Source organism: Xiphias gladius, chromosome 10, assembly GCF_016859285.1.
Source record: "Xiphias gladius isolate SHS-SW01 ecotype Sanya breed wild chromosome 10, ASM1685928v1, whole genome shotgun sequence".
NCBI lineage: Eukaryota > Metazoa > Chordata > Actinopteri > Istiophoriformes > Xiphiidae > Xiphias > Xiphias gladius.
In genome coordinates, this window is record NC_053409.1 from 18,563,136 (window position 1) to 18,632,317 (window position 69,182).

General features: G+C 41.2%; 7 protein-coding genes and 1 pseudogene across 15 annotated transcripts; 4 read left to right on the forward strand and 4 right to left on the reverse strand.

The window, feature by feature from the left end:
- Window positions 1–3,416: 3,416 nt before the first annotated feature.
- theg (theg spermatid protein) lies at window positions 3,417–9,332 on the reverse strand. Of its 3 annotated transcripts, none has more exons than XM_040137822.1 (7): window positions 9,290–9,332; window positions 7,353–7,428; window positions 7,202–7,263; window positions 7,045–7,102; window positions 6,048–6,174; window positions 4,959–5,118; window positions 3,417–4,399 (listed from the first exon to the last, which is right to left on the reverse strand). In XM_040137822.1, exons 2-7 carry the CDS (start codon window positions 7,412–7,414, stop codon window positions 4,158–4,160), a joined length of 711 nt encoding a protein of 236 aa, XP_039993756.1. In that variant the 5' UTR covers window positions 7,415–7,428; window positions 9,290–9,332; the 3' UTR covers window positions 3,417–4,157. The 3 variants fall into 3 exon arrangements, with proteins under 3 accessions (XP_039993756.1, XP_039993755.1, XP_039993757.1); XM_040137821.1 differs by having other exon boundaries at window positions 6,048–6,291; XM_040137823.1 differs by having other exon boundaries at window positions 4,323–4,399; window positions 4,955–5,118; window positions 6,048–6,291.
- Window positions 9,333–10,410: 1,078 nt separating this feature from the next.
- On the reverse strand, window positions 10,411–18,779 carry LOC120795850 (SH2 domain-containing adapter protein F-like). Of its 6 annotated transcripts, none has more exons than XM_040138063.1 (8): window positions 18,722–18,779; window positions 17,276–17,525; window positions 16,972–17,073; window positions 16,598–16,760; window positions 15,807–16,064; window positions 15,537–15,711; window positions 13,877–13,996; window positions 10,411–11,647 (listed from the first exon to the last, which is right to left on the reverse strand). In XM_040138063.1, the coding sequence occupies exons 2-8, from the start codon at window positions 17,519–17,521 to the stop codon at window positions 11,461–11,463; spliced, it is 1,251 nt and encodes a 416-aa protein (XP_039993997.1). In that variant the 5' UTR covers window positions 17,522–17,525; window positions 18,722–18,779; the 3' UTR covers window positions 10,411–11,460. The 6 variants fall into 6 exon arrangements, with proteins under 6 accessions (XP_039993997.1, XP_039993996.1, XP_039993992.1 ...); XM_040138062.1 differs by lacking the exon at window positions 18,722–18,779 and adding an exon at window positions 18,580–18,672; XM_040138058.1 differs by lacking the exon at window positions 18,722–18,779 and adding an exon at window positions 18,308–18,552.
- A 973-nt stretch (window positions 18,780–19,752) lies between these two features.
- On the reverse strand, window positions 19,753–24,133 carry yju2 (YJU2 splicing factor homolog). Its single transcript, XM_040136452.1, has 8 exons — window positions 23,972–24,133; window positions 23,589–23,689; window positions 22,052–22,196; window positions 21,739–21,873; window positions 21,465–21,646; window positions 21,037–21,193; window positions 20,415–20,586; window positions 19,753–20,154 (listed from the first exon to the last, which is right to left on the reverse strand). The coding sequence occupies exons 1-8, from the start codon at window positions 23,993–23,995 to the stop codon at window positions 20,030–20,032; spliced, it is 1,041 nt and encodes a 346-aa protein (XP_039992386.1). The 5' UTR covers window positions 23,996–24,133; the 3' UTR covers window positions 19,753–20,029.
- A 2,541-nt stretch (window positions 24,134–26,674) lies between these two features.
- On the forward strand, window positions 26,675–27,607 carry LOC120795747 (cocaine- and amphetamine-regulated transcript protein-like). The gene is made up of 3 exons (XM_040137875.1): window positions 26,675–26,809; window positions 27,037–27,117; window positions 27,500–27,607. The coding sequence occupies exons 1-3, from the start codon at window positions 26,675–26,677 to the stop codon at window positions 27,605–27,607; spliced, it is 324 nt and encodes a 107-aa protein (XP_039993809.1).
- An 869-nt stretch (window positions 27,608–28,476) lies between these two features.
- On the forward strand, window positions 28,477–42,439 carry LOC120795472 (microtubule-associated protein 1S-like). The gene is made up of 10 exons (XM_040137415.1): window positions 28,477–28,639; window positions 30,103–30,198; window positions 31,676–31,758; window positions 32,344–32,481; window positions 33,307–33,808; window positions 33,959–34,045; window positions 34,840–37,370; window positions 38,307–38,448; window positions 38,582–38,799; window positions 39,705–42,439. The coding sequence occupies exons 1-10, from the start codon at window positions 28,477–28,479 to the stop codon at window positions 39,858–39,860; spliced, it is 4,116 nt and encodes a 1,371-aa protein (XP_039993349.1). The 3' UTR covers window positions 39,861–42,439.
- Window positions 42,440–45,416: 2,977 nt separating this feature from the next.
- On the forward strand, window positions 45,417–48,085 carry LOC120795473 (annotated as a pseudogene).
- Window positions 48,086–50,601: 2,516 nt separating this feature from the next.
- Window positions 50,602–52,466, forward strand: LOC120795250 (growth arrest and DNA damage-inducible protein GADD45 beta-like). The gene is made up of 4 exons (XM_040136992.1): window positions 50,602–50,765; window positions 51,306–51,407; window positions 51,582–51,798; window positions 52,089–52,466. Exons 1-4 carry the CDS (start codon window positions 50,728–50,730, stop codon window positions 52,191–52,193), a joined length of 462 nt encoding a protein of 153 aa, XP_039992926.1. The 5' UTR covers window positions 50,602–50,727; the 3' UTR covers window positions 52,194–52,466.
- Window positions 52,467–59,169: 6,703 nt separating this feature from the next.
- Window positions 59,170–67,210, reverse strand: gng7 (guanine nucleotide binding protein (G protein), gamma 7). Of its 2 annotated transcripts, none has more exons than XM_040136993.1 (4): window positions 67,135–67,210; window positions 63,311–63,459; window positions 61,050–61,165; window positions 59,170–60,827 (listed from the first exon to the last, which is right to left on the reverse strand). In XM_040136993.1, exons 3-4 carry the CDS (start codon window positions 61,128–61,130, stop codon window positions 60,702–60,704), a joined length of 207 nt encoding a protein of 68 aa, XP_039992927.1. In that variant the 5' UTR covers window positions 61,131–61,165; window positions 63,311–63,459; window positions 67,135–67,210; the 3' UTR covers window positions 59,170–60,701. The 2 variants fall into 2 exon arrangements, with proteins under 2 accessions (XP_039992927.1, XP_039992928.1); XM_040136994.1 differs by lacking the exon at window positions 67,135–67,210 and adding an exon at window positions 66,947–67,016.
- Between the last annotated feature and the right edge of the window lie 1,972 nt (window positions 67,211–69,182).

Below are 69,182 nucleotides of genomic sequence, written 5' to 3' on the forward strand. Positions count from 1 at the left end.
CGGCAAACACACAGCAAAATTAGGAATTCATTTGGAGCCCTGTTTCTGGTCCAATATTCACTTTCGTTCATGCTCTTTTCGGTCTCCACATCCTGGAAAAAAAATGTGGTTCTTTAGTTGGTTCTTTCTATATAACAACAGCCCACATACTGTCCAGGGAATATATCTTGGTCTTTAGCTGCTAAATGCTCGTTTTTTTTTTTTGCCACTGAAACAGGGTTGAGAAAGCCACGAGTGTGAATGAAAAGAGCAAAGTTGTGGGCTACAAAACCAAAACAATTAACTGAAAGAGGTTAAAACGCTCCATAGAACTAAGGGCAACTGCAGACACGGATGATAATTCTCTTTGGGTTGCCCCTTTCAGATTATACATAGTCAATTGATCTATTGTTAAAGGCTAAAGCTGGCGATTTTCTTTATTTTTCTTATTGTCAGCAATTGACAATAAGAAAACACCAAAACAACATCCTACTCGCAAGTTTTGTCTTTGTATCCCACAACCTGATTCAGCTTATTTATCTGTGCCACAGAGTTTCATTGTTATTCAAAAACTATGAATAACACATCAATGAGCCACACTGTTACACAGGAAATAAGGGCATGGTAGTTTATTTGCAAAGTCCCACAGACTGATAACTGCGATAACTTTCCCAGTGTCTGCAAAGGAGTTCCTGTAAAAAAAAAAAAGTGAAACCACCTCCTGCCTAGCTGTGGTATTAACTTTCTGCTTCTTCGAAACGTTTAGTTTAAATTTTGACACATCATCACGTTCCAGGGATTTTCTCCAACCACGGCGTTCACACAAACATCAGCACCTCACCACACTGGGTCTGATTCTGTTCTGGATGAAGAGGGAGAGTGTGCTGTGCATTACCCAGGGTTAGTCCAGCCCCTAGCAGGTAGGTCCACGCCACAGCCAGGCGCCGCTCCATGACCACCAACCGCTCTCTCCTGGCCACTGCAGTCTTTTTCCCTCACTTTCCCCCCATCACACTACCAGGAATTCAGCTCCGGGACTCTGATCACTGAACAGTTAAACAAATAAAAGAAACCATATTGGCTTTTTATCCTCTCAAATCTTAAACAGATTTACGGAGTGTGAGCGCAGGATGCCCCAAAATGACTAAGTTTATTTGTTACATTTCATCACAGCTTCACTGCAACATCTTTATAGCCTTGAACCCCATGGCCGCGTGCCTACAACTTCTTCTGCCTTGCATTGCAACACGGAAAAAGCTCCAACCAACATGAAACGTAGGCAGTTTTACCGAGTACAGACAGTTTTTAAGTTCCCACATTGGCTGCGCCGGGTTTGAGTGTGTGAAGGAATTGATCGGCACTGGCTCTCTTATCAAAACTAAGAATTGCAGGCCTGACCTGTAAGAGCTCAGACTCATCACGTTGGTGCGATTAACATGAAAGAGCAGCCCAAGGCTTTTCATCTATTTAAAGCCAAGGTGTGAAAAATGGAAACAGATGTTGCTTCCACTCATTTTCAGCGCTACTGGTAGTGGTGGTGGTCCTGGAGTGCATAGTAACACTTTACTTCAAGTCACACTATTTAGTATTTATAAGCAGTACATAAACATTTAATAGAGGGTTTATAAGACACTGTGATGCAGCTGTAGGCAGATGTAAGTGTGTTATTTTTCAGCAACTATAACTTCTCATGCGGGCGCCCGTGGAGGCTGGTGTACAAACAGATGAATGACAGTATAGTAAAACACAGCTGTAATAATATAAATCATGTCTTCACATGAGAAGTTCAAAACATTGTTAGATCTGCGCTCAAACAGCCTATATTATAAGCCATTTATTCTATGTTTATATAGTGCTAATAAATTCTAAAGTAGTGTCGCCAACTGCATTATACCAAACGGCATTTCTAATATCCTGTCACGACAGGAAAAACACACACACACACACACACAAACAAACAAACACACACACACACACATACACAAACCTTCAAAAAACAACCAGTGAAAACGATTACAGAGTTGAGTCAACACCCCTTTTACACACTGTCAACAAACCTGAGCGGTTCAAGATGCACAAAGACACGATTTCTGGCAGTGGTGGAAGAAGAGTTCAAAGTACAACTACCTCAACCTAGACCTGCTGTCATACCTGAGCAAAATGTACCTGAGGCGTCACAGGTCCAACTCCTCGGACACGAGAGTGGCCCCGGGAAGCTGTATCAGCACCTCGTATTGTTATCCCTACCGGTGCATGTCAGCAGCGTTTTAATGGGGCAGCTGGTTGATGCAGTGTTCATTTGAACTGTCACGGGCTTTGTCGCCGAGCTGCCGGTTGTCCACGTTCACTCCAGCCGTAACACAAAAAGGTACAGCACTTCCCTCCGAAGCGTTGCGGAACAGAGGGATAAAGGAGCATGACATGGAAATACACGAAGTGCCTCCAACTTGTGCAGTACGGTGCATGGATGACTTTCCACCACTGATTTCCTCGCAGAACAGGATAGAAACAATTAACTTAGCACCAATCGATGTTGCTGATTCAGTTTTCTCTCAATCAACTATTTGATTAATGACTAAACGACTAAATATATGCACACAAAATTGTACTGATAAAAAACAAAAACAAAAGAACAACTGCACTTCAAGATCAGCAAAATTGCCTTTAATTCCCTCCACTACGATCAGCGGAATAAATAAATCTCTTACTGAAGCATCGCGTTTGGTGTTTGTGGCTGGATGGGTTCATTTTTCGCTTGTAGTTTTTGTCTTGACGCCAATTTGACATTAGGCTACAACCTAGAAGAAAAGGTCACAGACACCATGAGGAATGATAGAAATTTTTGTTTTGAGCTATTGAGAACAGACACGTCTTATCAAGTAGAACCTGTCCCCGGGTCTGTTTCTTATTTGTCGAAGAAATGAATCGTCGCCTTTTTCAAGTTAAACTTCCGGCCGTTTGCTGAATGAATCGTGAGTCAAAATCGAGCCCACTTACCGGTGCGAGCTTGAACATCTCACCGAGTCCATCTACAGCGACTGTGCAAGAGCAGCAACCTCTCGGCTCCAGAATACACGTGTGTTCCGCCCCGCTGTCAGTCAGTGCCCCGCTCGGTTTTGTGTCTGTGTGTGTGTGTGTGTGCGTGTGTGTGTGTGGTTCCCATACAGTCCGAGGCCCCCTAGAGGATCCTGTGAAACTTTCCGCTGAGATCCTCCAAATGAGGGTTTGATCTCCCTTTCATTTCATAATAAAATTAAACCTATTTAAATAAAAATAATGATAATTTAAAAAAGCAGTAGGTTTATCTTCCTCCACTTTCAGCATTGCACATAGTTAGACAGATGAAATATAAAGTGATGGTTTAATCTGGATTTAAGGATCACATTAAAAAAAAAAAAAAAAAAAGGAAAAACTTGAAGGACCCTACTGTCTTTTCTCCCCTTGTTTCATTCAACCTTTTAAAATGTGTGTTATTTATATTTTAATTTTTAACTGTAATGATTTAACAGATTCATTGGCTGCCTGCCTCATGTTAACAATAATCAAGAAAAACAATTAAGAAGTGACGGATGTGGCTACAGGATGTCTCAAAGCAATTTTAGCTGCAGTTCACAATATCCCCCTAACAGCTTGTTTTATTTCATGATCAAACTATGACGTTCCCGCAATTACGCAAGTTGTCTTGTTCATTAGTACTGATGGCGCACATAAGGGCAATGGTAGCTATTAAAAATGCATTGTACACGCACGGGCGTGCGTAATGCATTCGTGAGGGCAATCACCAGCCTTTGGTCGATGGTATCAAAACCAGCGCTACTCTAACCAGCTTCGTATCTTGATTTAGCATCAGCCTCCTTCTAAAAAAGTGTCCCAGCAAGTTGTTGTTTCAAGACGCCACTAAAGAACGGAAGGGTTGCTCTTAGCCATTGTGGGGCAGAAGAGAAAACTGTAGTTTTCAGTAGGTCACGTGAAACCAGGGTAGCAAGTAAAGAAGATCATAAACAGTGGGGTGCTGCTGTACGATTTTTGTCATTTGTACATTCACATAACAGCAAATAATAGGCCTTTGTCATTATTTTACATGGAACAAAAAACTTTGTCACAGTAAAACTCTTGGACCAGTAAAAAGGAGAACAATCAGCACCTCCCTGGGTACCAGACATTTGACATCATCCCTCCTACTTTGAGCAACATTTGCGAGGCAGAGGCAAACAGAGTTGTTGTATCCGGGGCGAGGGGCTGGCAGAGCGTGCTGCCCGACTAACGACATATGGATCATATCCCTCCAACAGAGCCTTCCTCTCTTTAGGACCGGACAGCTCAAGAAGTCTCTGGCTGGCTACGTGGCTTCTGGCTGCTCGGGAGACGGGCCAGCACACCGAGCGCTCTCCTTCAAACTTGGGGTGGTCATGCTTAGGGGCTGAGAAGAAGAAGTCATCACACCGAGGTCAGACAATGCAATTCTAAATGAATAGTTCAACATTTTGGGAAGTTTGGATGAGAAGATCAATACCATTCTTCATATAAAGCTACATCCAGGAGACAGTTAGCCTCGCTTAGCATAATGACTGAAAGAGGGAAACAACTAGCCTTCAGTTTTTGCACAAATTAAGAGAACAAGATGTAACATACTAATTACTGAGCTTTAGAGGTGCTGGTGGGAAGATTTTGTTACTTAAGAGAAAGCCACACCAGCTGTTTCCTCCTGTTTCCATACTTTGGAAACAAGAGGTCCGCAGTCAGAGATCCAGACTCTGCAGCACCAGGGACAGGAGGAGAGAGGAGAGAGGAGACGAGAAAGTGTGCTAAGCTAAGCTAAGCTAACCTTCTCCTGACGGTAGCTTCATATTTAACATACAGACATAAGCGTGGTGTTGCTTCTCTAATCTGCTGCAACTCTCTGCAAGAGAGCAAATAAGTGTATTTCCCAAAACGTTAAACTATTGTTTTAAAGAAGCTGCTGAAAAAGACTCACTTACTGGACAGAAGCTCCAAGTGTGCCGATGCTTTGCATGGCAAGTGGTTCACGGGCACAGGCTTTGATTTGTGACCAGAGTCCTCACGAACCTGCCTTCTCTTTGGCTGGGCAAGCTGGCAAATCCGTGAGGTGGCGACTGCCGTCTGTGTCGCTCTGCTCAACTACAATCACATTTTAGGTCATAAATGAGATTGTAAATGTAAAAAAAAAAAAAAAAAAAAAAAGCACAATATCAGACATGAGCTCTTAGGAGTCAATCAAACAAATGAAACTTGGATTAACTCCACTCAGTCTTGACCCAGCGCACAGTGCATAAGAACAAGCACTTTCGATAGCGGCTGAACAAGTAAGAAAGGTGATGACACTGAAATATTTTTCAGTCGTGCTAGCGGAGGGCTCTAGGAATGACAAAGTCTGTGTGGTGATCCACCACTTTGGCTGTGGTCATGTTAAATCATGGGAAGTGTAAGTACCTCAAAAAATGACGCTGTCATTTATGGTCCAGTCTTCCGGATTATAAAGTGGGTCAAAAATAGGTAAGCTTGTTGTGATAATGATTTTTTACTACGTGTACAAATTCCAGTCAAAACCAAGAAAGAGGAAAACAAAAATTCTATGAGGAATTTCCCCCCTTTGTGTTTGCCGGTGTCGTTCAGCAATATGGATAACAACAACAAATTAAAACTGTCTTCTCTTTCCCCAGATAGGCAGCATTATAAATGAGCTATTCATATGATCAGTGGCTTGACCTTTTCAGGAAAGTTAAGCCATTGATCATATCCTGTTGTCAGAGTCCATTGTCTTTCCATAAGGTTCAACAAGTTTCTGACTGATGAATCCCATGTGTTAACTCCCAGCTTACAAAAAAGATCCTTAAAAGTAAGGAGGCTTAAAGTTGAGGTTTTACCTCATGTTTTCATTCAGACATATCTAAAAGTAAAATTTAAAACTTAAAAAAAAAAAAAAAAAAATTTAAAAATGTATGCCTTACTAACACCACTGGCTGTGGAGTTTAACCCCCCCCCCCCCCAAAAAAAAAAATCTCCCACATCGAAGCAGTTTTTTGGGAAATGGGATGTGTGTTACTCACAGGGGCCAGCAGTGTGCGGTCTGGCTGCCAGCCAGCTGCAGGAACCCGCGGTTGAGCCAGGTTACACAGCTGCTTGGATGGAACGGCTCTGAGAGCCCATTCACCCACCTCCCAAATGGGAGAAAGTCTGGGAAGGGGAAAAGAGGCGGGCAGAGTGGGGTGTAGATGAGAAGAAAGGAAAGAGAAGCGGAAGAGGGGAAAGGAGAGCATAAACAAGAGAGGACATGGAAAGAGGTAAAGGTAACTATAATAAGAGGAAGATGAGGAAAGAGGAAGGAGGGATGCAGGATGGCAGATAAGAGCAAAAGACACAAGAGGGGGATAAAAAATAGAGCCAGAAGGAGACAACTATTCAATAAGATCTCAAAGGGGATCGGTGGAGTCAGACAGTGTTTCTGTTTACATGCAGTGTTACTCATCAAAACATAAAATCCTTGATGTTTAACATGTATTTCCTTCCTCATTTAAAAAAAATTCTCTTAAATGCTGCATTGTTCACATGCATGATTGCTAGCTCGGGCTCCCACTCATAAAAACACTGCTCCAGAGTACCACTAATGGTCAAAAACCCCACAGAGGAACTCTAATGAAATAAGTTTTTCATCAAATCAGTGCTAAAAGGCAGATGTTTTGTTCGTTTTAGCTTTGGTTTAGTTCATTGATTCTGATATGTCTATAAAATACAACATATCAGACCTTGTTGGCGATAGAATCATCAAGTCCTGGAATACTCAGCATGAAATTCAGGGCCTGACATTAAAAAATACTTGCATATTTGCATGACTGTTTCTGGACCGATGGAATTAGGCAATGGCTATTATACTGAATTTATCAAGAGAGGTAAACACAGGATGAGGATGAAAAGTGAATCATATGTATCATTGATTTCGTTTTTCAGAAAGCGGACAAGGCAAAAAGACACCTAAAAAAGAAATCACACGCGCATTAGTAGTTAGTAGCATTCTGCATTAGCAACACTAAAACTTATCATATTTACGTTACTGGAGAGTAGAGCTTTTTACTTCTACAGAGCTCCAGCCAGCGAGGGGTTAACTCTGTGAAGAAAAACAAGTGTGCATTGTGTCCTAAAAAAAGGCAGCTGAGGATGGGTTGTAAATAAAAGAAAAAAGAGTGAGAGAGAAAGAGAGCCATACCAATTTTGGTGGTGGATCCAGTCCTCTCACGAGGCAGCTCATCCAGCCAGTAAACAGAACGACTGGAAAACAGAAAAGAGGCCTCATCGGAGTAAGTGATCAATAGAGAGACAGAGATGGGGAGGAGGTGTAGGAGGACAGTCAGGCCTACCGGTCCGGATGTCTCAGTCGATTGGGTTTGGGCTGAGAAAGCATATGCATCCGGGTTGCCATGGAAACGGCTGCCACTGGTGGAGAAACAGAGCACAGTGCAGCTGGAACTATCCCATTATACAAACGTCCCTTATCAGAGTGTCATCGAACGTCATAGGTAAGACTGGACAAGATGTTATGTTTCACACATCTAGATGCAGACGCAAGCAGGCTTGCTTGTGGTTCCTTGAGTCTCCAAAAGTAGAATGGGAGGCAGAGCCTACAGGTATCAGGCTTCTCCACTGGCGAACCCTCTTCCAGTTTGGGTCCCGGAGGCAGACACCCTCTCCAGGCTTTAGAGTGGGCTTAAAACCTTCCTTTTTGATAAAGCTTACAGTCAGGGCTGGCTCAAGCTCGGCTTGAACCACCCCCTAGTTATGCTGCTATAGGCCTTGACTGCCAGGGGACTTCCCATGGTGCACCGAGCTCCTCTCTCCTCCTGTCGCTTTCTGCAGGTATTGCTGCCCCTGGTGCTGCAGAGTCTGGAACGCTGACTGCAGACCACCTAGTGCCCCCATGATCCTGCTCAACACCCACTGCTTCCATTATTATTATCATCATTACTATTATTATATTTAGTTTTATTAGTATTATTGTTCACCCTATTATTATTAGTTGTATCCTTAGTCTCATCATTGTTATACATCTTTATGTTATACCTGCACTGTGCTACGTTCTCTTTCCTCCTCGGCAGACGGCCGCCCACCATGAGCCGGGTTCTGTTCAAGGTTTCTACCTGTTGAAAGGGAGTTTTTCCTTGCCGCTGTCGCCCAGTGTTTGCTCACAGGGGAATGTTTGGGCTCTGAAAATATAACTATCAAGAGTACAGACTAGACCTGCTCTATATGAAAAGTGCCCTGAGATAACCTCTGTTATGATTTGGCGCTATATAAATAAACTGAATGAAAAAAAATGTACATGTAGTACGTGAATAACAAAACTGTAACGCAGCTGGCTTACTTCAATGTTTGTGGACATTGTGGGTTATAATGTAACGGGAGGGAATATGATGGTAGTCTGCCGTCGTTTAGATTCTGAGGTTGCCATTCAAGCTGGACTGGAAACAAGCAGCTGAATAATCGATTGATTGATTGACGGAAGATAGATTCTGAGAATTGATTAATTTCCCCCTCAACTCAAAACTGTGTTTTGCGTATTGTTACTTCACTTGGATGTTTTGCCTTTACGGTGTAGGATGATACACAGAGAATGGACTTTTCAGTGAAGTAGGAGACACCTTGTGTCTAGTTGTTAAGTTACATATTTGAATATTTATGCATTCTGGGTTTTTTGATGAAGGGGAGGGAGTGGATGTATTTTTAAGAAAATAATATTTAACTAGGTCATTTAACTTGTTTTCTGGAAAATCCATATCAGAAGTATTTTTCTGTGTTTTAAGACACATCTTCAGTGGTTTAAGTCATTTATCAAGCCCAAATTCAAGACATTAGCTGGCTTCAGGCTCTCAAAATGTGAGCACTTGCTGCTTATTTTCTGATTTTTTTTGTCACTGTGAATTTAGTATGTTTGGGGTTTGAGACTGTTGGGCAGACAAAAGAAGCAATTTGAAGAAGTCAGCTACTTTACTACTTTTATTTTATGAAGGATTAAGGAAAAAAATAAAGATTTATTGTGGAAAAAAATAATTAGTTGCAGCCTTGCTGAACTACCCTGACTAAAATGGTCCCATGTATCTCATGTGTGGTTTATTGTCTACTTCTCTGTTAATACCGGTCACAGCGACAGTAACCAGCCACGCAGCGAACTTAATCCCTCGCCGTTTACACTACCAACCCGAACTCGCCGAACACACAAACGCGACGGATGACTGATGGACTTCAGCTCATAAAGGTACTTTTTCCCCTCCCCCGGTTCGCTTTGGGATAAAACGCTTACCTGTCCAGCACCTGCGGTCGCTCCTGGTGACGCCTGCTGGTTGCTAGGGTGTCAGGTGACGTGTGTCGGACACAGTATACCAAAGATCGTCCACGTGCAGGGTGAGTCACGATGGCTAACTCCGCCTTCCTGTGTCCTGCGGTAAGTTTTTTCTCAACCAGTCGTTCGGCTTTAAAGAAATAAAACATCTGAGGCAACTGATAAGCATCCACGCTTCCTTACTATGCCGACAAGTCTCCTTTTCTGTATTGGTATTTGGCGCCGGATACCATGGCGTGTATACAATACGTTTGGCATATGTGGGTGGAAATGTTCATTCATTCACTCAACTTACATTTTGCCTATACGGTGTGTTCCAATGCATGGACGCCCTATTTTCACGGGACAGTAAAAGCCAAAAAAAAGAAGAAAAAAATCATGTTAAAAGGATATAGAAGGGCATCAAACTAGCCAGTTATTCATCAGTTAATCCAATTAACATGTTTTTATTAATAGTAATATCACTTCATTTATATATCATGTTCAGACAAGCAGAGACAATCAGTTGAAGGAGCTGATGTGGGCTCTCCCACAGTATTTCATTTGTCTGTAAACTAGAAAAGTATTTTTGAAAGACTTTTAAAAAAAAATGAATTATAAATATGTTCAGTGATTTGCAGGCCTGCACACACTTTCAATGAAAAAATGCACACACACACAAAAAAACTTGAATTAAAATCACTTTACATGTAAATTAACTTTATAGTAGTTTTATGTCTTAACTTTTTCTGCTGTATTTGTTTGCACAGACAGTGAAACAATATTGTTTCCAACCTTGAACTGTTCTATATCATTAAAGATTGGTAAATATTTATAGGTATCTGTGTTATTTTTCTTGTAGTTTGTGTTCCTGGCAGCTTTATACTTTGTTAAATTGACAAAATGAGAAGAAAGAATGAACATGACATATTTTAGATTTCTCTAACAATCCATCAGTAATAAAGAACCTAAACTCATCACTCTGGCACCAAGTTTTAAAGCATTTATGTGACATTTGTTTGGAAGCCCAGCGCAGTGAAAAACTAGTTTCAAAAACCAATAAATTTAAAATTCACAAAAATTGAAAAATGCACAGACAATTTAAAAAAAAAAAAAAGGGAACACCTTTATTTTCAACAGACATTTAAAATCTTATAAAACAGCACAGTAAATAATCTACCAAAGCTTCTTTAATAATAATGATCACAAAGCAACAAACTTTCAATATAATACTGTAGTTATTATTCTTTAAACTAGTATTGCGGGAGTCTGTTATTGTGTGATGTTAACAAGGCATGTCTGTTGTGACATACTGTCACTTTCTGTTTTTCACACATTAACGTGATGAACTGAGGAGAACACTGCAGGGCTCGCAGTTACAGCATCATATAACATTCACAGGCCTCTGAAAGACACAGTGAAACCCAGAGCCAACAGATGGCAAGGGTTAAATATATAGTGTTTGGTTGGTATTGTTACTAATATTTAAAGGATAATAACAATGTTGCTTGTACTTACAGCACATGTTTACTGCATTTTCTACCGTCTACGTCTACTTTAACTGTCCACACACCACCTCTTATTTTGTTTGATTTTTGTGTCACCTTAAAACATAAAATTGACATAAAAATAACTGCTGCCTTAGCTGAAAATCAACTTGGATTATTGGCACAATCTTAAACCAAAAGGAAACACCACTATTATCCTTTAATTCGCCCGGCAGTACACTCTATCTCTGCACTATTGTAACAGAGACAAATCTCCATGCAATGTTCTGTAAATTCTTGATACACCCCAAGACTATAGTTTGTCTTTTTCTCTTTTACTTAAAAAGTACTCAGCTACCAATCTTAATGGCAATGATCGTGGATTTTCAGGATTCCTTGGTATTAAAATACAGGAATTTCAGTGATAATACCAGTTCACAGGTGTAGGTTCATGAGGCACTGAGCTCTATGGTTAAGTTGCCAGTGTAGTTACTGGGATTATGTGAAAAAGAAAAGTAAAAGATAGCACCAAACAGTCCAATCTCTTGTGAGTAGTGCAGGTAGAATGGCAGTGAAAAGGCCTGTAGGAGATGGGGTCAGATATAGGTAGATAGAGTATATACTGTATTCAGTAGCACCAGGAGAAAGAGTTTGTGGTTTTCATTGTCAGAGGGTCTGCACTATGACAGGATACAGTAGGGACATGTGTTCAGCGCCTCTGATAGGCAGCTTGTGTGTAGTGTAGTAATGGATGACCTCGGGGATGGTGGAGAAGGGAGGGCTGTTCTCCCCGAGCACATAACGCCCATCTGCAGACTGAGTGAACTTCATATGCATGAAGCCTTTGCAGCTCCTGAGAGGGGGAGGGAAAGGAGAGGTGAGTCTTTGCTTTACTGGTTCAACCAAAACTGGATTGTAAATTGTGGCATTTACATATGACTGAAAGTGCATCTGTGGGAATCGTGATGCCATCAGAGGAAAAACAGAGGAAAACACTCGAGACAAAGATTCCTTGGTATCTTGGAGATAAATATGACCATGAGTGACTAACCCCATCTGGAAGAAACATGTTAAAATTTCTGAAAACAATTAGGGCCGAATGCACTAATCCGGGAACAGTCAAGGAAATAACAGATGTTAGCACATCCTGTCTCTAGTTCCAAACACAAATTTGTATGCACTCTATCTTTCTTTATTGTAACACCCATGCTGGGCCCCAAACCCCGTCTCCAATCAAATTTCCAATTTGACTGATCTGCTAAACTACAAAGTTTCAAATATATAGTGAAAAAGAAACAAACACTTAAAAGAAAGTGCTATAATGGGAACTACGAAGTGGAGAGTTGTCATTTAAACAGTAATTACTATCAGTTTTCATCACTTTGATGTGATCAGGGAGTTGCAAGTTTTATCCCATCTCATTGAAAGTCTTTGATCACAGCTGGTCGTTTACAGAACTGGGCATGTGGTTATCAGATTGTTTAACGATACCATACATTGTGTAGCTGATGTACTAAATCCTGCAAGGGCGGGGGTGCTCCACCACAAATATCTTGACAGACTTGAGCTAAAAACAAGTAAAATGACTTGCACAAAAGCAGGAGCACTCTAGAAATGACAAATGTTATGGCTGTGCAAAACTAATAAGAAAAAAGGAACATATCCATCATTCCAAATTGCGCCTCCTTTCTTTTCAAGCTGTATTTGTTTTTTTTGTTGTTTTTTTTTTCCACCAAAAGCTACATTTTGAATGTTAGGGGTAAGGGATACTCACTTTTACTACTCACAAACTTTTTATAATGACTATTTTTTGGCTTTTCCGTCTTTTATAGACAGTTGATAGTGAAGAGTTAGACAGGGAACAAGGGGGGGAAGAGGGATATGACATGAAACATTGTTCTCCGGCCAGAGATGAACTGCCGACGTTGCAGCTATGTGGCGTGCACTGTAACCATTCAGTGACCACGGAACTACATACTACTCACAAACGTAAGAACAAACACTGTTTGGGACATTTCTTAAAACGTGTTTTAAAATGACTGTACGATACAATTAATAATTCATAATGGTTTTATTAGCTTGCAGATACTGCTTGCTCATAAAGGTGTTATTCACACGGGAGTGATAGGTGGTTAAACAGCTCTTTTTGAAACCCTCACGAGTACAACACTTTGTTTGCACTCTTTCCATGCATCTTTAGTGTCTGCATTTTTTAAATTTATGAGTCTTATGTTGTTTGTTTTTTTCTGATAAAAAAGCTCCTCTACCAGCAGCAGACTCATTCCTGCTATAGTTTTTAATTGTCATTTTATCACATTTCATCAATATTTATATGGTTGATAGCTACTTCTTAAATGCTACAGGAGATATTAAAGATTTGATTAGCTATGTGGTTAAATCACATTTTTACTCCTAGATGTAACTCTCTGAACTCTGATAAATGTTGAAAGATAAATGTGACAACACATCTTTTGCTGGTGATCTACTGTTGACTTCTTTGTGACATTAAAACCTAGACAAATGCATTGCACTCTTGCATTGTATGATTATTTATTTGATTTTGGTTGGCTACGCACAAGGGCTTTCAGTTGGGTACAACCTGATCAAATTACAGTTCTCCACCAGTCACTGTTTCAAAGGTTAGTAACAACACCCAGCATGCAGATGACCTCTCTAAAAACAGCTACCTTCATTCCTATTTTATTCATACAGGCTGGAAACACAGTTGCATGGAGAGAAATGGGGGATGGAGAGGGAAGGAGCAACACAGTAAGTGGGTGGATGGGAAGAGAGCCGATGGAAAAATTATGAACAATTAAAAGTCGCCTCACGCCTCAAATCTGAGAATATTCTCTAACCACCCAGATTGTAACAATATCCAAATGAGGCAAAAACTAGATCAGATCATTTTGGAAACAGCACAGTACAATGCAGTAGACAAGGTTCGATATCCCCTTTAAGAGAATTTGAGAAGAATTGTTTTTTTTTTTCCCCTTTTGATCCAGTACAGCTTACTGTTAAACATAGATACAAATCAAGCAATGAACTTGATGTAAACAAGAGTGTGCGCAGGAGTGTCTACCTGAGTGAGAGCGAGTAGTCGCTGCGGCAGGTCTGGCTGTTCCTCACCAGGTAAGAGCTCTCTTTGCACAGAGTCAGAAGACTTTCTGCCTCCGAGCGGCTCAGGGCTCCATGGTACCATCTGCAGGTGACCAGGAGGAATGAGAACAGAGGACAGATCTAGTTATCATCATGGACAGTAATTTTTTTCTCTTCACGTTGTCCTGAACAGTACTTAATGTCATACAGTCCCTTACAATTTATCGCTTCATGTTACCTCTGTACTCTATACGTCGGATTACCCTGTGAAGTTTTCTTGTAAACAAAAAAATGCTGCATTTAAACAAACCAAAATGCATTGTGAATCTGACAACCATGATGCATATTTTTCTTTCCACATAAAACATTTAAAAAGTTGATTTTTAAAATATTTTGAAGTTTACAATTTTCCTCTTCCCTGCCTATGATGGCGCATTGCTGCATTTCTTGGCATATAATCGCCACCTGTAGTTCACTTGAATAGTGTGAAACCATTTGAAGGAAGGTGGAAAAAAAGGTTGTAGAGCTGCAACTATTAGTTGAATATTCAATTAGTCGAGTGCCAGAAAAAAGTCGGCAGCAATACTGATAATTGATCAATCATTTAAGTGTTTTTTTTTTAAGGTAAAATGCCAAAAAAAATCCAATGCTTCCAGCTTCTAAAATGTTAGTGTTTGCTGGTTTTCCCAGTCTCCTGACAATAAACTGAATATCTTTGGGTATTTTGACTGTTTGTTTAACAAAAGAAAAAAGACATTTGAAGACCTTGAACTCTGGGAATTGTGATTGGAATTTTTCTTTTAGTATTTTCTGACAAAATAATCCGTAGACTGATCGATTAATTGTTAGCTGCAGCCCTACACGTTTGGCTCTATCTTCCAGCTGGAAGCAGCAAAGCAATTGAGGGTGGCTGAACTTTGCAAGGCACAGTGGCACTTAGCCTAGTTCCAGACCTCAGAATCACCGCCCACATCTCTGATTTGTTCAGTATTTCAAATGAGTCTGGTGTTGTGCCCATTCAAGACTGATTTCCCTGGTTAGAGAAACAAATAGCAGATCCTGACATTTGTATGTTGCCATTCATAAGAGTGAACGTGATGATTAACATGTAAAATGAAATGATATCTATTCCCTCTATGATGCAGGGGCAAAAAGTTGGCTTCCTTTAATTTCAATAATGGACAGTCCATTTCTATAATGAAGCAAATGGTTCAATAAATAAACAATGTATGTAAACAGTAAATGAGAATGATAGCAGCCAAATTGTTAACTGCTTACAGTCTGTCTCAGATTTTATAGCAAAACCATGAAGAGTTGTTGTGATAAAGCAGACTAGAGCCAGGAGACACACATAATTAGACTCCCCTAGAAGAAATAGAACAAAATGAAGCACTGGCTTCATAAGCGCAATCCCAAAAGAAAATAAACCTGACACTTTGGTTTGATCAGTATCAGACTGTAATTTCCTCTGTATGCTCAAATGTCACAATGTAAAACCAGTAAAATCCAATTTGTCCCAGCAGGTCTGAAAAACATCTCATCACATTTTCCTAGATTGCACACATAGCGTAGTTAAAAAAAAAAAAAAAAAAAAACGTGAAGAAAATCAAGACCATGCATATGGAACACATATGTCCACTTACACTTGTCTCTCCAGAGGCAGAGATGGATCTACTCTCTCTCCCAGAAGAGCAGGAGTGTCACCAACCAAACGGAGCGTAGTTGCATCTGCTGTGGTAGATGTGGTGCCTGTCTTGGTGAGCCTGGTCTGTTCTGTCTGAGCTCGCGAGCGCTCCTTTTCTGCCCCTTCAAACTGAACTATGGCAAGATGAAGAGATACAGCAGAGTAGTTTAAAAAATGACTCTAAAACACATTTGGTACAGAAACATATACACCAAGAAAGGCAAATTACCTGCTAGGGCTTTAGAGATGTTGTCCTTCTTCCACTCCCAGGGCTGGTCGTATTCATCAGCGGGCCTCTCATCATCCTGAGGGAGCCTGCTCTCCCTGCTGTCTACCAGGCCAAGCCCGCCCTCGGCCCTCTGAGTTTGCTGTTGTGCTGGTGGAGCAGCTCTGTGGTGGTGACGGGTCCTCTCCTCATATGGGTTATCATATAACTGGACAGGATCTCCACTCCCAGACCTGTTAGTCATCACGCTGTGCTGCAGTTCTTCAAAAGAAAACACACAGAGTAAATTACTTTCTGCTAAATTTTAAGTCACAAGACAAAAAAAACAGTACAAGTATCTAGATAAAAAATATGCCTAAAAATGAAATTATGGGACCAGAAATTTTAACTTTGAAGCACTGATTTACTTATAAGTACAATTAAATCTGTTGAGCGAGGGCTTTAGATCCTTGTCTGTTACCTGCTTAATATATCCAGTCAAATGCCAATTTCATCACAGTAAATTTACCTCTAAGTTGTTCTTTATTCAGCCATAACTTAATAGTGAACACATTTATAGGATTACCCCTGGTAGCCAGTTTGTTCTGACTTCATTGAGTTTCTATTATTTAAAAAAAAATAATAATAAAAATTGTTTAGAAGTGACATTTAGAGGGCAAAGGGCCAGTAACTGATAGTAACTGTTCAGAGTACAATATGTTACTATTTAACTCTCGATAATAAATAATACCTTGTAATTTAGAGCCCAAGTGACTAGTGAGAGAGTGAGAGAGTGACTAGGTCTTATAATAAACCTGAGATGATCCGTTGGGCCTCGAATGGCTCCATGTAGCTGCAGCAGTCTGTTGGTGCAGGTTTGGGCTCCCAGTTTGGTCTGGCTCTAGGGTCTGGATGGGCATCAAATGGGTCAGAGTAGTCTGTGTCAGTGTCCAGCGCTGCAGGGGCAGAGGGAACCACCTTGGGAGGATGAGAAACAAAGGACATCTAACAATTAAATAGGACAACATGACGGACTTATTTGTGTCAAGAGGAAGAGCTGGAAATATAACTGTGTGTGTGTGTGTGCGTGCGTGCGTGCGTGAGAAACTGAGATACAGGGCAGAGAATGAGAGGATTAAAAGGAAAAAACAGCAAAGAAAATTAAGCAGAAGACAAAAACAATGCTTACTGGTTCTTCCTGAACAGTCACGGGACTCAAGGGGACTTTACAGCGGCCAAACTCCTGAGAGTCCACTTTAATTAATCTGTGTTTGGGAGATACCACTTTCACCTACAATGTAACATATGGAAACAAGACACTTTCAATAATAATTCAAAACATCTCAAAACTAATCTTCTGAAACATGTGAGCAATGGCACTGGTCAATATGAGCTCAGTATTTATAATCCAGAAGTACATTTATCTAGCGATACATGGTGCGAGGCACACAACACAATGAGGTCATGTGCATGACTCTAAAAGCAGGTCATACCTCCACACCATTAGGCAGCACTGAACCAAATCCAGGGAAAGAGGGAAGGCTCACTGTGGCGCTGCAGGAGCTCAAACTGCCATTCTGGTGCTCCTTATCAGAGTGTTGGTATGGGTCCTCGAAATCTAGCTCTTTCTGAGCTCTGTAAGCCCTCAAAATCTCACTTTCACTGTAATCTGGCCTCGGGGGCTGTGGAGGGTCACGCCTGCTGCCTAAGTTTAGGTAGTCCTTCAGCCACTTTGCCATGGATCTGGGGATGAAATGTTAATACAGATTGCATTGAATAATTTCACATACTGTGGAAATGAGAATACAAATAAAAAGTTGCCCTGATTTCATGTTATTCATATACTAATTATCATTTTTTTCAGCAATTTTTAGCCAAATATTTGATGGTTCAGCTTCATAAATTTAAAAAAGACTCATTAATGAATCAAGACCCTAAGTAGTCAAGGTCTATCAGGGCAATCGAAAGACAAAACTAGCCTAATGACACAACCGTACCCGGGAGTGATTTGCATTTGTTAGCCCACATGAACGTGGCTGGAGCCCCCCCAACCCCACAAAAAAAAGGCTGCGCCCTGAAGAAAACACTGACGTTAAAAAATTCAACAGGTCCAGTGTAAATACCTTCGTAAGGTTAACTCTGATAACCTTTCCCCTGAGGTAAAGCAGAGAGTGGCTTTTAGGTAAATGCTAGAAGGCTAAGCTAACTAAGTCAGCAAATCACAGTAATCATTGACAATTGCTACTTAACATTGGGAGTGAAATCAAAACAAGGGGGTTTCAATTACTTATTCATACTAGTGAATTAAGGATAGCGTTTTCGACCAACCTGCCCGTAACAAGCTAAACAAGCTAATCTTGCTGTTGTGCTATTTTTTTTTTTTTTTAAATATAGCGTTTAAAGTCATATAAGTCGTACAATTGATGATGGCCGATCTGTATATATGCCAAAGCTAAGTTAGCTAAGTCCAGCTAACGTCGACGCGTCTTAACCGTTACCTGCTAACATTACTTCTTTAAGCTCACCCTCTTTCTTTGCATTGACGGTTCCGGGTTCCAGTTATTTATTTCTGGTTACCATCCGGTGTTTCGTTTTAACGTTATCGGGCCTAAAAATAAAACATTGTTATCCGTGAAATCCGTCCTGCCTTCGAGGCGAGCAGGTCAGTCGGCTAATGTTAGCTGGACCAGACCAGACCGTCGGGCAACCCGTCTCCGACACAACACTCACTGGCCCGACGGACTGGCTTAAAGGGGAGTGGTAAGGTATTTTTGCTGGGTCGACATTAAAGCCTCACATATGTGGCAAGCCCTGTGACTGCCTCCAAATCCACGACTGCAATCCGTTTGTCTCACGCACTCGGTCCCAATGATGTGGACAATGCCATTTTTTTGTACACTATCAAAACCAGGCCCGCTGCTGAATTCTGTCTCTCTTACCAGCTCTCGTCTACCTTTGAGACTGCAGTGTCTTACTGTGGTCAAAGCTCGCAAATACTGCATTTCCAGTGGCAAATACCATGTTTTGACTATCTATATATATCTCTATATCTATCTATATATAGATATCTCTATATATCTGTAAATCTATATCTATATATATACATATATCTATATATTTATATAGATATATATATCTATATAAATATATCTATATCTATACCTATACCTATATATATATATATATATATATCTATATATATGATATGATATTGGTGCTTTCACAACTGTGTTTAAACTAAACCAGGGGTAAGGATAAGGAAGAGAAAAAGGAAGAGAATAAAAATGTTATGAAAATGGTGATATGGAGTCTTTTCAGTGCAAATCTTGGTTAATTATGTTCACGTTAAAATTACTACATCTATAGCTCCATGACAACAGTTTTTCCTACATAGATTGTTGTATGCTGTACACACTGTAAAGTCCCTTGAGGCAAATGTGTGATTGTTGCTATATAAATAAAACTGACTTGACTTGACTTGACTTGACTTGTATATTTGAAAATTCCCTGCATATCTTCCATCCTTAAAATAAACCAGATATTGTGACATGGGAATCACCTTGTCCCCAGGGATTACAAATCACATTAATATTTACTGTCCAAACAAATATTCAGTGACATAAATTAGCATTATTAATGCTAATTTATGTCATTGTCATAGCATTATTAATATCACACTGCCATTGTTTTTATATAAACCTGTTTCACTCTTTTCAGCAGCCAGATAAGTTTGTAATTAGCACTAGCTCATATTCTTGCTTGTCTGATCTACACAATTTCTTATCTTTGAGGGCAGACAGACATGATTTTACATTAACATTTAGGAGAGTAAGAATGTTGAGGTGTTGCAAGATGTCAAAAATATTTCAAAAACAAAGAATTAAACTGAAACAGATTTTAATAAACACTAAGATAGGGCAAATTTGTCCCACAAATATTCACCATTTTTTTTTCTAGGTTACATTCTCAGTAACAGAAGGTCCATGAACCAGTGGATCTGCTAAGGAAGATTATTTTGGTTTCACTGAATCTCGACAGCAGACAATACAATTCCTGCTAAAGCCTGTCCACCAATACAATGACTTGTTATCAGTTATTTCTTTACAGAAAGGTTTGCATAGGGTAGACCCACAAACTGGTTTACACATGATTTTGATTTCTGTAGAGCATTACAAAAAAGCCCATATCATTATATTCCCCTCTGCGTCATTCATACAAATGTATCAGTCACTCAAGTCGTCTTCTGCTCAGTCGCTGCCATTGCTGTCACTGTCTGAATAAGCCCCCAGCAGGCTGAGAGATGATGACCCATTTTGTGTGGTAATGGGCTTTGAATTATTTGTGGAGTCAGCCGTCTTTGATGCCTTTGAATCTGTAAAACAAGATACACGATGACTGTGCCTTCAAAATCATATGCAAATGTTTAATCAAGGATGTGAACAAGCAGCAAAAGATAGCTGTTTTTTAGAAATCCTAACATGCAAAACAAACAAACAAAAAAAACATGTGCTCATCGGAACACAAGGGGACAAATGTCTTGTGGAAATATATTAATTAACTAATGTCTAAGTTTTCAAATGAATCAGGTAATGAATAGTATTCCTGAAGTCATAAACTGCACGAGATACTTACCTGTTTGTGAAGTGGGAGCAGCAGGGCCCCCCACTGGACTGGGTTTGTTGACAGCTGCTGTTGGCTTCTTTCGCACCACCAGGGACCCTAGTGGTCTTTTACCACCCAGTGTCCCCACACTCCTGTCCCAGCTCTCCATCTTGGCCCTCTTCACTCCTCCAGCTGTGGCTCCCTGTTGAAACACAGCATGAGACATTCCCACACGTTCAAGATCCCACCATCTTCTTCAAGCTCTTCTGATCAGGTGTTTAGTATTTGCCCCTTCATGCCCGTACATGGTATCTGGAAGTTTTACTACATCAGCCTTTAAGACTATTTAGACCTTTTACACTTTGAATTACATTTAAGAGGAATTTATAGACAAACCACAAAGCTGGCATTTCCACTCTAATTTATCATACTGTTTCTTCTGAGAGTTTATTTGAGAAAATGTGCAATGGGAAATGGGAATCCATTCACATGACAAAACAAATTTTATGTAATCAGCCTGCAAAGCCTCTGTCACATGGTGTAGTAAAAATATATCTCCAGTAACAAACAGATACATTTTATCAGTATTAACTGATTTTCTCTGGCTAATTGCGGGTAGCGGAACATGCTTTAAATATGTGGTCATACATACCTGTCTCTCTTTGGGTTTGTCAATGGTGAGGATGTCTGTTGGTTTGTCTGTGCTGGACTTGACTTGATTTGACAGTGAGCTGCTGCTCCCCTCTTCTTTCTCTGAATCAGAGTCAGACTCTCTCAGTCTTTTCACAAGGGCGCGCTCCAACATCTCCCTGTTAAACAATTTCCGAATTCAGTTTTAGCTGGGTTTTTAAATGACATCTGCTCAGAGTCTACGCTGATTATAAGAAGAATGCATATGACAAAACTTATTAAGACAAAGACAGAGATCAGGTCAGGTCAGTGAGAACCTGTGTATTAGATATGTAGTCTTTAGAAAACTGGAAAAATACTTATTTTCACTTCATGGTGCAATACACTTAAAACATCAAAGTTTTACATTCGCTTCACTGCCCATTATTTATTTAAACCTTAATCACTCACTTTGTTTCTCGCTCATCGTCTTCTTTCTCCCGTTCCCTCTCTCTTCTCTCCAACTCTCGGTACTGGTCGATCATCCCCTCGAAGTCCACCTGAGCCTGCCTCTGGTTCAGCTCTTTCAGCTCCTGGAGGTTCTCCAAAACCTCCATCTCCATCTTGGAATCCTTTGTGCGGTTCTCCAACACCTGGTAGAGGATTGGGAAACCACTTAACTCCTCATGCCCGATGCCTGAATACTGCTCAATAACACAACAGAAGCTGACATTTACACGCTGACCTTCATGGGGTTGTTCAGTTCCTCTTCTTCTCTCTCCTGCTGGATTCTCTTCTCCTCCTCCTCAATTAGCTTCTCTGCCTGGAAGTTTCGTGTTGCACCGTGCTCCATTGCGTAGTCAGTGTTCTCTGGGTCAGTCTAGGATCACAACATGAGATATGAAAATGCGAGGAAATTATTTTATGCCTAATGCTGGAGATTTATCTTCCAGAATATACCAGGGACACTGTTCTATATTTACCTTAACAGTACTTGTTTTGTCTCATTTCAGTAAATATACTGCATCTGTGATAATTAGAGCATTAAATATTCTCACCTTAAACGTAATCTCAGCAAGACACCGAGTACATTTGATGTAGAAACGGAAGATAGGCAGTCCCATGTACAGCTCATTTTGGACAGTCTCTTTGCGTGCATTGAACTTCTTCCCCTTGTAGATGTACTCGCCACATGTTTTACACCTGCAAACAACCAGAGAGGCAAGCTGATGACACTGCAGTCACAGGACTCATTTACAGAGGCCAGAAAGTCCTTGTTGTTAAGAGGTAGCCCTGGTCAAACTGTAAATACAACCAAAATCCAAGAAACTGTTTTTCCCTTCAAATGAAACAAGCCATCCAAGATCACTCTCATTGAACTTCTTGGAAAGCAGTATTTAGACTGGATTATTCTTTTAACATTCTGGGAACATGTTGGAAATAAATATTCTTAATTTAACATGTTATCTCTTGCACTTGTGTGTCTGTATATAATGTATTCCTCTGTATTGTGAATGAAGATAATGTCACATTTCAGTTTTTTTTTTAATAGATCTACAAAGAAAGCTAATAATAATTCTCAAGAGAAGCATAAAAAAGAATTACCAGTTGCAACCTCCCTTCACTTTACTAGGTTCTTAAAACTATCTCCAGAATTTAGTCGGAAAGATATATCAGCAGAGCAGATATTAGTGACGTATTTCCAGTGTCTCTGTACATGTTGGCCGATGAGCAACAAGAAATTGCAGCACAAAAATGCCAAAAACATGTTGGTAGCTAATTTAGAAATATTGTCCCCATTATATAGTTTGTCCACTGGTAAGAACTGACAGGTTTATTATTGGTCACAATTCTTTCAATAAACACATTTAAGGAATCCTTATCAAAAATGCTTGTTTATGTCATGTGTTTATCACCCTCTATATAGCGTTATCAGATTTATTAAAAAAACAAAACAAAAAAAACACAAATTCTTAAATATTGGTTCTGGCCTCAATACATCAAACATCAAGTTTTGGTAGGGGTCTATCCAGAATTATACCATTCCACGTGGAAACACTTTCAGAACCTGGGAACATGGCTTGCTATGTTCACAGGATAGTGAAAATTGGTGAACAGTACAGAAGCGAGAGAACAACTATATAATCAGAAAAATGCCTCACCCAGCTCACCTTCTTTTCTAACAACCTACTTTAAGAGAGGAAGACAGATCCCTGGGTGGAGAACCAGACCACCTAAATGGAAGCTTATTTGTCTTCTCTCCAACCCGGTCCCCCTTTTCCTGTTCTCTAAACTGATGTTTCGTTGAAATATGCTGTGAAGCATGCAGACTACTGAATTTTTGTCCCAAGATCCCAACTGCTAATATGTGACAGCTGCACGGTACTGGATGCCCTTGCCTGCCTTCTCACAAGTGTGTTGTTTATGTCTGTGAACTTAAAACAGCTACTTTAACCATCAAATGAAACTCCATCCTCTGCCACACCAGCTGTGCGAGTTGTGTGATTACTTTAAACCTGCTGTTAATATTTGGCTGTAAGGATGAGTGAAACAGGTTCTGAAACACACTGACGCACAATGATGAGACAGACATACCTCATATTGAATGGGGCCATCAATCTGACCACATACTGTCGATCTTTGGGGAGTTTGAGCTTTGGGATTTTGGACGGATCGAAATCCGGAGGGTAGTATTTCTGTGGAAGACGGAAGTATAAATGAGCGTTACTGAAAAGCCTGAACGTAGGAAAGAATCATCAATAATCCAAACTGATGGCAATGTGGCCAACGTAGTTTGATTTGTTAGCTTTAAAACAAATACATAATGTACTTTGGATTTCTGATATGAGGAGATGCACCTCACTTAGCTTCAAAGCTAATGTTAGCCTACTCGGTTTCTTATACATCTCATACGCTACGGCTAACTATCCTTTAAAACTTTGCAAAAAGACGCACACCGTTGGCAGTCATCTACTTACATTCAATACTTTTCTTTCGGACATTGTTGCTTTTGCTGGAAACCCAACGAAGAGACGAAAACGTTGGAAAAATAAATAGTCGAGGGCTAATTCAGCATATTCTCTAGCCCGCACGTAAACTTCCGGTTGTCCCCTCTTTAGCTTCCGGGCTTTGAAAGTTAATCAGCGTGCGCCGTTGCGCTCCTGCATAGGGAACGATAATTTACCACAACAACAACGGCCAAAATTTAAATAAAGGCATAGTTTTACAATTTTTTATAGCCTTTTTCTGAGGGCATAAGGTAAAATTGCATGAGGGAGCAGAAAAAAACGCACAGTCATGAAAAATGTAGGCTATTAAAAGACTATGAAATGAAGGTAAAAGGTAATATTCTTTATTCTTTCAGAAAGGGCACGATTAAAAAAGGAGAAGTTATTAAACAGATGCATTATCATCAATATGTGGTTTTCTGTGAGAATCTCTACTTCAGCAGGTTTAATTCAACACATATTTGCATTTTCTCTTTTGACATTCTCGTCTCTGATAAATATTTGGGAGGATGGTTGACATATTAAAGGCTAATATTGATCAGTTAACTCCCCCCCTAAATCAGTAGAATTATAAAAATTAACGGTTTGTTTTATGCTCTAAGAGTTCATAAAGAGAAAAGACCGATTGATCACATTGGAGCTTTTATGTTTGTTTATTGGATCCCCATTAGCAGTCACCAGTGCTTCCTGGGGTCACCAAAAATTAAGACAGCAATTATGTGTAAAATGGGTAATTAAATAAAATTAAATATGTACATACACGTAGAACAGGTAATGAAGTAAAATAAAGCAAGACACAGTACTAGTTCATAGTATAATATGATGATAATGATACATAGATAAACTACAGTACTCTATGCCGTGAGAATCCAAAGAAGAAAGGGAATGTCAGAAAATGTTACAACAAATATTCAAGGTCAGGGCAGATACTCCATAAACCACAAAGTAAAAATCCACCACAGAGCTTGAAATAAGTGAACAAGCTAGATCCCATCAGAGGAGTAGCAGCATTCATTGAGGTGAAAATACATTTAAATATCCATTTGCAATAGAGCATATGAATTGTTTTAGTAATCTTTATGGATGCCAGATATCCACCTTTGTAACTGTACTATGTTGATTCTGAAGGAAAATGTCATTTACTGATGTTAAATCATTAAGCACTTGAAAATTACAGTAATATTATTATTATAAAATTTCCCCTTACCTACCTTCAAAGATTTAGATAGAAAATTGTCCACATTCACAACATCACAACATCACCTGCTTAACACTTCACTGAACCCACATCACATTTATATTAAGTGAAATATAAAAAAAAAAAGTATATTATTTTTTAATGGCTGCATCTTACATCGAATGTACAATGTGATCATTTTTCTACATATACTTTCTACATACACTATGCTCAATCAGTCGGTTGCCGACATCTTATTCTTTTGTAATGTCCTCGTTACACCTCCATGTCACTGAAAGCGCAAACGAGTGATCAGTCAATGGGCTCTGGTGCCGTGCCGTAATGAGGTCCCACTGCATCTGTTATGGCAGCGTGATATCATGTGCTGAAAGTCACAAAAACACACACTCTTTTCAGAAAATACATGTATCTGGAAGTGTATGACTGTGTAGAAATAGGTTGTTTTGCTGTATATGCAAACACAAGTTCAAATTGTGTCAAACCACACACCAAAAATCTTTCCATAGCATTTATTCCACCAGAATGAGTAATAGGCTTCCCATGTTGACCACTTCCTACTTCTATCTGTCCTCTTCAAGAGACAGTTGAGAAGATCAGGATCAACATGGTGGAGGAAGTACCCCTCAGGGGTAACGTTAATTGCCAGTGACATAGGGCTCTGACATGGTTGGTGTGTCAACATAAGCTTGCCAGCCACACAGACATATTGCTTAGGGGGTGGTTAAGGTTATTCCAACAAAAGGAAATTGGATCCTGATTGCAGATTGGTGTCAGTGTGGGTTAACCCGAGGTCTGATTTCAGCTTTATTGAACAGAGGTGACACAAGAAGATGGGCAGAAGAAATAAGCAGCAAAGCATGGGAGGGAAAAAGTTTGTGTTCACATAAGGTACTCTCCTCAAGATGCATGTGGGAGTAACTGATTATTTTTTAAGATTTGCCAGATTCACAGTTTTGTAACACTTATTGTGGGGAGTTCTCGGATGTTTTCTGACACATCAAAATGACTCATCAGTAGCCAGACATGTGTTTAACCGCAAGGCTCATTTTCCAAACAATAGGCCGCAGATTAAGATTTTTTTTTTTTTTTTATAACTATTTTGCTGACCCCCCTCTCAAATGTAATGTTTTTTACAAAGGGATCAAACTGAAATAGATCAGAAGCTCATCCCAAAAGATGTGAAGGAAAGGGGATTTATATTGAACTCCCAGATTACTTTGTCAAATATGTTTTATAAAATCTAAATCCATCTTTAATCATTACTGATTTAATCGGCCCCTTCCTGTTAAAGGTACAAAGGTGCTGAGCAGTGTCATTCATGTCAAAGTAGCCATGAATATTTCAGAGGCTGGCTGATGTCAACAGCAGCTATAAAGAGGGGGTTCTCTTTGCAGGAGACCTAAAAAGCCCCACCCCCACCCCCAGAACATCCACCAACTGAAGAGAAGGACTCCTTGGGTTTGTGTTTCAGCACCATGGTCAGCGCACGGGCTCTCCTCCTCGCGGCCACCTGCTGCGGCGCCTACCTGTGGCTCGCTTGTGCAGAGGAGTCCTCACTGGAGACGCGCTCGCTGGATTTCCCGCTGAAAACCCAACAGGAGAAAGACCTGGTGAGAGATTTTATAAGGGATATTGGTGTGAAATGTGTCACCTGGATTAATGAGGCATGGCGGTTCTTTGTAAACCCATATAAAGCGATTTTATGGCGCAGACATTAAAGATTTTAGGGGATGAAAGGTATCCAACAGGCCTGGGATGGTGAGCTTCTAATTCCAAGTAGGTTAATGATTTTTATCCTCTTAAGGCAGTTTAGCTTTATGGCATTTTCCCTGCGCAGATTGATGCCTTGCAAGAAGTTCTGGAGAAGCTGAGGAGCAAAGAGATGCCTCTAGAGAAAAAGCTTGGCTGGCTGCCTTCGGTAAGTGAACAAAATTAGAAATTGTGAAACTTTTTAAAAATATTTGCATTTTTAGCACCTTGACTGGGTAACATTTCCTTATTCTTTTACTCGGATTTTCTAAATGGTGTGCATATTATGTAAAAATATGCCAGGCCAGAAGAATTTTTGGAGATGTGATTTTCGGTCGCAGATCATATAGGACGAGGGATTTGTCTTATTTGTAAAAGACATTTTCCAATAAGCCACTGAACTTGGAATCAAGGCCTGCGCGTAAATTTCTGCTTTCTACGTTGGACTGAGCTATGCACATATGACTTCGGGAACAACGCACTTCTAAGTCTAGAACTTATATCTGCAATTTCACGAATTGATGTAGTTTTTTTTTTTTTTTATCTTCCAGTGTGACGCAGGAGAGCCGTGCGCCGTGCGCAAAGGCGCGCGCATTGGCACGTTGTGCAGCTGCCCCCGGGGGACCTCCTGTAACTTCTATGTTCTCAAATGTTTGTGAAAGAATAAACAGAAAGCAGAGCTGCGAGGAATGACAGGAGGGAGTTCGGGGGTTCGGAGCGACGAGAATATGTCCCCTTCCTCAATGTGAGTTATAGCAGGGAGGGCTGCTACTGTTGTCATTCTCTTTGTGATAAAAAAATAAAATAAAAATGCGATTTAATATGTGATTAATAAGTGACGCTTTTCTTTTATAAACTGGGACTGGAATATGTTAGAATACGTGTTGACTGGGTTAAATGATCTGTGTGCGTCTCTCTTTTATTCATTTATTTATTTATTTATTTATTTATTTGCCATTGTTTAGGACCGTGGCACAGGGGGAAGTTATTTGCGTGGGATTGTGGCATCTGGTGGCAGACTTTTTGAGAGTGTTTTTTTTGTTATAAATCCCTGTTTTTCATATTTTTGTTTGTTGTTGTTTCTGTTTATGGAGGGATATAGCCTATGGTTTCTAAAAACATTTGTAAGATGACGAGGTCAGTAAATTAACTTTTGAGTTCAAGAGTCCGTGTGTCTGTGCAAGAGAGACTTTTTGCTGCAAATTTGCAGTATTACGAAAAACATGGTCGGTTTTATGCAGCACTTCTTAAACTGCATATGGTCGCAGCCGGACTTTTTCATTTTTCCATAACCATGACTTGTTTGTGATTTGCTTTTGATTAAAATGATTACACTACATCACTTAAAGGACAACAATAAAGAAAAAATATACTGATTCCCTTTTCCGTGTGTCATCAATAATTCAGCCTCCTCCTACACATTCGCTAATGCACGGCTGCGTGCCGGCACATCAGCTGTCGTCTCCCTGCAATAAAAGTCGCCGTCAGGCTTTTTCAATGACATCACATCCAAGTGCAAGTTTCCAACATGGCGTCCAGCCGGGTGCTGGAGAGGGAGGTCCAGGAGGAGCCGAGGCGCGCTGCCACCGCAAACCTCGACTTGTGCCTCCGCAAATACTCCCTGCTCATCATTATCGGGCGGAGCGCAGACCCCAGGCAGACTGGACACATCTGCAGCGAGATTGAACGAGGTACGTCCGTTTCAAGCGGCCTCTTACAGCCACTGTGCGTCATTTTGCTTTCCCTCTATATTCGGATAGAAATTCAGATGCTCGCAAGTTCTCGTCGTCCCAGATCATCACCGAGGATGCTACACCGGTGGCATTGTTTATGTAATTTTATCCACCCAACTGACCGAGGATGCGTCATCCGGCGGTGCGCCACCATCAGCACCACCTCATCCCGCTGGGCACATTGTAATTAAAAGCAGTCTGGAGCGGGTGGTTTGCCTTTCGCCTCGGTTGATCGTTATGTAAGGAGACGCCTTCGGGGAAACGATGCAGGGCGGATATCCAGTCAACATATAGCCACTTGTAAACGATGTGCCATTAACCCTTGTGTGTTTACGTACAGCAGTAACTGTGGGCACAGGGACACTGTGGGTAGTAGGCAGTACCTAATAATTACGCCTTATATAGTCTGGGTTTTACTGTGTGAGTACAGCCATAGATAACGCAGGGACATTTGAGTAAATAATTTATGTAAAAGGGCTGTAGACAGATAGGGAAACAGAAACGGAAACATAAGGTTTCCACAGAAACAACGGTGTCACAGATACTGAGAATGAGACATAGGGACATAAAGATATTTATCATTATCACCGGCCGACCAACATTTCATCGCTGTCCGATGAAAATCCCTTATCACCAAAATGTCATCAACTTTTCATGAGGTAAGAAAAACAGGCCTGTTTTCAGCTTCTTCGCAGTGCATTTACATTTCGCTCAGGCAGAATATTCTGCGCTCAAACATGATAAACTCAATTCTAAGGTTTATCTGTAAATCACCAAATTCGGAGACTTTCACTATGTTCGTGTTTCTCATTGTCACGCTTTTTTCTTTCTTATACATTGTGTCATACACCTGTCTTTGCAAAGACGGCTAATGTACGTTGAACCTGTATTGGTGGAAAATAAGATGATACGTTACATTTTTTTTAAAAATCACAATACAAGAACCTATTTGACATGTTAAATAAAATTAAAATGGTCACGCATTGCCAGTACTGTGAAGGTTTCAGCAGCAAGTCAAGTGCCTACATGGACAGGCAGCAGACTAATTAGGGGTATTTGAGCATCCTAGAAACCAGGAAAGGTTTAATACTAGGCCCAGTCTAAAGTCATAGATATGGTTCTTTTGGATCTGAATCTTTTCATTGGATTGGGGGGCAACATTTATAACAAGTTTACCAGATAAAATGAAATACTTGGAATGTATTACATTTTTTTTAAAAACAGGTGTAAAACGTTTTTATTGAAGGAATAGGAAAAGGGGAGCGTTGGGTGAAATTATTTAGTATTTTAATAAAATGTACTATTTGCAAAGCAATTAATGCCTAAAACCAATAAATGTGTATATTAGAACTTTTGTTTTGTGAATATCTGGACAATTATGTGAAACCAATTGTTGCACCGAATGCTTCTTATGTCTGCAGGTATTCGGTCATGGGACATTGACTTAGACTCCTGTAACCTAAGCCTCTATCTCCAAGAATTCCTGTCCCATCACACGGCGTCATTCAAGGGTGCAGGTAAGGCACTGTGTGTGAATTTGAGCGATCCCCCCGTGCCCTCAGTCCGTGACCTCGCAGAAAGCCCCGTGTCCATGGTAACCCGCCAGCTCAGCGGGTCTGCGCTCGGCCAGGAAGGAAGGAAGGAAAGTGGAGGAGCAGTTGCATGATTGTTAAACATGGGTGGGCCCCCGTGGACAGAAAAGCGTAGAGAACCGCATCAAAGCTGTGCCACCCCTCTCTTTGTACGTGTTACAGCCTTTTAATATGCAGAGCCAGGGACAGCCAGGGAGAACGGTGGAAAGGCAGGCAAACATCAGAGTCCGGCAGCTGTTTTACAGCTGAGTCGTGAAGTAAGGTGATGAACACAGCCGAGAACAGACACGTCTCGTTCCAGGAGGGACGAAAGCCAGGAAGGCTGCCTGTACTGTATGTGGTAAATACCACCGTGGTGAATTTCTCCTTTGATGAGGTGCAGAGCGTACATGTTATTTTTTTGTATGGGGGTTTTATAAAATGGAGGGAGAGAGAAAGAGGGTTGACTTAAAGGAATAGCTCAACATTTTGCTGAATTCACTTATTTGCTTTCTTGCCAAGGGTTAGATGAGGAGATTGATACGGTTACAGTAAATATGGTAAATACTGTATATGGCTGGAGCAAGCAGCTTGTTAGCTTAGCTTAGCATAAAGACTCGAAACCTATTTACACTGTACGGAATAAAACAAACAGGATGTAACGTCATAACTAGGGAGCCTTAGACATACTAGTAGGTGTATTCTGTCAGTGCCACGCTAGCTGTTTCCCTCGTTTCCAGGCTTTGTGCTAAGCTAACCGGCTGCTGGCTGTAGATTCAGATTTAGTGTACAGACATGAGAGTGGTAGTGATCCTTTCACCCAAATCTCAACAAGAAAAGAAATTAATGTATTTCCCAAAATGTCAAAGCTTTTTATTTAAGTTTTGAATCACGAAGATGTTTCACATTTCAACCTTTGCTTGCCACAGTTTCACGAGGCCAAAACTGTGAAGCATAAAAATGTGAAAAATGTTATTCAGTCCAATAGCCAGTGAGATATGTCAGTTGTTTTTCCTTCTCGATGTTTGTTTCTAACTTGAAATAATGACAAAAAAAACCTTTGTTCGTATTTGGGTCATAATTTTCCGATTGACTGTGTTCGCCTCTGTATCCTCAGACGTTCATCCATTTCCCCTCAGACTGGATATTTACTGCACACTGAGCAAACTTGGCATCTCATCCTCAGACTGTCCCTATGACTCAGCTCTTCCACTCTTCTTCCTTCCTCTTTTGTCGCTCAGTGAATCAATCATCTGCCGGGTTATCCCAGTTCACTTTCTCTTGGACTGCTTTAAACCCATCGCTCGGATCCATCGGCTTGCTTCCCAACTCCTCAGCTGTGACTCTCTTGCTTGCTTCCCCTTGGTTGTCTGCCTGTCTCTAATTCTCTTGCTATCTTTTGTTTTTCTCTATGCCTCCTCAGGGCTGAAGTGTCTGCGCCACAGTACCAAAGTGTTGGACACACAGGTGCTGATCAGTCCATCTCAGGAGCAGGTTCATTCAGAGGTGAGGGGATAAATCCTGGGTCCTTCAGAGATACAACAAGTTTTTGGGAGATACTTCACCAAGTTAAATATATAATATGATACAGTTGCTCTCCGAAACAAAGCAGGGAACACTATTGGAACATTATTCTCTTTGCACGTTTAGAATTATTGTTTTCTTGTTCTCTGTAATCTGTTTTGACATCTTCAAATTTGACATCTTCATATTGCTTATTTTGTCCGACCTAAAGCCCCCAAAGATATTCGATTTAAAGGGGTATAAAGCAGAGAAAGCAGAAAATGCTCGCATGTAAGAGGCTGGTACCAGCAAATTGTTGGTATCTTTGCTTGCAAATTTATTCAAATATTTGAGTAATCAATAGCCAAAATAGTTGTCGATTACTTTTCATTTCAGCTGTAAAATGAATTCTACACAAGCCTTATATTAACAATTTTTTTAGAACAAAAAGCCTGTTTGGTTTGATTTTTCTCTCTTCCCTATATTCTTTCATTTTGCTCTACTGCTGTTCTTTGACCTGGGATTATAAAATGGAGTAAAAGTGGCCTTACAAAACAACACATCTTACCATCTCTCTCGCCTGGTCAGGTGTTTGCTCTGCTGTCGAGGGAATCAGCTCATAAGCTGTTGATCTTGGCTGGCCAGAGCGTGGAGGAAAGCGGAGACCTGGTGTTTCACAGGGGACTGTTTTCGCCACACCAACTGAAACAAATACTAACAGAGCAGGTAATGTCATGTCTGACCTGACTTTTATCTTTTTGCATATAAACATTATGCGTTTTATAATGTTGCTGCATCTGTTGCTTGTAATCTTGAAGATTTACAAATGTAGACTTATTTTAAGGCTGCAAGAGACAATTGTTTTCACTGTCAATTAATATACCATTTACTTTGAATTTGGTTAACTCAGTGAAAATAGAGGTGAAAAAAATAGCCCTGCACCTTTCCCAGAGCCCAATGAGACATTTAAAATAGCTTTTTTTGTCTGACCAACAGTCCAAAACCCACAGGCACTGCATTTACAGTCATCTATAAGAGAGAAAAGCAGCTTTTCCTCACACTTTGAGAAGCTGGAACCAACAAATATTTGGCACTTTTGCTTAAAAAATGACTTAACGATCAAGTGATTATCAACACTGTCGGCTATCTGATTAACTGACCGATCCTTTCAGCTGTAGCTTATCTTACTGCTAAACTCATGCATCACCATCAGCTTCTGTTTTAAAAGCAATATATCAGCTGATTTTTAATCTTTTTTTTTTTTTTTTCAAAAACACATAGTATAAGGAAACATTTGAAATAAGGATTCCTTAAATTTGGTTTTTAAAAAATTGTTATTAAAGATATACACTGAGCAGGAGACAGTCTTTCTGAACTACCTCAAACATATCTTTGTTGTGTTGGCATTTTTGCTCTACAATTTCCTTTTTCCTTTTCAACCAACACATATATCCTTATACCAATATATCTGTGATTAACTAATATCGGCAGAGAATATTGGCCCAGGCAATATCATCTAAAAAAACATTTGGATGTTGTCTCTGTCTTTAGTTCATCAGTCAAGAGAGCTCTGTCTCCTCCTCCAAGCTCAACCTGACCCTCAGCTGTCCCAACATCGGTGAGTGGAGGAAGACTCTCCTGGGGAACCAGCCTCTGCAGGGTCCTTACACGCTTCACATCAATCCCCCAGAAGTGCTGCCTGCCATGGAGGCCCTGGGGGGTTTCACCTCCCTCGTCTCTGCTACCCTTTGTCCTCCATCCACCTTCGAGCTCCTGCCTCCTCCCACCACTGTCGGTTTCCTCAAGCTGTCCCGTCCCTGCTGCTACGTGTTCCCTGCTGGCCGCGGTGACTGTGCCTTCTTTGCTGTTAATGGGTTCACGGCACTGGTGGATGGTGGCTCGGACACTCAGGCCTGTTTCTGGAGGCTGGTCCGTCATCTTGACCGTGTCGATGCAGTTTTGTTGACGCACATCGGGACAGAGAACCTTCCAGGGGTCAACGCCTTCCTGGAGAGGAAGGTGGCAGAGCTGGTGCTGAGCTCTGATGTCAAAGGTAAGTTAAAAATGTTAATTATGGTCCTGAAGGAAAATGATGTAATATGGATATTGAGATCTATCTATAATCCCCTTTACCTGTGTCATGTTAAAATTTCTCATCTGTACGTTTCTGTGTCTTTATAAATATATTTTTCTCTTTGAACAGACGACTTGTCTAAGAGGCTGATCTCCCCAGAGCTTGGAGTTGTGTTCTTTAACGCACCCAGCAGGTTGCAGGTGGAGCAACAGCCTTGTGAGTGATGGATTAGAACCCACTGTAATACAGTGTAAAAGTGAATAATAACTAAACAGGGAGTATGGGCTAACATCCCTCTTGTTAATCAGATATATGTACGAAAACAATCATATACATTTGTATTGCAAGATTTTGGATTTTAAAGGACCTTGCCTCCTTCAGTGTTGGCCTCTTTCTGAGTTAAAGGTGTCCTGTGAGTGTTCTTGTTAAACAAATATTCAATGTTTCTCACCAAAACACACTGTGTGTATCAATGAGGGCTAAAAAACAAGTTAACAAGCTAACAACTATTTCCTTTCCTGTATTTGCCAGGCTGAGCATGAGAAGTTATTCTTAACCTTTGAGATATTACTTGGTAAAATAATCCCAACTCAAGCTAAATTTACTAGGTTTTTCTGACACTTTCAAGCAGATTTCAGGGTCTTCTTCAGTCATCATCATTTCCAAAGTTGATTTTTGTAATATTTTGCATCAGTGCATCAATTCCAGCAGTTGGCAGGAATGTATATTACATCAGTATTGTCCATATGTGTGTGCGTACAATGTGCATCCTTGTGCACATGCCAGTAAAGCATGAGGTGTAAAGAAAACGGGGACCCTCTCAACAAAACACTATAAAATAGGAGCTCCTCTGCTGATGAAATACTCAACAGGGTACCTTTAACTCATTAGCCCCTTGTCATGTTGTGATGGCCACCAATGTAAGGACCCCTGCTAGATGTCTAAATGTAAAAAACCAAAGTAATCCAAATGACTACTATCAAGTAAAGCTGTCATTCTTCTCCTGTCAGGTGTGGACAATGTACTGAAGAGCACGCATCAGGCGGCCCTAACCATACAGTTATTAAAGAAGTTAGACATCAGACCACAACCATTGTTTCGACCGCAAGGAGTCACCATTGAGCCTCTCACCCTGTTCCAGAAAATGGGAGTGGGACAGCTGGATTTATACATCCTCAATCCCGGCAAAAACAGCCAGGAGTACCAGGCACTCATGCAAAACTGGCCTGATGAAGAGTCATCAGCATCCAAATCCCAAACTCTCCCTCTTACTGCCCTGGCCTCTGTGTCTGCCCTGCTTGTGTGGCATCCAGCGTGCCCTCAAGAGAAGGTGGTCAGGGTGCTGTTCCCTGGTGTTACCCCACAGGCGAAGCTGCTGCAGGGGCTAGAGAAGCTGAAGGGCCTGGCCTTCCTCCAAAAATCCACGGTGACAACCGGTGACCTGGAGAGGCTGGGGGAAGACAGGAAGACCAAGAGGACAGAGAGTCAGGATAGTGGCAGGTCACAAGGGAAGGAAACAACACCTAAACATGGGAAAGAAAGAGGGGTTAGAGAGGAGGTCAAAGAGGTATCAGTGAAGGAAAAGGGAAAAGGATTAAATGGAGTTGGTGCAAGAGATGCTGATAAAACCAAAATCAAAGAGGTGGGTTTAAAGCAAAAAGCAGCATTGTCAGAGAAGAATACATCAAAGAAGGGAGGAGGGAAGGATGGGAAAAAGGAGAAGACTGACAATAAAGAGGAGAACAGTGTTATGAAGAATGATCAGGTGAAAAAAGATGGTCTCCTTTCCAAACCAAAGAATGAAAATAAAACTAAGCTAAAGAAGGAAGCAAAAAATGACTCTAAAACAGGGGCGAAGAAAACAAGAAAAACATCAGGAAAGGAGACAAATGATGGCAAGAAGGCCTATGTAAACACTGAATTGCCAAATAACTCAACAAAACCCGATGCTGGGACTGCGTTACAAATCCCAGAGCCAGACTGCCCTGCTACAGACCAGCAGAATCAAAAATTGGAGAAAGAACCCGAAGAGAAGCCCTGTGGCTCCAAGACGTCTACCCCTGAGGATATTACAGCTGATTTTCACAGGCTGCGGGAGGGAACTGAACGAGAAGAGGCACAGGTGGAAACAGCAGATGAAGGAAAACAGAAAAGCAGTGAGTCAGGAAATGAAAAGAGCCTTGGAGGTCTGAGCAAAGAGACAAGTAATGAAGCTGCCGATACACCAGGGGAAGAAGAAGCAGGTGGCGCAGGGATAATGGGAGGAGAGAGTGGTGATAATGAAGTGCAAGATAAGACTGGGACTGGAGAGGAAGCCGGTGTAGGCATGCAGAAAGGGTCTGTGGACCAGCCTGAAAATGCTACCAAACCAGCAAAGATTGTGGGATTTCCATCTCCCTTGAACACGGTGTCAAAGAACGAGCGCACAGTCCAGCTAGACTTAACCCCGACTGAGTACACTCTCCTAGACGGGGCTTTGAGACACAGCCCTCCCTCAAGATCCTCTCCAGAGAACCAGATGCCTGTCAGCCCTGACGAGGAGACCATGGAGCAGGCCTCCCCTGACTCACGGCCCAACAGTGCAGGCCACACTCCTTACTGTCTTTCCCCAGATGATGTGTGGTGTAACAGGGCCACTCTTAGCCGGTTACAGGCCCAGATGGGTAACGTAGAGTCCACTGATGTCAACCAGCCAAATGGGTCATCCAGAACAAGTGAGGGGCAGCTATGCCAGCCCAAAAACACTCCAGAGAGCCAAACAAATCCCAGGGAGAAGCATCTAAGTTTCCTTTCTTTGGGTGCATTTAAAGACGGCTCTTCAGACCCTTCTCCCTCTGTGGCAACCACTACCACTACACACTCCATGCCAGCAGAGGTGAGCTCACCTCAGTCCACAGAAGTAGATGAATCGCTGTCCATGTCCTTTGAGCAGGGACCAACCAGTGTGAGCCAGAGAGAGGGGGAAGACAGCATTCATCACTCCCACTCCAACGGAGGCCATTTTGTGGGGATGACTTTACCGATGAAGAAGCCTCCCAGAGCTTCAGGTCAAGTTTCAGAGATGGGGCGACCTCCAGCTCCTAACACACTTCATTTTGAGGCGTCACCTCATGATGTGGATCTTTGTCTGGTTTCTCCTTGTGAGTTCAAACATTTCAAACCCCCTGACTCCAGCTCAGGTGCCAGTGAACCCTCCAGAGGAGCCTTTGCCTCACATCATCACGGCAACAACAATAACAACCCCAAGGACATGTCACCCAGTGAATCAAACGCCCCTGTTTGTACAGAAGACTGCCCGTCCACCACAGCAGATGGAGCTCTGGACTCAGATGAGGATGAGTCATGTAGTGAGCCAACTAACTCCCCCCACCTCCTCTGCACCAGTCAGGCTTTGCCCCCAGACCCTCTTCCAGCCCCTCTCAGGGACAGTCCGCCTCTTCCCCCACATCCTGACACCTCCATGCCTGTTCCTCAGTCTGACTTGGATGCCCACGGGAAGAGAGCTAAAGCCAGCAGCATGCATGGGAAAAAAACGCAAGGGGTGAGTTTGTCTTATTGGCAAAGAAGAAAAGGACGTCTGTGTTAATATAGTGTATGAGCTCATTTATTTAGGTAAAATTTGTTAGATGATAAATAGTTTTATTGTGGCTGCAATCAAGACTAACTGTAGAATTCCTGAGCCAGATTTGCAGGAGAGTAATAGTTTTCTTCAAGTGTTCAGTCCTGGTCATAGCTGAAAGTTTTAAGCCATTAAAAGGAATAGTTTGGCATTTTGGGAAATACACTGATTAATTTCTGGCATAGAGTTAGATGAGAAGATTGATACCACTTTCATTTCTTTGCTGCTGTCCTGAACACAACTCCCTGTAAAATGGCAAATTGTTGTTTTTACACTTTTTTGTTTTCATTTTATTTCTAACAGATAAAAAAAAAACATGATATAACATGTTACATAGTGAGCTTTAGAGGTAGGATAGGTGGATTTTGTCACCTTCCGAAGGAGCTGGGCTAGCTTTTTCGCCCTGTTTTATTTTGACAAATGACAGTTTTCATTTGGGTCAGGCCTACAACAGGTATTGTTATTCCTTACATCATTGTTTTTCCGGCTTAAAAAAAAACTTTAAACGGTAAGGTATCAATCTGAACCATTCTATTATGATATTAGCAAGAAAATAATGGTTCTTCACGACTTTTCAATTCACATCTTGGAATTGATTTGAGCATTTCAGTACTATTTTCCTTCTCCAAAGAGCACCTTTGATGTACTTTCTGTGCATTCATAAAAATCACGTAGACATTCTGAGCACCGAGATGACTTTTTAAAATAATGCATACTTTACTATGAATTTTGAGTCACATATTTGCTCACTTATTAATTTTATGATTTGGAGCATAAAATCCTTTGTCAGACTCTGGCTGGAGTGAAATCTAATATCACACCTTGTGTACAATTTTTTTTTTTTTTTTGTGTTACCAGGTTATTGATGGCTCCCAAAGATCAGGCTCAGGGAAAAGCAGGACAGGGAGCCAAAGTGGAGTCACAAAAGGGAGTACCTCTTCAACTCGTACGCCTTCCTCCAGCAACCGCTCAGCACCAGCAAAGTCCTCACCCAGTCTAGGTATAGATGTGTCCTTTCCTCTCCCTTTTCTGTTCTCAAATAGAAACTTTGCAGACTTGAGTGCGTCCACTGACTCGTTTCACGTGGTGCCATCATTTTCACACAGCAGTTTCTCCTCTCCTTTCGGTCACAGGCTCTAAGTCTGCCTCTGTTGGGGAAGTCAGTGTGTACGTGGACCTGGCCTATATCCCCTCCGGAGCCTCCTCTCCAACAGTCAATGTGGACTTCTTCAGGTGTGTTCGCTCCTCCTGCTACATCATCAGTGGCGACAGTCCGGAGAGGGAGGCGCTAATGAGGCACACACTGGACGCTCTACTGGATGCAAAGATATCCTGGCCTGACACTATGCAGGTAGACACACATACACACACATACTCGATTAGATTCATGCACATTGAAATAAATATCACATGATGTTGGTAGGTATCTTGTGTTGCAATGACCCTTCCAAAAGACAAAAATCAGCAGTCGAACTTAAGCTCGGCACTGTTGACCAGAACTATGTTTGAGATGTGTTAGTGGTTCCCAAACTTTTTTTTCTCTATGCCCCCTGTGGATGCGAAAAAAAAATTTGCTAACCTTGACCTTGATAGCCTTTCTAGCATCAGAGCACTCTTATTTATTCATCATTCCCAAATGAATGAGATCCAAAAAATGGTAGGGAAAGAACATGTTATTGAAATGATTTAAGAATTTTTGGGGGATGTTTAAAGTTCAAAGGCAGGTTAATATTAATGTGATGACCATGTTTTAACAGAATATCACTTTATTGAGGTGATTCCCATGTCTTTGCCACAACAGAATGAGACAACAACCACAAACATCATTGACTAACAGGGTAGTTTCCCTTTCGCATGCAGCGAAGATGCTGTAAAACTGGTTACATGGTTCCCTAAACTACCTAAAAAGTTGTTTTTGGCAAAACTTGCCAGACGACTTCAGCCGATTTCATCAATGAACCTGTTCTTTTTTTGTGCAACAAAAGACATAGCTATGACCACATGCGACAAACAAATGGATCCTGAAGCATATAGCTCATAAGGGGAATTGCGCTTAAGCAAATCACCTCAGAGCTTTAAACCAAACTGCAACCTATGTGTGATTTTCTGCAGATACTAGAATCATCGACAAACATGTGCACACCACAACTCAGCAACATGGAAGCTGCAGCCAAGGATATCGACAGTGGACTGAAAAGGCAGGAGGTTAAATGTGAGCAACTTCTTATTCATCTATCCTTTTCTCTGTATCTCCAGGTAACAGTGATCCCTACCTTTGAGTCAGTGTCGATGCAAGAGTGGTACCAGCAGACCCTGGAAAGACAGAAGGAGCTGGGCATCACCGTCCTTGGATCCAACAGCACTGTCGCCATGCAGGACGAGACCTTTCCTGCCTGCAAGATAGAGTTCTGAGGCACGCTGTGAGATGCAGAGGTGGAGGGTGAATATGAGCTCAACGATGGAAATTTTTATGTGAGAGAGAAAGCAAGAGTCTGGAATGAAGAGTGACAGAAATAGAGAGTTAGAGAAAGAGATTATAGGTAAATAAAGGAAATATAAGGCCCCTTACTGCACGAAAACAACTGAATGGGTGATTAAATGGGGCAGTCAACCCATCCCCTCCCGGTGTTCACTTCTCTGCTGGCTGCTTTTGCCTCAAAGAGCCCTTATTTCTCTTCATCGGTGGAGGACACACATCCCCGTGGGTTGTAATGCATGATTCTTTTGACCAATGACCCTGTGCCAAACAGGTGAGGAGATCACACTGGCTGCAAGACAAGCATGTCGGGCTGCAAACATGTAGATCCACATGAAAGCTGATGTCCTAGATTAGTCAGAATAGTTAGCATACACGGGGTTAAAGGCACTAGAATGCTTTGGCTTGTTTTCACAATATGCTAAGCACTGAGGTGTGATAGGAGCCCGCGCTACGTTTCTGGGTCCATTTGGCTGCATTTAATGCAACATTTACCAGTTCACCTGAGAGGATTATTCAGATAATTGAAACAACTCAAGATATTCCCCAATGGCAAGAGTATGCAAACTTTTATTTATGAAACCATTGTTTGCATTCATTTATTTACTAAAATCCACAGTGTGTGGTCAGGTGTTTTTTGTGAGCGCTACAAGCAGACATGAGGTGAGTTGTGCCGTGTGTTGTACCTGCTTTAAAAAGTGTTGTGCCACTGTGGCTTCGATGCTGACATGCCCTCTGTTAGTGAGTGATAATCGCTTGCTCAATCTGAGATTACTGTATCTGAGTGTGCAAAGACAAATCTGTCAACAGGGATTAGAGTACCAGATTAAATTTGATAGCATTACAGCAATCGTCTCATTAAGAATGGTACTGTATTTGTAATCCATTACAAGTTCTTATAATCCTCCTAATCAGGAATCAGGCTGCAAATGCTTTTGCAGAATTATGCGTTAATTTACTCAAAAAAAGAATAAACAATAAAGGTGATGACATGTATTTTGATTGTGAATACCATGGATAGGATCATACAGTATATTGTAGACAAATATTTTGAACAGCATAAAATCAAGGTTTAGTCACAGTGGGTGGTACGGAGAGCTTTCCAAGTCTTAGTCAGTAAATTAAAAAAAAATTTAAAAAAACGATGTTATTTATAAATGAGGCAAAGTAATCCTGAAACTGAGACTGAAAGTCATCAGAAATCACACTACTGAATTATTCGGACTATAGTACAAATAACATTTTATTTTATGTTTACATAATTCCTAATAAATTCTTACAAGTTTCCAGGAATAAATTATGTAATTAGATATAGGGAAAATTAAAACACTGTTCAATTAATACGTTTCCAATTAATTGTTTGGATAACTTGGACATGCAAAAATGCCAAATTTGTATACAGATGAGCGTACAATTTAACATATATGAAGAGTATTTTTTTAAGATAATAAATGGATAATGAATTGATATTTACTTGGGTTTGAATGGAGCAGTTCCTCAAATTACTCTGGAAACATATAACTGCTTATACTAACTACACGCTATTTTCCCTGTTATTCACACCAAATTTCTTGGATTTAGACCCAGTATACTTTAAATGCAATTTCAAGTGACTAATTGGAAATCTTTAATGTAATGGGTTACACTTTAACCTCCCCAGACCTGTCTGTCCATTGGTCTCCTTCTTATATCCTTTTATCCCAGTGTGGATGTCCCAGAATGGATGTCATATGATGAGATTTGTAAGAATCACAATTTAAACTATGATTATCTCTGCAGCTGTTTTGCCTTCAAAAGGATTAGTTCACACAAATGTGAATGTGGTATCCAGAGTTTCCTTAATACCAAGCATGAGATCAAAAATTCCCACTGACCATTTTCGTTTCCCTCTCAATGCTGCCTCCAAATAAACAAAAAATGTCATTTTCATTCAATATCTCTAAATTATCTGAAATATATTTTGTAATTATATGAAATGCACTTAAACTTTTATCACAAACTTGTATTTTCCTTGAGAAGTATGCAAATTTGTTTTATTTTGTGCAATCAACTTCCTTCTTCTTTATCAATCCCTCAAATGGTGTATATGGAATTCATCTTTTCACATATGTTGTCCGACCCAAAGTCATTACAACTCCAATGATTCCCCGCAAATTGTACAAACACTTATCTGCAATAGGCTGCCAGATTTAATGATCGACTGGGATGGCAAGGTTGAACTAGATCCGTATTCATGGCCGACAACTACTTTAACCCACAGTAGCCAAGTGAATTGTAACTGTATGTATGTGTCCCGCATGTATAAAATACTGTATTTTGTTTCATTCATGATATTCATGAAGACGGAGAGCAAAGCACTGTGGGAAAGCAGAGGCAGAGATGGGTGCTGGATGAAATGCTTCACTGCTGGGGTGAACAATGAGGCGCTTTCACTTTGTAATGGTCTGGAAGTACATACAATGTCGAAATGTGTGGGTTGCGGGGCGAGGAGTAATGTATGAATAAAGAATGTGCATCACCATTAAAAAATTTCTGCTGAGAGGCATGTGAATGCAGATTCTTCAGCAGAGCAGCCTTGTGGATATTGAAGGAAATTATGACCGTGCTGCAGCTCAAAAGTAGTTATCCTGCTTTTATTTATTACTGTTATTTTTGATTATTATTTATATATTTTATAAGCATTTTAGTTAAAAGTTTCTGATCATATTAAGTGTAGTTTCAGAATCTGGTATCAATTCCAACAAAAGATAAATGCAATTTGGAAAAAGGACACTTCTGTTAAATTTGCTGATGGGACACATTAAAAAAATGTAAGATAAACCCACATTATCAGGTTACAAAATATCACCCTCTGGATTCTCCATGTTTATTCAGTTGGAAACTATAGTTTGGTGACTTTCCATTTGAACAGGCCGGCCAATTCTGGCACTACACTTATGTCTAAGTGTCTACAGTTCTGTATACTCTCTCACTAAATCCTCCAATGAGTTTTAAGGCAATACAACAATGTCAGAAGTAATTTATAGACGTTTAAATCCAGGGGTCGACACAGGAAATTGAGACAAGATTGAGTTTCTGCTTAGATCGTGTGGCAATTACTGCATGACTAATCACCATATAGGTTGAAGTAACTGGGACTTTAAGACAACACCTGCATCATCACCTAAGCTTGAGGCCCCGTCTTATTGAGGGGCCATGAGTTCAAATCTATCTGATAAAATCCTTCATTGTTTCATGCAATTGACTAAATAAAATTGTGCGTAATTAAGTTACCACAAACTAGTTACTGATCACTACGTAAACAGTACGCTGAGAGTGGGAGAAATACAGGGTCAGAAGGGGGCCCACCAGCGGTGGAAGAAGTATTCAGATCCTTTACTTAAGTAAAAGTAGCAATACTGAAATATGGGAATACTCCAGTACAAGTAAAAGCCCTGCATTAAAACTGTCCCTTAAGCAAAAGTACCAATGCATGATAAGCAAAATTATACTTAAAGTATCAAAAGGAATAGATTAATTTGGGAGGCAAATGGCCCCTTGGCTATTAGACAACAATATATAATATTATTGGATTATTATTATAGATGCATTAATGTGTAAGTAGCATTTCACTGTTGTAAATAGTCAAGACTCAGCCAATTTTACTATTTCATGCATGTTTTTTTAAGCCCATTGAAATATTCACCTGCCAAATAAGTTAATAAGTAATTAAAGTCACGAAAACAGGTGAAAAAGGTCATATGTGTCATGTAATTGGTGCCTTTTTTGGTAACAGGTGAACCGAGTTAACCATATAAATATAATTATTTAAGGTCTTATAAGGGTTAGGAGTCTCGTGTCCAGTTAACTTTCAGTTTTCAGCTTTTTGAAAACTTCCAAACTCAATATCTTAGAGGAATCTTGCTTCACTTCAGCAAACCTACTGGCCTCAGTTATTATTATGGGCTATATATTTTAAAAGGCCGGAAACCGGTTTGTCACGCAGCGTGATCATCCAGTTTTACTCTCTGTTGGACCCTCCACGGGCAAACCCACAAACACTGAGCCACTGAACCTGCTGCGTTTTACCACATCACTTTTTCTACTGCAGGTGAGTTTGATCTACATGAACATGCACCCACTATATTCAGATAAAACAAATCCGTGTTGCAGGTCAAGTCTGAGCTACTTTATTGATGGAAAATTGAATTTTTCTGGGGTTTTGATCTGTTGGCACTGGATGTTACTTTTCCGTCTGAGAGCATATTTGTGCTCTTTTTAGCAACCAAACATAGTTGTGAGTCTGAACGATCTTTGGTGCAGCATTTATATGATGTGAAGTGGCTGCAGTCTTATGAAAAGTAGTACAGATTCCCAAAGAAAAAGCCTCTCCTTTTGAGGTAAAAGTGACCTTAAAGCCCTATGTCACATGTTAATAATACAAACCCTTTAGCTTTGACTCACTCACTACTACAGCTAATAAGGTCTGTACACTGTAAAAACTACAATTTATATTCTTTGGCATAAATAACAATTACATGTTTTTAGGCCTTAGATGCTTAAATTATCAGCATTTAAAGTTAAACTTGAAATCGGCTCTTGAGTCATATGGTGGACATTGCAGACCAATGTCCCTGAGATTATTGTGACTAATAGTCATACAGCCAAAGCTGTCATAAGGGATAAAGATAAGGCTTGACACAATAAATAATTTTAAAAAATAAAGGAATCCATGCTCATTTATAAACCAACAAGACTAGGTCAAAACTTAGTATGTGGCCGGACTGCCCTTTATTTGTTTGCTTCTCTCCTACTGTCTGTGCTACATATACAGTAATGTATTACAGCTGAATTCCCAAGAAAGCTGTTCTCATTTATATGTTTTTCTGTTTCTGATGTCAGACAATGGACCAAGTATGAAATAGACCTGAAGCGCGGCCCAATAAGACCACATGTTAACCAGCAGTCACTTCCAAGCCGTTTCCAACCTGCCGTTCTGCTCTGCCTAAATCCTGATTTGTCCAGAGGGTCGCTAGATTTGTCGCCAGGTGCTTTTGTGAAGAAAAGTCTCTATATTACACCTGTAAATGAAAACATTGCGAACTGCGACATATGTAAGAAGGCCGTTCGCTGCTGTGGCAACACCAGCAATTTGTTTAGACATTAACAGAACAAGAGATATAACTCTGAGCTGGAACAGAAAAGGAGGGAGGAGGAGGGAAATGCCTCAGACAGACCCCTGACACAGAGTACACTGGCAGAGTCTCTTCAGAGAGGCAAGGAATATCCAGATTCACTTGTGAAATTAATATTTTACTCAAATATAATTTAATTGCATATTTACATATGGTCTCATATTGAACATTTACCATGAAATATAATATTTCACATGTCTGACAAAAACATGAGTTGTTTTATTTTTTCTTTAGAAGTATGCCTTGTAATACAGCCCTACCATAATATTTATCATCGTGCTGCATCCTAAGGTCTGTTTAGACAGTGCACCCTCCATCATGCCTGTGGTCGCATCCAGCCTGTCTCAAAATCAGCAGAAGAAGCTGCACTATCTCCTCGGTCATGTCAGACTCCACCCGCTCTACAAAGCCAGCGTCCACGGCTCCACTGCTGCTGCTTTCCACAGCTGCGACGAACAGGGACCCACCGTCAATGTCGCCTACAACGCTGCTGGGTTTGTTTTTGGAGCTTAGACCTCTAAGGACTAGACCCGGTGTGAGCGGCAGTAGTGACGAGCCGGCTTTCCTCTACAGCATCGGTGCAGAGGGAAACAAGTCGAGTTGAAGGTGTGGGACAATAAGCACTTTCTCATACCAAATATGGAAGGTGTCTTTACTATGCTCAAAAACAGAGTCTTTTCACACGTCACCCATGATTATTGTGTATTTTACAAGTGTAACGAAAATGACTGATCTTTTCTATATTGAATTAGGCAACAACATGATTAAAATATGGAAGTAAATACTGACTAAGAATGGTACTGTATCAGTAAAGTTGAGTGATGTGAAAGAATATTGAAGATTAGAAGGAAACAAGCCAACATGTTAGAATGAGTTTATTTCCTGCAGGTTTGGGAGATCTCCTGGCTAAACCCTGGAAGAACATCCACTGGATTGTTGTGTGTGTAGAAAGCTACGTTTGCCATTATTAAAGTGCTCCCATGGTGTTTTCTCGTAAAATGTACAAGGTTATGTTAAAAATCAGTCTTTCTCACCATGACAAAGTGTTCTTCACTGCCTTTGTTGGCACACTACTGCATTACCACAGGCAACTAACAGTATGAAACCTACAAATGGCTGTGTGCCCACACGTGCATGGTGCAAACAAAATGGAAAAATACCGTGTAAAAATATTGCTCCATAGCACCAATAGAGGCCTAAAACTCCACATGGTACCTTTAATTAGCTCACGTAAAAATGGGATTTAGTAAATAGCAAAGTTTTTTGAAGATGACGCCATTTTGTCAACAATGTTACCTAATTTTATTTTAAATTGAAAAATATGTGCAACTTTTGTTTTACTAATTTAGACAGTCAGTTATTTTATTTATTTTGAACTTAAAGAGCAACTACGTCTCAGCTTGCAGAAGTGATGTAGAAGTGTACTCCAGGGTGTCTCAGTTAGGCCTGACCAAAATCCTCGAAGCTTCAAACCTTCTACCGTTGCCATGGTAATCGATGCCCAAATCAGTATTCGAATGCTGAGGTTTTTTTTTTTTTTTTAATTGTTATGCATTACCACAAAAATCCCAAATAGCCCACGAAATAAGAAGCAGTAATCCAACATTATTCATTATGCATCAAACATGAATTATTATTAGTTATTGTCAGACAAGTACATTTAATCTTAGTGATAGCTTTGCCCCTCACAGCTCTCAACTAACTTTACCAGTGCCAACAAGGGGACAGTGACACATGACCATGTGACGGGCTTACAAGTTACAACTACGTTAGCAAGATGTCGAAAAAGTCAAGCGTCTGGAATAACTGCTGAGTGCCAGAGAGTTTGGCAAATCACCTGAAAACTGCAAGTAACAGCTTATAAGTCATGCAAGCTTCGAATGTTCGTGGCTAACTCTTCGCGGGCTGTAGTCAACCAAAGAAAATCTTGGTCTTAATCCTGGGTGTAGCGCTTTTCTCCTTGTGAAAGTAATACTGGCGATTGTCTGACCAATGAGAACTTGGTCGAATGAGAGCATATCGACCGACCAGTCGACCGGGAGACTACAGCCCTAGTAGTTCTCAATGAAGCTTTGAAGCCCCAAAAATGGTATTTGTGACAGCCCTGGTGTCTGTACACCGTGACATCACTGTTGAGTTTGGCTATAGGTGCAACAGACTTAAAACTTTAAAACTGTCTACATTGAACATATCCATTAAACTAATCCTCTTCAGCTAACATGTACTAGACCTGTAAATGTGGTCCATATCATTTCTGTTTCCTCTAGGAGAAAGCAGCCGTTGATAAAGGTCATCCAGAACTATAAGTCTTGAATCAAAACTGTTAATTAACTGTCATTAACTCCACGTGTTGTTGGTGGGTCCAGTCGGGGCTGGCAAGTCCAGCTTCTTCAACTCCATAAACTCAGTGTTTCGAGGCAACATGACATCCCAGGCCATCGCTGGTACAGCAGGGACGAGTGTGACCACTCATGTACTAAAAAAAGTTTTACTCTGCTGATAGGCGAAGGGGGACATTTGTACTTTTTGTTTGCTTCAACCTAATCTTCAGCCATTAATTCATGATTCATGAATGAAAAAACTACCTGAAAAACTTATATGTTGTAGGTTATATAAGGGGTTTCAGTTCCTCAACTGCTTGTAATATGAAAGTTGCCTCTTCTGCAGTTTCACACCTACACCATCAAGGCCAGGAAAGGTGGGGCTGCTGTTCCTCTGGTCCTGTGCAACACAATGGGGCTGGAGGAAAATGATAATACCAGTACGGTGTGCTGCCGGTGAAGAACTACAGTGAGGGGCTGAACCTGGACCAGGACGCTGACATATTGCTCTTTACTGCCGTTGAGCAGATGCTGAACTATGCAGACAACGTCTTTGAGAACCAGGATATTGAGGATCTCGAGGCGAACGATCACATAGAGCGCTACAGATCCAACGATTATCCATGTCCTGTCTTATCGGCACGTACTGAACAGAGTGTCGTTTGAAAGTCAGAATATGGTCATTTATCCAAACCTTGTTAATTCAAACTAATGAGTCTGGTGATCAAAGATATTTGATGAAATGCAAGGTTGTGTGGAAACGAATGAGTTTCTGTGAAGCTGTTTTGCCAGCAGCAAAGACAAAAGAATCAGTCTGTTGTCCCAGTGACAGTGATAATCCGTAACTTCTGTGTGAACACTTTTTGGATTTTTTCTTCAGCAGAATCTTATATTTCAGTGCTTTGCAGCAGAGTTCGGCTTTGGCTGGAGCTGTGTCACCATTACCAAATGGAGTAAGGATCATATGATAGGATTGGAAGCGCCAGAAGTGCTAATGCATGAAGCTTGAGGTCAGATTATGTTGTTGGCTGCTTTTTCCAAGGTCAAGAGTGAACTTCGACACTCAACTTTTATAACAGCATAAATGGAAAATCTCACGAGTCCTCAGAAAGTTAGATACTTAAATGACTTTGAGGTGAGATTATTTTGTCAACTTTCAGATGTCAGAGACATTAGCAAACTGAATATGTTCATACGTTTTGCAATAATTTGGGTGAACTGACGCTTAAAAGCCACTGCAGCTATGATTTCAGTCACTATTTTTTGCTGTGGGGAAGCTCAAGGGACGCTATTTTCACTTGACCACTGTTTTGATTTTGATGAACTTGTATTGCACTTGCTTGGGTTTTCTGATAAAAATGCATGTGCAATAATACCCCGTATTACACACCATTATCACTGTTTTGCTCTCGTTGTTTTGATTGTACAGTCACAAAATGGAAAAGAAATGTTTGTACCCACCTCTGGCTGTTTTGTATGTACAGTCCAGACTGTAAGTATTTGGAGAGTTACACATTTTTTGTTCTTCCCACCGTGTGCTTCAGCACATCCAATTTGAACTAAAATAATGGATACTACATTAAAGTGCCAAGTCTCAGCTTTAATTTGAGAAGGTTTACCTAAGTGTAGAAATGACTGTGTGGGAGATATAGCCCCTTTAACTCATGGAGCCCAATATTGTAAAGGTTGAAAAGCAACTACACACTTGTTTCTTGGGCAGCTGTGTGTTGTTTCAGTGTTAGTTTGTGCTCAAAAGAGCTCACACATGGTTCAGACTTGATTCAGAGTTGAATGAGTTGGAGTTGTGTGTCGGTATGAGGAGGGGAAAAATTACCATGCAAGCAAAGAAGATAACAATGAGGCAAAAGAAAAAAGCAAAAATCTGTCAGAGAGGTATCAAAAATAGTTGGTTTGCCAAAATTAACAGCTGGGTACAGTCTGAAACAGCAGGTGTGCAGAGGAGAACTACAAAAAAGCAAAAGATCTGGTAGGCCGAGGAGAACAAGTCCCGTGAATGAGCAAAGAATCATTTGCATGGTGACGAAAAACCCATTTATGGCGGCACATTAAGATAAGAATGCTGTTCAGGATGTAGGCGGACATGTTTCCTTGTCAACAATCAAGAGAGGACTTCATGACTATAACGTCAAAGGATGAAACTCCCTGCAAAAACTCAAAATCAGAAGGTCTAGGCTGCAGTTCACAGAAACACACAAAAAGAAACCGGTGCAGCTCTGGAACAAATTTCAACAAAAATCAACCTCTATCAAAATTGTGGAAAGTCAAATATGGCGATAGTTCTGTTGGGAATGTATGGCTGCCAGTGGAACTGGGCCACTGGCATTTTTTTGATGATTTGACTGCCGTCAGAAGCAACAGCATGGATGCAGAGGTATACAGGAGCCATCTGTGCTCAGATTCAGTCCAATGCATCAAATCTCCCTGGACAACATTTCATCATTCAGCAGATTTTCCACAAAATAATAAATATGATGATTTTGTTTGACTTCATGTGTATCTTTCCAATTACTTTTGAACCCCTAAACTTTGGGCACAATGTGTTAAAAGGCCTATATCTCCAACACATTTTTCGTGTACTTGAAGCTGAGGCTTGGCACTTTAATGTAGTATCCATTATTTTTTCAAGCTTAATGTGCTGAAGCACAGAGCCTGAAAAACAAAAAAATGTGTAACTGTCCAAATACTTACAGTCTGGACTGTACGACTTCAAACTTCCGTGACCTCTTAGTTTTCCAGTGGGAAGGTTACACAGACTATTCTTCCCCTCAGTTAGCCACTAGATGTCAGTCATAATTTCATAATATTTGGTTTTCAGTTATGGAAACTTGGGATGTTATGAAAAGATGAGGATCATGTTGCACAACTGTTCTTGAAGGTCCAACATATTCAAGAGGTTGTTTTTTTTTCCAGTTGATTTTTATCGATGAATTCCTTCTTAATCGTGTTTTTGTGCACAGTAATGCCAAATAGATCAGAAGTCAGAGTGACAGGGCAAGTGTACTTCTATGTTGAGTAAAGTAATCACTGGTATGTAACCAAACAAATGAACCCAAATGACAAAGAGAAATGCTTTCTTTTTTTTTTTTTTTTTGAGCCAATTGCGAGACTCGGGTAGTATCGGTGCCGCCCTCTCCTCAGCTCCGGTATAAAGAGTGCGTTGCAACGTTGCCAACAACAAACGGTGCAAACGCTCTTCTTGCACGGATCGGACGCACCGAGGGAATGTTCAGATAACCGGTCTCCTATCACGCTTTCTCTCATCGGGATTAATTTTTTGCTTTTCAAACATGATTCCAGAGGAGAGCTTTGGATCCATCGAGAACAGGTGAGGTTTCTCTCGCGGGTTTCTGCACCTGATGTCAGATTTGGCGACGGTTTTGTGTCTGTTTGTGCAATGTGGATGGAAATCGTGTGCTGGACAGTCTCGTCCTTTGACCCCTGGACTGGAGTTTGGATTTACACTAGTTGGCTGGAGGGCAGAGATTCTCAACACGAAATGTGATATCTCTGCTACCCTGTTAGGATAACATTTAACCCCTTAAGGTTTGACAACAACGTAAAAAAGTCACCTTTACAAATTCTAGGATTTGTTTGCACAGTTCTGTGCATGCATGTTGCACAGCCTCTACAATGCACCTGTGTGGACCATACAATTTGTACTTAAAATCTAAGTATGTCTTTACCTTATCACAGTCATCATCAACACGCAACATAACTGCTGAAACTGATGTGACTTTACATGGACTTTTTTTTTTGTAACAAGTTAATTAAATTGATGAAGTAATGGAGCTGCAAAGGGTCTTTGACAAACAAAAACACAAACACAAATACAAAAGGCTAATTGCTCTGTCCTGTCTCCCCCCAGGATGCAGTCAGCAGGTCTGGCTCTGGAGGAATTGCTGGTAACGGCTCAGAGACAGGACTGCCTTACCATTGGCATCTATGAATCAGCTAAACTTCTTAATGCGTGAGTTGGAACTATTTGCCTTGACTTCGCAACATCTGCAATGTGCATAACACACAAGCCTGTGCGTCACTGTCTTTCCAAAGAATATCTTTCCCAACCTAACCCTCCCAGACATGTGAGTGCAAGTGTCGGCCTAAAACTCATTATTTTCTGATTTTTCTCTCTCCTCCTCAGAGATCCAGACAGTGTGGTCCTGTGCGTCCTGGCAGCCGATGATGAAGATGATGTGGCGCTGCAGATCCACTTCACCCTGCTGCAGTCGTTCTGCTGTGACAGCGGCATTACCATCCTGCGAGTCTCTGGCGTTCAGCGGCTCCAGCAGCTGTTGGGAGCAGTGGATGCCAACAGAAACCAGGAAGAGCACAGAGACCTTCACTGCATGCTGGTTACGGTGTGTTTAATCAGCACAACAGTTGGCTCTTATGTAACTGAAAGTGGAAATGTATTATTACAGATTATTTTCATGCAGTAGCTAAAATGTTGCTTCATACTGTATGCAGTCAGTGAACAAACTTTTATTGCACTTTCTGGAACGTGCTATAAAAGTTTATCTGTCATTTCCTTGCGATTTTATTTTTCTTTGTGAATTGCAAATGCTGTCTGCAGACCAAATACTCTTTTTTTTTTTTTTTTTTTTAAAGTATGACCATGAATTTGATGTTGTATGTGTTTCCTATGTAGAACCCCCAGGCTGACCACTGCAGGCTACAAGAGGTGGGGACCTACTGCCAGGAGAGCCGACGCCTCGACCAGTGGGTGCCTGAACTGGTCCTGCAAGAACGCTGAAGGGTCTGGCGCCCAAGCACGGCAACATACACTTTCTGGGGTTCAGATACAGATGAACTGAAGGATCTGATGCAGGTCAAGCAGGGATGGCCTGCAGGGGCCTGACTGATGACAAGCAGGAGCCAAGGACTCCCTTTTCAGTGACTAGTGACACAGTCGGAGTGGGGATTGGTTTCTATGATCTGTTTTGTGCAAAAGATACAGACAGAAAAGCAGATTCCCGTCCAGACCCCATTGTTTTAACATTGTCAGTAAAACGAATTTAAGCTTCTGTTTGGTGACTCTCAATGTTTATGGGGTGTGACGTTAATCAAAAGAGGAGGAGTAGCTTTGAAAACAAAACTTCCACGCCCCAACTTGTTTTGTGGGAGATCTTCATATTTTTATGAACTGGACAGGAATGCTGTAATGGTGAAACTATGCCCAACATTCCTGTGTATTCTGACATGGGAGAGGCCTTTGGAGAGAAGGGGGGTGTGTGTGTGTGTGTGTGTGTGTGTGTGTGTGTGTGTGTGTGTGCTATGCTTGTGCAAGACTTGAGTCTTTCTTTAGAAAAGACTGGGCGTGCAGCGTGTGTGTTCTTGAAATGAACAGCTCAACCTGTGGAAGAATCGTCACCATGGAAACTGAAATGGAAAATGATGTTCGGGTTAAAGTCACACAGGATTTACTGGAGTTGCAGGACTGACAAAAAAACAAAACAAAACGCAAAAGGGGCTCAGACCATGATGTATTTTGGTCAGAGGAGGAGCCAGATTGAACTGTGTTGTCTGATTTGGATGAACAAGTCTGCTTTAAATTGTTATTGTACAAAAAAAGTAACCACAGTCAATATATTTGTGCCTTCAAGAGTACTGGCGTTTTGATAAAATGCTGTTGAACTAATTAAGTGGCTACACCATTAATTTATTGAGTATCAATTGTTTGAGTAGCTGTTTATTGCCTGACTTTGTGCTCTGTTAACTTAGTCAATAAATTATGGTGTTCATAATTGTTTTACTGCTTTTATCGAAAGGTTTCTGCTCAAATGTCAAAACAAAAGCCAAGGAACCAGCGGAATCTGGCAACTACAGTGTACATTGGAGTTGAAGTAGTCGAACAAACGTGCACATGGGGCAAACTTTTTGTCATTAACAAAGTTCTTTGAATTTGCTGCCATGCTTTTCTGTTGTCGTAAACATAAGTCAGTCACAGAGAGAACCTGGGGTGGAGACAGAAACTAATTGTGTTGGCACAAACAGGCAGAACAAGCTGATGGAGACCTTCTGTCCCTACAAGCCAAAAAGCAGGGGGAAAAACCTGCAGGAAAAATGTAAGTTGCCTGTCAAAACTTTAGATTTGCTTTCTCAGAAGCCTTTTGCAGGCTTCTTTTGTTGTGTACATGTTTTACGTCATATGACGCTAAACCTGCAGATGGACGTTCCAAAGGGCTGAGGGCGGAAGCATGTGCGAATTACTCCTGGTGTAACCGCTCCCATGCCACAGTATCTACTCGTGATCAGTTATCAGGATGTCCCTGAAGCACAGTGCTTTAGTCTCCGCTCTGCCCTCCTTTCACTCTGTTTTGATCCACACTCCACCCTCCGCTCTCACATGTCTATCCACAGCTCTGACTGCAGAGCACGGGAGAGAGGGAACATTCAGGCACATGGACCTCGCATTTGTTTACTATCAGCTGGACAGGGGAGTGACTGGTGAGGCGGACTGACTTCTGATTGGCTGTGGTTCATCCACCCTAAATCTGATTGGTTTTTGACTTGCAGAGGGATCTGGGGGAAGTATGGTTTGAAACTTGGGAAAAGACTCGTGACTGTTGAAGCACAGCTTCAAAGGACACACAGACATCCTGAGACAGGGCTTGTAGCAGTGGCATTCCTGTGAAATGACCCAACTGGGAGGTTCTACTTAGTCATGGTCTTTGTTTACTCTGTTTAGTGCACTGCACACCTTGTAGCCAATGGGCCAGTGAGCATGTGTGTATGTGCATTTACATTTCTTTACAATCAGTGTTCAAAAAAGCCCCCCGCAACTACAGTGTACATTGGAGTTGAAGTAGTAGAACAAACATGCGCACGTGGTGCAAGCTCTTTGTTATTAACAAAGTGCTTTATTTGCCCCCCTCGTTACTTAGACAGGTCAAAAAGAAAAAACAGAAATTCAATAAACTGCAACTAATGATTAACAAGGCTAAGAGTCTACAGGCATTCTCGTGGCTCTGTGGTGTTGTACGTAAGCACAAAGGTGCTTTGAGCTAAATGCTAATGTCTGATAATAATGCTAACATGCTGATGTTTAATGGGGATAATGTTTAACATTGATATTGAGACATTTTACTTAAAACCACCAATGTCAACCTCATGGTGGCGCTAGAGGAAAAGTAAGGGGATCATCAAAGAAAGAAGGATGCGTCGTCTGGGAACCCTGAATGCCCCAGATCTCTCTTCCAAATTTCACAGGATAAGTGCACTCTGACCTGCTGGTGGTGCTAAGGGAAAAGTCAGGGGAATTCCAAAGTCGTTAGGATTTTTATGTTTGGGGACCATGAATGGGTTTAAAGAATTTCATAGCAATCCGTCTAATATCAATATATATGTTGAGGTGTTTCAGTCTGAACCAAAGTGGTAGACGGACCAACCGACAGACTTGACATTAGCATCCGTGGAGCCATGCTGCTCACGTGGCAGAAAGTAAAACTTACACAAAGGCACGTGTTCTTATATCATCTTTTTATTAATGTTATCTACTTCTCAATATCGTCTTTTTTTTTTTGACAGCAATATCCACAAAATATTAACAGTGTGCAAGAAAACATGAGTTATGGCACATCAGAGAACAGTTACAAAAAATAGATATATTTTCTTCATAATCAATCAAGGCAAAAAGATACATATACTGTATGCATACACAGGAGATCAGAACACAAAAGATGAGTCTTGGGAAGGGCTCAGAGCAGATTCAGTGATGTTTGATTTGAAAGTCCACCAGCGAGGAGCCTCAGCTCTCCCCACCTGACCAGATATGAATTTCGCTGGGCTCGCTTTGTGTCCCAACACCAGTGGATTTCCATCTTGAGCCATGTGTTGTACTTTAAGACTGTTCATTCTGTTGATCTGATAACCCCAACACCAGCATTAACACATTGTACGCCACTATAAGGCAAACTAACAACCAACCGATCAGACAAACTGTCAGCCAAACCAGCAATTTGGGCCGGCTGTCTCTGATTGTAAGCCCAACGAGCTGTGGAATGATTGAAAAACAATGATGATTAAAAAAAAAAAAAACAGCATCCGTCAGACACCATCAGGACAACGTCAGTGTATGCATGTGTGTGTGTGTTGATATGATATGCATGCTTGTTTATGTTGTGTAAGTCTTCTGCAGTTTTTAATCCTCTTTGAGTTTAACTGTAAAAAAATAACAAAGAACTGCATTTCCTTTCCTTAAAATTTACAATGAATTAGTTTTTTCCTAAACCTTACAATAGATCAGAGTCTGGGAAAAGTAAACTTATCCCAGACTAGTAATTCTGAGTAACTTTCTACCTGTCATTGCAGTTTGCACTCAGCTTTCTGTTTGTACAGTTATTATATTTCTTCAGTCGGTTCCTTTTTTAAAAATCATTTTCAATTCTCTTCACAGATAAGATAAAGGAATTTATGTAACTGAAAGGATTAGTTTTGAGAAATATGATTGTTTTCTTTCTTGCCAAGGGTTAGATTTGAACAACAGACACTTCCATGTCTGTTTGCTAAATATAAAGCAAGTAGCCGGTTATCTCAGCTTAGCATAAAGACTGGAAAAAGGGGGGGGGGGGGTAGCTAGCCTAGCTCTGTATGAAGATAACAAAATCAGCCTACCAGCACGTCTAAAACTCACTAAATAATATCTTACATCTCATTTGTTTAATTTGTACAAAAACCAAAGTGTAAAAAAGACAGGTTGCGGTTTTTACATGGTGTTATGAGCTGGACTATTTCTTCGCTGGGTGCAGTGATGTCATGGAGTCTCTGCAACTTCATGGCAACATAAAGACTCCAGCAAGACATAATATGTCAACTAGTGAGCTTTAGTTAGTAGGTTAGGTGGATTTTGTTACCTTAAGACAGAGCCAGGCTAGCTGTTTCCCCCTGTTCCCAGTCTTTGAGCTAAGCTAACCTTATCAGTCTGCCAAATTTAGCATCATATTTAGCAAACAGACATGAAAATGGTACCTATCTTCTAATCTAACTCTCGGCAAGAAATCAAATAAATGGATTTCCCAAAATGACAAACTAATCCCTTAAGGTCACTAAGGCTAAAATGACCGGTGAGCTAACCTGTAGCTTATATAATATAATTGGGACAGGCACATATATACCTAAAGTGAAACTGTCTTTAAATAAATGGATTTGTCAGCTTCGTGACTATTATTAGGGTTAGTATTGGTCATTACATCATAAATAACTTCCTACACTTCAACGGAACAATTTTAGCGCATGACAGCATCCTATTTTATGCTTCTGCAAAACGTGTACACTGGCCTCTGACCGATAAAAAGAGCGAGTGGAGGCCATACATGCTGTTCTGAATCGCACGGTGTCACATGACCTCTCCTCTCGTCAGAATCACCCTGACCTGGAACTGCAGGGCTGCAGTACTGTTACGTTACTGTGTGACACTGTGCACGGCACTAGAGGCCCCGTGTGTTCTTACACACTGTGTCTCTCTTGCAAATACACAAATGCACGCACATACACACATGCATGCACCTCTATTTTCTCTTCTCTGCCTACTGCTCTACCAAATAATCCTTTCACCTTATGCCAAACGCTAGCCACCGACACGCACCCACACACACATGCACGCACATGCACACAAACACATGTACCCTCGGCCCTCACTATGGCCTTTCTCCAGCTCCTACTCTCTCTGTTAGGAACAAAGGGAAATGAGAGATGTAGCAGGGCTGTGCATCAGGAGCCACAGTAAAAAAAACAAAAAAAAACAAAAAACGGTGATGTTAATTAGTGACTTAACCTTTGTTTTATATCATCAAGTTGTTGTTGTTTTTTTTTAAAGGAGTTGTTTGACATTTTGGGGAAATATGCTTTCTTGCCGAGATTTACATGCGACAACTGATACTGTTTTATGTCTGTACATTAAAAATAAAGCTGCAGCCACCAGGTCGTTAGCTTATCTTAGTTTAGCATAAAGATTATAAATGGGGAAAAAGCTAGCCTGGCTGCGTAAAGGTGAGAAAATCAGCCTACTAGCACCTCTAAAGCTCAAAACTGCCAACCATAATTGTTACCAATAAAGTAAATGAAACATTAAGTGTAAATTAGCGAGTTTTGTTACCTTTCGAGAGAGCCCGGCTAGCTGATTCCGCTTGTTTCCAGTCTTTACGCCAAGCTAAGCTAACTGGCTGCTGGTGATAGCTTCATATTTACCCCGCAGTCATGGGAGTGGTATCAATCTCCTTCCCCAACTCTCAGCAAAATGTGAACAAGCGTATTTCCCAAAATGTTGAACTATTCTTCGAAAGACAGATCTGCCAAAGAGATATTTATTATTTCGAGATATTGACATTCTGTCCAACAAAAAAAATTAGAAAATGTGCAGAACAATAACTCTTGTTGACTAAATAAAAAACTGAAATCACTGTTTAAGGTGGATATTTTTGCAGGGTGTCCCTGGTTGCCTCTAAAACGCACACACACACTCACAGATGAGTAGGTGTGGACCCATTAACACACAAACAACTGCTCCCCTTTTCACCACCTACAAAAAAACTCCCTACCCCTCAAAGTCAGTGTAACAGGTGGGTCATATTGACCTAGTGATTACAGAACAGAAAAGCAGTGGGTTCAACCATCATGACAGTCCATCACCAGTGGTAAGTCCTGTTAAAGTCACCCCACCCTGCTCTGTTACTGCATGTAACTCATGACAAAAGCCTCGGCTAAATGCTCAAGTGTAAATATGATGGCACAAAGCTCTCTCCTTTCAGCAGTTCACTGTCAGAACCAGCTCTCAGTGCGGAGCCCTTGCAGCTCCTTCAACCTCTGACCTCTGACAATCATTCCTCCAGCCTAAAAAGCAACTGCAAGAGAGAGTGTGGGTGCGTGTAAAGCGTATGTGTGCGTTGTCCTCGTTGTCTGTCGCCCACCAAAACCGACACTTGAGAAAAACCTAAAATCTGTGGGCTGCTCTGGTGTTAAAGGACAGATCAGGAGGTTGGTTTTCGCCACTGGCATGAGGTCCGATGTTGATTCATCCTCTAACAGGATATAATCCTAAACCTAACGGGCCCGCGTTTCTATCTTACATTATTTTATCCTCATCAGTTGGTTGTATTTGTATTTGTGGTTAAAAACAACCTTCGCTACTGTAAGCCTTTAAAACCCGAAAGAAAGAAATAAAATTAAAAATAAATAAATAAATAAATAAGTAAATGAAGACAGACGGGATCCTGACTGACAGAACAGAATAAGAAGTACTAAAAAAATCCAACATCCACAGAAGGGGATTCTGTGTTTAGATTTTGTATCTTACAAACACTGTACAGGGTAATACTCAACTGACCAGGTTCCATGGACTCCATAGAAAGAGGAAAACTCGAAAATAAACCCAAAACAGCTACTCTTCAACTTATCACTTCTGCACATGTCTGAAAGAAAGTTTTTACACTTAGTTTGTTTGTCTTAACTTCATTTTTTTATCACTTCATCTTCAGTTTTTACAATCAAGTTTGGTTCTTCAGAGAGGAGGAGCATGGTAGGAGGAGAGGAGGAAAGAGGAAACTGAGAGGGGACCGCCGGCTCTTACCTCATCCAATCCCTGACCAGTTTGAGCTCACATTAAAGCCAGCTGTTCCACTGGGGAGACTGGAGACTTTAAAGACTGCTAAAGCCAGGCGATATTTATTATATCTAAATTTATAGCCAGAAATATTATGCATTAAAAAAGGGCCCCTTTCTCTACCGTAGAGGCAAATAAAACAAACACCTCCATCTCTGAACTATCCAATGCCGTCTATGTCTTCTTTTCCTTCCCTTAACCTTACAAAACATGCCAGTGAAAAGAATGCAACATGAATGGAGAAGGTAGGAAATGGAAGCTTCATTTTTACTTTTTGGGACAGCTTTGTTTTTAGTTTTTAAGTTTGGGCTTTCTCCTCCAGCCTTGCAGTCCTTGCAGACTGATTCTCGGGTGTGGTCAGTCTGCGACCTCGCCCTCTCTCAGGGTTAAGCACAGGGGGGCTTGATGTACAGTAGAAACCTTTGCTTAAGATTCTAGCAGGTATCTGGTTGGGTATTGCCCCTGGCTTCCAATCGGATCTCCTGTCGTTTCATTGATACTAGCAGGATAAAGAAACCTGTGCCAGGGGCACAGCAAAACAATCCAAAAAAAAAGTACTTATCTGTTAAGCAATGCTTCAACAAAATATCAAAACATACATTGAGTTCACAAACAAGTATTTCTTAAGAAAAATGCAGTAAACGTCTGGGGTTAATAGCTTGAGTTCTGTGTAGAGCTGTGTTCCCCTCATAGGTGCAGATCTGAGGCCAGGTTAGACATTGATTTTAGCCAACAGCAGCCGAGATAAACTTTTGCGGAATCAGTGACAGCAGATCAGCATCTAGAGACGACTTTCTCTACAGGTTGGCACAGATGGAGGTTTGGCCAAAGGCTGCAGATGGCCACATTGAGGCCACAGGCAGAGAAGGTGTGTCGGTACAGGTTTGGGTGGGAACATGCTATAACCAGAGAAAGGCAAAGGCTTTAGCCATTTGCTCCAAAAGGCCCCGCCATGATTTAGCACAGGCAGGTTTGAGGACAAAGCTCTCAGACCTTTTTAACTCCAACAAAAAAAAAAGAAGCATTTATTGAGCTTTTAATGGGACACCAGGTCGTGTTTGGCACAGTTTGCAGAAGCGCCTACCGGCCATTTCTGTTGCCCACATGCATCCTCCCACTCCCTGCCTATGGCACAGCTGTCCATCCTTTACCTAGCCCCTCATTTCATGACAAAAGAAGGAAAAAAATCCAAGTTTCCTGCTGATTATTAATGTTCAAATCCCTTTTCGAGTTAAGCTGACACTTGGAGTTAATTTACCAGCATATACGAATATTACCAAAGCACCTTGGATCATACTCAGTGATATACTGATCTCTGCCACTGTGAGCACATGATACCTGCCCCCTAGCTGTGGCTCTGGGGTATGGCCCTTTTCCAGAGTGGCTGTTTTGGGAGTGTGTGTTTCTATGTGTGTGTGTGTGTGTGTGTGTGTGTGTGTGTGTGTGTGTGTACTAGATATAGCCTTGTAAGATTGGGCAGGGCTTCTTGAAGTTTTGTGTTTGAATGTGTGTGTCTGGGGAAATCTGGGGATCCACTTAGATACTTAATGTGAACATTTATGTGTGAGTGCGTGTCTGTCTGTATGTGCATGGGCGTATGTGAATGTGTCTTTATGTCTGAGCGTGTGTGTAGGTGTGTGTGAGGGCAGGAGGAGTGGAGCGCAGCTATAGGATGATGCAGGGTTTCTTGTCCTTGAAAGGGTTTTCGGAGGTGGGAACTCCAACCAGCAGGGGGTCACTACGAGCATGCTGCTCACAGTAACTCATTAGGTCTGCTGCTGCTTTAGACACCTGAAAAGAGAGAAGAAGAGGTGAGAGAAGGCCAGAGGGAAAGAGAAGAGAATAGCACGAGGGAAGAGGATACAACATAGGAAACAGGAAGAACAAGTTGAAAAATGGGGAAAGGGGGGAAAGAAAGAGGAAAAGGGGAGGGAGGTAAAGAGAGTATGGTCAGCTGTTGATGGATAAGTACCCACAAACAAACACACATGTGGCAGTAAACTGTCATCCTACCTTAATGCGTTCAATCCCTGCCTCAATCCTCAGCTGTTCCACCAGTTTCCTGGCCTGGGCGATATTATTAGTGGTAGACATACTGATCCATCAGAATACACCAACACAGGAGAAAACTGAGTGTGAGAGAGAGAGAGAGAGAGAGAGAGACGAAAAAATGTTCACTATGCAGACAATGAGGGATAATTCCATCAATTATGCTGGCACGCCTTAAAGGTGGATATGCAGGGAGAGGAATGGCTTGGCAGAAAACACACTGACAGCAAACGGTCTGCCAAAACTGGCCTTTGCAACTTGCTTTTGCAGAGTGACATGCTTTTGCTGTGTTTTGAGTTGTGTCTCGTGTGTAGCCCGGACAAGACTGAGTGGATTATCCAAGTGATATAAAGGTGAAATGTGAGTTCTGGTTTGGAAATTTACATTTAAATGCAAATATATGGTAAGTCTCCCTATTTAGTATTTATAAGTAATATATGAACATTTAATAGATGGTTTGTAACACGCAATAATGTAGCGGTGAGCAGCTATAAGGATATTTTTAAGTGTTTATTAATTTACAACATTCGTCAACAATCATAACTCCTCCTATGAAGACATATTTTATATTATTACAACTGTTTCACTACTTTTACCATGTTGTCATTTATTATATGTTTGTACAGCAGCCCCCACTTATGGGTGCCCCACAGGATTAGTTATAGTTGTTGACAAATACACTAATAAACACTTATTATTATACAGCTACATTATAGTGTGTTATAAACCGTTTATTTAAAGTCTTTGTACTGCTTATGAATGCCAAATAGGGAGACTTACGAATATATACACACATGTACACCAATATACAGTACATGTGTGGATATATATACCATATTCTATAAAATACAACATACAAAAGTTAAATTTGTTGTGGTCGCTCAAGTTGTTGCTTGTAGCCAGTGGTGGAATAACTCGTACTGTACTTACAGTAAATAAAGTTTTGATGAACTGGAGTATATTCATTTTATGCCATGTTATACTTCTACTTCAATACATTTCAGAGGGGAATATTTTACTTTTTACTCTTCTGCGTTTATTGGCTAGCTATAGTTACAAGTTACTTTGAAGATTACACTTTTTCACATGATCAGGTGTCAAAAAAATCCTGGATTAACCATGGTCATAGATTAAACTACCCAACAGTCCACAAAGTGCTTTAAATGAGCTTTGCCTTGACCAACTACAACATTAAAAAGATGCATCAGTATTAATAATCAAATAATACAATATATCACGAAATACTCTCACGGGGGCCATTTTTCCTGCATAACGAGTACTTTTACTTTTGATACTTTAAGTATATTTTGTTGATGACACTTCTGTGCTTTTATTTAAGTAAAAGAAAAATTTAAGTGAAGGAATTTTATTTCTAATTAAATATTTTTACATTGTGATATTGATACTTTTAAAAAGTAAAGGATCTGAATACCTATTCCACCACTGTGTGTTGCAGATTTTAAAAAAAATATATTGCTCTTAACTTTCCCTTATTAAACAAACAATAGATATTTATGACATCTCACTATCGGTCTTTTTGAAACTTGTGTAATGTAATAGTGGTATAATAGTTTTTTGTTTTTTTTTGTAGTAAGTCGACAAATAAAATATGATTTAGAATAGGCTCTGGGTTTACTAGCATACTGAACATTGCATTGATATTCTACTGATTTATCATCACCATTTAAGTCGTCAACATCAGCAACAACAGATGTAGTTTTATAGCGCCACTGGGAGGTGAATACATGGTGGTGCAGCAGTAATAATGGGCTAAGCATAAGAATGGGTCAGTTTCTTGATCAAAATACAGTTCACAGAGGTGATGTGCACAGTACAAGTAAGAATGGAGCTTGATATTTAAGAAGCCGTCAAGCATTATTGTATCAGTGTTCATCATTAATGCTGAATATTCTACAAAATTTGAGCATGTACCGCACATAATGTAAAGATAGGCAAAAATAGAGAACAAGAACCCCCGTGTAAACAGGGACAGTACATCAAGTCTGCAATGGACTGGGCTGAGATGTAACTTTTGGATAAAAACACCTGCGGTGACGTTGTGATCCAAACCTTCAAATAAACCGTCATTGTATGTTTTCCCTGTCTCCAGGACTTGTGAGTACACTGTGTCGATTCACAAGAAAGCTGGGTTTTGTTTGGCGGTAGGCAAGTCAAAACTAAGATATTTAGGAAGCTCAGTGGTGTGGGAACAAATAGAGTGTTACCTGACTGATGGTGTGGAGACAGGACTCTCGCTGAACACTAATGTGACTGGATGGAGGGGTCGATCGGAGCAGTGCAGGGACGGCAGCGACACGGTTTCCAGGTCAAAACGACAGAGCTGGGCGATGGCTGAGCTCACATTGGCTTGACTCTGAGTAGAAGGACAACAGGAGACATGAACAGGTGAGTTGGCTGCTAGGTTATAAAACTTAGCCAAATCAAACTTACATTTTATAGATTTTAAAATATTAGTTTCCATATGCAGTTGTGGACACCTGGGGATTATGTCAGGGATCGCAAATAGAGATGAATTACACACTTACTGGATTTAAGACTTAGTCCCATGCATCTATATGGGTAGATTTTTCTTGTTTTAGTAATGAGCTGTAGAGGTTTGCATGGGGGGGATAAAATTTAAATTTGAAAGTGAAATTGAGAGTTAAATTAAATGATTATTCTTATACAATTTCTATTTTAAAAAAAAAGAAATACTGGCTTCAAATAGAAAAACCTCAAACTGTTCCCCATTTTACTTTGGACCCGGAGGAACCACACTATAAAGGCCAGGGGTGAATAAAACTGCAGTTCAAAGTTTTCACATTTCAGAAATAAACCACGAACATTTTGAGATCGCGAGGCTGGAGTTTGCTTCACTGCCGAACTGTCATCACCGGCCTTATCATCCATATTGCAATATCTGTTATCACAACTCCATTTTTCTTCACGGAAGCGCCCGTAAAACCGCTCAACTGATCAGATGGTGGGACATTTCTGCATTGTTCTGATCCAAAACAAGGACCTTCCAAGTTTTTTCACACCTTTAGAGGCCGAATCTTATTAAAAGCTCCCAAAAACCTGCAGTGTCTTCCTTTTACACTTCTTTTAGCACAGTGTGCAAGGTTCCCCACCAGTACATATAATCAAAACACACCTTTGCTCTTCACGTACATCACTGTGAGTGTGTTACGTCTGTGTCTCTCACTCTGTGTCTCCGTCTGTCACCCTCCTTCCCAGGGAGAGAGTCCTGCTTTAATTACTCCTACTGTGGAGTAGCTCAGAGATTCATGTCTGTAATTAGGGCTTTTGTGTGTGTGTGTGCGCGCGCGTGCGCGCACGTGTGTGTGTGTGTGTGTGTGTGTGTGTGTGGGTGTGTGAGGGAGAGAGAAAGAAAGGAGGGAGTGAATAGACTTATATTATAACACCTGATGAAATTCGCTCTTTCTATCTCTGCACACTCATTCGTATTATTATAGTTGTGAGGACATCCACTGACTGTCCCCCAGTCTAATCCTAATCCTAATCTTAACCCTGAGCCCAAATCCTAATCCCAACTAGACCCTTAGTGGCAAAATGCCTGCACTTTGGAGGGTTTTCCTTTTCTTTGTGCCCTTGTGTTTTCATGTGAACAATGTTCGCTGACTTGTTTTTGAAAGTTAAGAGGACACTGCATTGACTTAAACGAACTCCTTGAAGATTAAGAGTGGGCGTATCGATTCTGCTGATACTTAGCTCCTTTTTTGAGAATCAATGCCAGCATCAGTATAACTATAACTGATACAAAAAAAACCCAAAAACAAACAAGAAAACAACAACCTCAAAAAAAAAAAAAAAAACAAAAAAACCCCCAAAACAAATAAGCATTAGTGTTACATTTTATCATGTTCTGAGCACATGAGCATTTGTTGTCCCTTGTTAACAAGGATGCAATTAAGTAGTTACCATCATCATCTCCCCACATTAGCCACTATACCAGTAAAATGTTTAGGTATTAGTATTGATATTGGTGATCCTGGCCCTGGTGTTACTTGATATTGGAATAGAAACAAGTTTTGGGTTCAATCAGCCCTATTGTAACCTAATCAATACACGCCTAACCCCGACCCTGACCCAGAATGTAACCTTAACAAAAGCACGAAGCAAAACCAAACACAAACAGCACATGAATAGTGCAAGTTTTACACCTGAAAGGCAAAGGTTTACCTTGAGGGGACAGGCCTTTTATCTCCTAATGGGAGGTGAGTCCCTGTACTGTGAGTGTGTGAACAGATTTATGTCTCTAAAATGTGTTTATTACAGGTGCACACACACGCACACACACACACACACGCAAACACACACACACATCACAGCACACTGCATGCTTGTCATTATCTGTCAGGGTTTGAGGAGCGTCCCTAAATCACCCCATAGGCTGCATCACTGACAGCCAACAGACGAATATACTGTAGCTATACGCACAGAGAACAGCAGCTGCTTACTTTGAAACACAACAGCGTCGCACACCTCAGCCTCCACAGTCACCACAGAGTCGAATAAACGATTTTGAACAACACGATCCTGTTGCAGGACTAGTTTTTTTTTTCGTGCAATATGCCGTCATGGGCTCTGTGCCACTTGGAGTGTCCGACCCCTACAGGCTCAGCTCCCTCCAAAAAAAGATGTGAAAAAGGTGACACCTTCGCTTAAACATAACTAGGATGATATTGAAACGAGGTGACGGCACTCGCATCCTCTTTGTTTACAAGCCGCTGTAACTTTCACATGTAGTGAGTTTTCGAGTTTTCGAAAGTGAACATTCAAATGGAAATGATGGCTTTGCCCAGATGTTTTCATATTTTTCTCATGTGGATAAGCAACACGCGTGGCAACTCGCAGCGACACACCTTTAAGAAATAATGACCTCGACTATTATTATTATTATAATCATTATTGCGACTGTTTGACTGTTTCGAGACTTCGTAAGCCTCGTTCTTTGAATTCTTCAGCCTGTTGATTTTTTTCAAACTTTCTGCTGTGGCGCATTCCCTGCCGAGGGAAAGAGGCTGTCCCCTTAAAAACCAGCACAAGCATGAATTTCTGCCCCTCACTAGTCAGATCTCTCCTCCATACACGCCCCCAAATTGAAAAAAACATTTTCTTGAAAAGCCGATGCACAGGAGCAAAAACCCACGGAGTGAGCTGGTCATATTGTGTCTTGGCCTGGCCCCCCAAAACATCCAACCATCACCTGAACTGGACAGGCCCCGGCCAGCCAGCCAGCCAGCGAGCCCACGGCCGCTCTTAAGACGCGCAAAAATGCATCAATCCATATTGATTGAGCAGCTCCTCAGCGCTGATCGGGCCTACAGGACGAGGCCATGTCCTCCGCTATAGGCCCCGCTTGCTGCTCCACCGTGTGAAAACACTATGCGGGCATTTTGATGGATAGAACAGCGTGTCCTCTCTCTCCCGTGGCTATCCACACACCGCACACGCACTCGCTTACACACACACACACACGCGTTGGGCACAGGCGCGCAGTCACAGGCAGACCTTGTGCACATATCAAAGCCAGAGATATCTGCCCAAGTGAAGACCAGACTAGAACCGCTTCAGGTCTGCAGAAAAGGCCCTGGCCGTTAGCCGTGGGAGCAGGGTGGTGACATGTTTTTTGAGGGAGCCAGGCTCCATCAGCCAACATAAACCCATCCAGCGACAATGGGCACGAGACTGGAGCGCATGCCTTTATGTTCCGCTATTATGCAAACTGATCGGCATACGGCCTACTTCAGCGAACAAGATCCAGAGGGGGTTTTCTGGACACAGTGGCTCGGGAGTCCTCGGGAGTCCAGCCGAGCGGTAGGAAATCTTCCACTGACCCTGTCCCCGGTCCTCCCCACCCTCTCTGCCGGCAAAGGGCTGGGGAAATCCGGATTCGTGACACTGATGAGCGCCCTCTCCGCCGCAGCCGCCCTCGGTGACGAGAAGCCGGGGTTGCAGAGGCGCACAGACGCGTTGCAATTATTATACACGGGAAGAAAAAAGAGCCGAATATCTCCAAACTCACCTCCGAATGCGCTTGTATTGGTGACTTAAAGGGCCAGATCCGCTGGTTTCTCACCCGCTCTGCTCGTTCACTCCCCGTCTTCGCCGAGCCAAACGCCTCCCCCTCCGATACCAGTGTCTGTCCACTCCTCTACCCCCTCCCCCCTTCTCTTCCTCCTTTCCTCCCTCTCTCGTTCTCCCTCCCTCCATCCGATCCGGTGACAGCAGCTTTAACCCAGGGGCTTCCAAAAAAAACAAAAAAAAAAACAACAACATTTCCAGACATTCACACAGGTCTACATCGCCCGAATACATCCTAAAGACCAGAGGATTTTGAATGGGTACACATTCCAATTATATTCTCATGAAGAGATAAACAATAGCGGGCTATAATGTAAATCACCTATCTTTTGCTGAGGACCTCTGGTGACTTAGTCCGAACTCCAAAAGACTTGGAGCCTGTAAGTTTGGACATTTGGGTGGATGTTTTGAAGTGTGCACAGGGGGTAACACTTGCGTGAATGAAAGCCCCACTCAAAAGTCGTGCAGGAAAGGTCTTCCTCTACCTCCTCCCAGCGTGCAAACCTTTATTTAACGAAGAAGTTACAAACGCATCTCGCTGGATCTCCTCGAAATATCTTCTTTTTTTTTGGAACCTTGATCCGCAAGTCACTGGCTTAGTGGCTGGATGGCATCTTTTTCTTCACCACAACAGATACAGTCTCTGATCTTCTTATCCACTGCAAACTGTAGCTTTCGGCCCAGATCCAAGCCAGTTATCAGACAGGCTACTAAAGACTTCGCCTGAATAGTTTCATTACATATGAAACCACCACAGACAACAACGACAAAGCCTTTTACCTTTAGGTGCCCCTTGTTCAAAATAACCCGTAATCTATTTAGAGTGGCCGAACAGACGTCTCTGAAAGATTGCTCCACGTATTCTTTGAATGATAACATGAGATCATAGCAAATGCACTAAGAAGCATCTTCCTCCTTATAATCCTCTTCTTGTGCAGGGAAATAAAAAATAAATACCTTATCTGTGCTTGTAATGAAGACTCTAGTGCACTGACCCTTATATATTTTTTACATTAATCGTACTTTTGGACTCCGGTTAGTCTTCATTCATATTTGTCCAACCTGCGAGATAGACCCCCCCCCCCCGGCATGCACATCTGGATCTGTGTACCGCACAGTAAAAAAACGACTCTTTTCGACACGAGTCCGTCGCGCTGCGCTGCCACACGGTGGCGCCCTTGGCTCAGCCGTAGTTCCGTCTCCTCCAGGGAGGTGTGGGCCGCTCCTTCTATTCCTGGCAGGGCCCAGCGCAACCACGCATCCTCCGTTTCCACCGAGCTGTAGTCCTCTCCTCCACACAGAGCTAGAAGTGCTGGATCCGCTGCATGACTATTGGCAGAATTTGGACAGTCTTCTCTGTGCTGAAGGGGGACAAAGGTCTTGATGTGTAGGATAACATCTTATATTTTTTTTTTTTACAAAAAAACCCTCTTTGTTCTGGAGCTTTGAAGCCTGCTGATGCTGACAGAGACGGAGGTGCAGGTACATCCAGGCTGGAAACAATGCTGCTTTCGTGCACACACACTTCACCAGCCACGGCTTCTTTCGTGGCTGTATGGAAACCATTTCAAGATGCTTATTATAACCACAGGAGAGCTATTTATAACTCACACAGAGTACCGCATTGGCCTCATTTCCACCGATGTGTGAAATTATGCTGATGCCTATACATTTCTCCTACATTTCTTCACCTTTTAGCTCTCTCTTTCTCCTTCTCCCTCCTCTGTGTTTCCTCTCCCTCCGTCATCTGTCTCACTTCCCTCCTCCATTTCTCTCTCCGTCTTTCCCCTCCCTCTCCCTCCCTCGTGTGTGTGTTGTAGAGGCAGTAGGTTAAGGTGGATTACAGCAGGGCATTTTCCGAGAAGTAAATGGTGGAAGCCCATGAGTCACGACTTGAAAGATGCTCTCATGCGTCTGTCCGAGGATGCGCCTGAATCGACACACACGTTTTTTTGTTCCCTGGTCTCGAAGCTGGATTACCAAACGGGC

Bases quoted from the DNA above. Each gene is read 5' to 3' on its own strand.
- theg (XM_040137821.1), bottom strand. From the start codon at position 7,414: ATGGCAACCCGGATGCATATGCTTTCTCAGCCCAAACCCAATCGACTG. The intron at 6,292-7,044 runs GTAAATATGATA...CTCTTATTATAG, and splicing joins AAGCTCTACTCTCCAGTAAC to TTACCTTTACCTCTTTCCAT. The intron at 5,119-6,047 runs GTGAGTAACACA...ATGTGATTGTAG, and splicing joins ACCGCACACTGCTGGCCCCT to TTGAGCAGAGCGACACAGAC.
- LOC120795850 (XM_040138063.1), bottom strand. From the start codon at position 17,521: ATGGCAAAGTGGCTGAAGGACTACCTAAACTTAGGCAGCAGGCGTGAC. The intron at 17,074-17,275 runs GTATGACCTGCT...GTTACATTGTAG, and splicing joins TGCTGCCTAATGGTGTGGAG to GTGAAAGTGGTATCTCCCAA. The intron at 11,648-13,876 runs GTAGACACTCCT...TCCCCCTCTCAG, and splicing joins GACTACTCGCTCTCACTCAG to GAGCTGCAAAGGCTTCATGC.
- yju2 (XM_040136452.1), bottom strand. From the start codon at position 23,995: ATGTCCGAAAGAAAAGTATTGAAT. The intron at 20,587-21,036 runs GTATGTATGACC...GTGTTTCAACAG, and splicing joins ACAAACCCAAAGAGAGACAG to GGAGCCACAGCTGGAGGAGT. The intron at 20,155-20,414 runs GTAAGTATCTCG...CTTGTTTTACAG, and splicing joins TGCTCCCACTTCACAAACAG to ATTCAAAGGCATCAAAGACG.
- LOC120795747 (XM_040137875.1), top strand. From the start codon at position 26,675: ATGGTCAGCGCACGGGCTCTCCTCCTCGCGGCCACCTGCTGCGGCGCC. The intron at 26,810-27,036 runs GTGAGAGATTTT...TTCCCTGCGCAG, and splicing joins CCCAACAGGAGAAAGACCTG to ATTGATGCCTTGCAAGAAGT. The intron at 27,118-27,499 runs GTAAGTGAACAA...TTTATCTTCCAG, and splicing joins AGCTTGGCTGGCTGCCTTCG to TGTGACGCAGGAGAGCCGTG.
- LOC120795472 (XM_040137415.1), top strand. From the start codon at position 28,477: ATGGCGTCCAGCCGGGTGCTGGAGAGGGAGGTCCAGGAGGAGCCGAGG. The intron at 28,640-30,102 runs GTACGTCCGTTT...TTATGTCTGCAG, and splicing joins CTGCAGCGAGATTGAACGAG to GTATTCGGTCATGGGACATT. The intron at 32,482-33,306 runs GTAATGTCATGT...CTCTGTCTTTAG, and splicing joins AACAAATACTAACAGAGCAG to TTCATCAGTCAAGAGAGCTC.
- LOC120795250 (XM_040136992.1), top strand. From the start codon at position 50,728: ATGATTCCAGAGGAGAGCTTTGGATCCATCGAGAACAG. The intron at 50,766-51,305 runs GTGAGGTTTCTC...GTCTCCCCCCAG, and splicing joins TTTGGATCCATCGAGAACAG to GATGCAGTCAGCAGGTCTGG. The intron at 51,408-51,581 runs GTGAGTTGGAAC...TCTCCTCCTCAG, and splicing joins TCAGCTAAACTTCTTAATGC to AGATCCAGACAGTGTGGTCC.
- gng7 (XM_040136993.1), bottom strand. From the start codon at position 61,130: ATGTCTACCACTAATAATATCGCCCAGGCCAGGAAACTGGTGGAACAG. The intron at 60,828-61,049 runs GTAGGATGACAG...CTCTCTTTTCAG, and splicing joins CAGGGATTGAACGCATTAAG to GTGTCTAAAGCAGCAGCAGA.